The sequence below is a fragment of the Cyprinodon tularosa genome, unplaced genomic scaffold (genome assembly GCF_016077235.1).
Source record: "Cyprinodon tularosa strain WSP-4 unplaced genomic scaffold, ASM1607723v1 ctg465, whole genome shotgun sequence".
In the NCBI taxonomy this organism is placed as follows: Eukaryota; Metazoa; Chordata; class Actinopteri; order Cyprinodontiformes; family Cyprinodontidae; genus Cyprinodon; species Cyprinodon tularosa.
Window position 1 is genome coordinate 14,929 of NW_024039191.1, and position 66,969 is coordinate 81,897.

The window sequence follows — 66,969 nt, forward strand, 5'->3', positions numbered from 1 at the left end:
GCTCCCATGTCAGAGGATGAAGACAGCACATCCATCCAAAGACAAATGTAACCGGGTGTCCAGATAGAAAGACTGCTGAAGCAAAAGGGGTCAGACAGATCATGAAAAGCAGAGCGCTTCTGTGTCTGTTGTTTCTAATTTGTCAGCCTTCACATGATAAGCCCGTTGGTGCCCCACATCAGCTATGTTTTCCAACTTTCTACATTACTCCCATTCCCCATCAAATCCCAAACTACATTTTCAAAACATAATAATGCCTTCATATATATCCGTATCAGTTTGAACCATGAGAACAAGAAGCTCTTTTATGATCTGTTTTTGCCTTGTGTTAAAATAAAACTAAATATCAGACACAGCTGCAATGGGAAGCTTGTTATTACCAACTGGTTTTCATGATCTTATCGCTCAGCTCTAACCATGAAGCTGTTTTTTGTTCAGCTCTGTCAGATTATTGTCAGCAGAATTGGATAATGATGTCTCTGTAAGGTTCCTGAACTAAACAAATCTTTATCTTTCAGGCATGGTATCCCCATATCACATGATCAATTTTTAGATTTTTTTTCTAAATGGTGTCAGTGTTTTTTGTAGGAGGCTGCCATCTCTTTTACATTTAAGGTTTTCCTTTACTTTTATTTGTTAGTTAGTTTGGTTGTTTATCTTAGTGTCTAATTAATAAATTAAGAAAGGATTACATATTTTATATAATGTTTAGCTTTCTGCTGTTTTATCGGAGAGATAGTTTAGATTGTTCTGAATGTTGGTCTTCAGAAAGATGGATCTTAAATTGTGGCGTGGACATATCTGCATGAAGAGATCCTGGGATACAATGGTGCCCTCCCAGGGTTCAGAAATATGCTGGTCTCATTAGACAGTCCTGGAATATGTTTGTACATGTATATGTGTGTGTATTTGAACACATTTTGAGTTTTTCTGTGTTGCCCTGTTATATACTAGTGATTTTTTTGGGGTGTACTTCGCCACTCGCCAAATCACCGCAGGAGAAAACCCAAACATCCTTAACACTTCACACAAACACAACCCTGAACTCAAACAATGGTTAAAATCCTTCTTTCTGGAAAACTTCAACGTTTTCCAGAAACTCCCCAGTCTTTTGAAAGCTTTATTTCATACAGCCCAAGGTCTTAACTGGATCATGCTTGTTTTGCTTTCAAAACAAACACTGTTTTGATATTAGGATATCACGAGGTCTGCGAACAGGGTCATAGGTCATCTCTGAAACATAATGTCAAACCAAGGCTGTGTCCGAACGTCCACCCTAATCTCTAAATCCATCAATCACTTTATCGAGCAGGGACTATACAATGGACTGTATAGGGAACTTAGTTAACTGACTGTTCGGACAGTTGATGGCTACTCTTCGCTCCCAGTTGGTCATGTAACTCCGCCTCCTCGCACGATGCCTGCTCCATCTCTATTGTTTGTACCCGACAGCAGCCCACTGTGACAACAAATCCCTTAATGCTTTGTGAGAAGAGTTCTCTGAATGTATTCTGGGATATATCTGGTTGACAAGTGAGCAAGGAGGACCACTACTGTTCAAGGTACATTGAGGAAAATTTTGAGTCCACTACTTTTTCATCCACTAGACATTCGGACACTCATCTAAAATGGCGTTATCACTATATAGTGCCCTATATAGTGATTAGGGCAGATGTTCTGACAGCCCAAGACTGATATGACCAGCCAGAAATCCAGCACAGCTGCTGAATCTCAATCCTGCAGAAAAAAATAGTAAAAACCAAAAAGAACAGAATATAAATAATCACCTGGAAAAATCTGGTGAGAATGTAAGAGGAAGAACAGGCAAAGGAGTCTCCTTTGTTTTGGAAGGTGGTCAGAAGTGTTTACTGAGTTGCCAATAAGAACCTCTTTTGTAGTTATTTTCTGGATTACATTCTATCCTGTTTTTCTGGTACAGTCTATATCATAAAGCCAATTACATCAGATCTGTTAGGAGAATCTGTTTAATAGTTTTTGCTTCCAATAATTTTGATTACACCAATCAGTTGGCATATACTCAGTGCACTTTTTAGCCATCCAAACTTTAAGTTAAACTACACACATTAAAACCACATCAGTCTGGGGAAAAAAAGACGTAGTTGTTAACCCCAAACCTGCTGGAAATTGTTGATTACTGATATTTTCACTCACAGCTTCTCCTTGTGTACAGATTATCTTTACATATTTATTATAATAAGTAAAAGCGGAAGTTCATTATCACATTCTGACACAACTGATGGGGAGCTGCCCTGTGTTATAATGAGTATGGTAATCGATTTGTTTTATTTGGACTGAGCTGATCCTGTAATAAATGTTTGCATCATGTCCAGTTAAAAAAATTACCAATAAAAAGAAGTAAGACAAAACCACCTTTTACTGCTGGTATGACAAAAACTTGACTCGGATTAAAAACTCCTTGTAAGGCCCTAATCTGGTATGGTGGTTAAAGATGTTTCAGAACTGTTTGATGACCTTTAGTTTATATTTAAGAAAGTTAGTTATTATAAGTTGTTTTCTGATTTATGGTTGTAATTTATAAGCATAGACTTCTAGGCTTAGGTGTGCTTTTCTACTACTTAGTTTGGAGATAAGAACATTTCTCATGAAAAATACAAGTCAGTAACAGGAAAACTCAGACATGATCCACGTGATCTGAAAATGATGGATTAAGAGGCAACTACCTATCTAACATTCACTTATTAGGCTGTTTTTGCTTCTAGCTTCAAATATGATCCAAAATGAATGATAAGCATTTTTAGTATTTAATCCGATGAGATGATAAAGATAATAATATGTTTGCTGTTGCACATTCAAATTTTTTTGGAACTGTTGTTGATTCATGTCTCTGTTTTAGAATAGTCTAAGATTGATAGAAGAGGAGAGAGAAAGAAGACTGAATCAAAGTGGAGGAAAACTAGAAGACTAGTTGAAGAGAAGGGAAAAAATCTATATAGAAGCAGAAAGCAGACAGAAGTCAGAAGAGCGCCAGAAAGAAAAGAATGTAGAGAGGGAAGAAGCCAGAGAAGACTGAATGGACCAGATGTTTGTATTTACTTTTTTGATTTTTTTATTCCTCATGTAACTCTCCTCTTAGGTGGAAATACTGCCAGTTTTAAGTTCTTTTTCCTTTGATACCTCTTTATCCACGTAACTCTGATTATTCAGAAACCAGTTTAAAGCATAGCGCCTTCTGCTGCACCTCTCTACAGAGGTGCCTATGCCTATGTTTGGTTTTACTAAAGATGATGACCTAAAATATAGCATAAACCAAGCTAATCAACAAAAGTAAGAGAATACCATTGGCTGAGGTTGGCATGAGTAAATAGACTCAGATAAAATTAAACAGAATGATCGAAAGCTCCTTGTAAGCAGTAGTGTGGTGGTCCCTGGAGAAGTGGGTATAGTTGCACTCTTTATTTTATTTTAATGGCGCCCAGAAACAATGACATGTAAGACTGCTCTATGTAGTTTACCAAAACATTCCTTTGTAATATTTTGTTATTATCATCTAATTGCTGCTATTTGATCTCAGGGAGGAAGAAATATGAAATAAAAAAAACGCTGACCCACAGACTAGTGAGAGATGTGAGTGAACTATTCCTTAATCCTGAGTCCATCCACATGGATGACACCTATTCTCTCACTAAGTAGGTCAGTACTTCCTTTTGTAAACCGTCTCTTTGAACAGCTGATTCATAACAGTTTGGCCACAATTAAAATCAACGTTACTAAATCAGGACCAGTTTGCTGGTATTACTGGTCACTCAGGCACCCTCCATGAATATGAAATACAGATAAGGCTAACAATAACATGCTGTTTCAGTTATTTTCTAAACATTTATTTAAAAAATACATTTTAGATGTGAATTTGTCATCTTTGTTTATATTTCAGCTTAGATTTAAAACTCTATTTTAGTGTAGATCATTAGACATATATACATATGATGAGTAGAATTCATCATTCAAATTATTCAATAAAACGGTATCTCGCATAACAATATTTAACATAAAAATGCGTTTACAACACATCAAAATTGACATATTCTCCTAACCAAGTACTGCCGAGCCCTGAAATGTTATTAACATAATTTACGGGGTTCAACAATAAAAATGGCAAACACCCACCTAGTGTAGTTGATGTGATCATCCAAAGTTGTACCGACATATTTGGCTAAGGGCGAAGAGGCACCTTCCTCTTCACTGACAGCTTCTTGTCCGACGGGGATGGGGGGCAAAGCGGTCATCAACATTAGGCTGTACGGGGTAGCATTGATAACATTAGCTCAGCTGCTGGCTAATGTTAATTCACAAGGATGTTTGTACTTAGGAAATAGAAGTGTTGTTTCACTAGCTTGCTTCATATCACAGTTTCTTTGCTAATCCTAAAGGAGTACCATTTAAAGTAAGCCTTTAAATATTATTAAATATGTGAGTCATACTAACCTCAGCAAAAACCGCCCTTCTCTGCTTGACTCACGGCTCATCATGCCTACAGTTAACCAACGTAATCGCTTAAGGCAGCCAGAACTAGCCAATTAGAAGAAGCTTAGGACAGGTGATGGCTTCACTGTCCTTTAAATAGAGTTATACGTTTTTGTCATGGTTTGGTGCTGAAGGCTTGCTTTTCCATCTACCCACGCTCTAATTGGCTTCACCGGCTGATTACCGCCAATCTGATTCACCTGGTCCCTGCAGCTATTTATGCCGTTTGATTTCCTGCCATCAGCTCCAGATTATTCGACCTGTTGTGAGAGTAACTCTAGCGATCAAGTGAGTTTTTCTGTGATTCCAATTCTGACCTGTTTTCTGATTCGAGTTTTTGCCTTGCCCCTGTCTGCTCTGTCGGTTTTTGGCTTTTTACTGTTTTTCCTGGTTACTGTAGAATGTTTCACTGACCTTTGCTTAGTTTCCCCTCACGGACACTGTTGCTCCTTCAGCTTTGGCTGGCATCAGCTTATCTTCACTCAGGGTTCTGGAAGCAGCCACAGCTGCAAACGATGAACTGAACTTTAAATCAGGTCAGTGACTTTTGCTCCAAATCGTAATCAGCCTGACATCCCTGTCTCTGACCTGTGTTTCCTACGGTATCTCGGCAGAGTATCTGCCCCGCTGAAGCCCAGCGTTAACAATCGTCCTTGTCTGTCTGTCTGAATATTGGGTCCTATTTTCTACCACTCAGTTTGGATATATGAAAGTTTGTCATGAAAAAAACAAAGAGAAAATAAAATAGTTATGCTCTCTCTGCTTTTCCTCAGAGTAGCTTTGCCTCGTCTGTTCCTGTTTGGCTGTGACACCACCCTGTAGAGAAATATCAGCTGTGCTGCTGCCATCAACACCTTTGTTTCTAGATCTTGGAGCTTGGCCTGTTTTTCAGTGTAGTCCTGTTTCTCTGACCGTGACTGGCTGGATGTGCTCTCTTCATCCTCTGACATGGGAGCTGGCTCGGAGCTTGTCTGCCTGGCTGTGTGTTTCCTGGATGGGGCCGCCTTTTACAGCTGCTTTTTGTATCTCTGCTTCTGTCTCCTTGAACCCCAGTCGGCCTCGGCAGATGGCCGCTCACACTGAGCCTGGTTTCGCTGGAGGTTTCTTCCTGTTAAAAAGGAGTTTTTCCTCTCCACTGTCGCTACAAGCATGCTTAGTGTGAGGGATTGTATTTGAGTCAATGAGTCATTCAACTGGTTTTCCTTAGATAGAAAACTTTGAATCAATTTGACTGGATGATCTGGTTGAACTCTAAAGAGCCTTGAGATGACATGTGTTATGAATCGGCGCTATATAAATAAACTGAATTGAAATTAATTAAAAGGAAAACTGAATGAGACAAGATCTACATAATCTGAGAATGATGGAGGAAGAGATAACCACCTGTTTAATGTTCATTTATTATGTTGTTTTATTTGTAGCTCCAAATATTGTAGTGATTAGTCTTGTTAGTATTAAATCAGATGAGATAATAATAACAATAATGATATAATATGTATGATGACATTATACCGGTGTTACAACAAAATCTGTGACCCATCATATACTGTGACAAAAGCTTCTGCTGTAACGGGGTCTCCTCACAAGTCTGTATTGGCATTAAAACATTTTCTCTGTTTCCGTTAAATATTTCAATGTTGAATTTAAATCTATGTTGACCCTTGAGCAGTAGTAACTAAGGGGCAAATTCTTAGAAATAAACCCAAAATTGTCAAAGCAGAAAGAAGAATGTTTGCTTTTTATGGAGCAATGAAGATTTTATTGATCTGTGTGTAATGCATAATTCATAGTAGATTAGGAAATGTTTGCTTTACGATGGAAACCTTTTATGTTTAAAACCATTGCTTTATTGTACATTTTGTTTGCTTGTCTGTCTGCTATTTTAACCAATATGATTTGTTGAACTAGATCTGCTATTTTCACAGATTTTGTGAGAAGCTTTTGTATAAAGTAAGGCATTAATTCCTAAAAAGGTTTGATTGAATTCTGTAAATCAAAGTTTTCTGCCCAACAGCAATGATGAACCGCATGGCAGCATTTTATACCCATCTATTGTAGAATCTAGGAAAGAGCTGCAGGCTGGTAGTTTTTGCAACATAAAACCAACTAAAACTAGACTAAATCCTTGTTAAGTTTCAGCTGATTTAAACCGACTAAAACTATCACATATCGTAATGACTAAGATGGGACTAAAACTAACGTAAATATACATGTCATACCATGTCTGTCTGTCCTCCCTTAGTCCAAAAGCATATCTGCTAGGTTAACTGAGTTGTTTAAAGTTGTGTTTGTTTGTGTAGGGGTGTGTGTATGTGCATTGTTGCATGTCTTCTCTATGTTGCCCAATGAGAGACTGGGGACCTGTCCAGGGTGTACCCTGCATTCCTTCCATATGCTGCACTGGCCCGGAATAAACGGAAAAAGATGGACGGATGGATTAATATACTGTTCTTGTTTGCTGTAACAGTATAAATGAGAAGTATCATAGTCTTACTATAGTTTACTCGAAAATATGCCTTTAGTTCTTCACAAAACTTCTTTTAAATTCTTTTCCTCTAAAATGAGGAAATTTCCTTCTTTACTACTTTATTTATTACTAAATATTTTAATAATTGGTTAGTTTTGACTTGGGTAAAACTTTGCAGCTGAAAAAGTCAAAAAGCAAAGATTCTAGAAGAATGTATACTGTCAATGGCCCTATAGACTGTCTTTCCAAAACTAATGCAATATACAAGTTGTAGTAAATAAAACATTTCCTTCGCATCACAATTAAAGGGATGGACATAACAACTGTAACATACATTCACATAAACAATGATTTTTGATATAATTGGTTCCATGTATGTTTTATTGCTTCCTTTCATCAAACATGAACACTTGATTTAAACAGCCGAAGACCAAATCCTACATTATCATAGCTTGGTTGCAGGTATGGACACTGAAAGAGCTAGCTACTGCACTGCGGATACAATGATAACAACGAATAACCAGAAAACTGACACTATCACATGTAAAGACTATTATGGTTGATGCTAAGAGGTTAAGTTTTCACAGGAAACTTGGCGAATGAATTGTTGAGTTAGCAGAAGAGATTCACATGAGCTTTGTCCAGGTGAAGGTTTGCACTGCCTCACTCACGAACGTAAATCCTTGTGCACACCACGTCATCTGCACCAAATGTCTGCAAGGAAAAAACACACAAATAAACAGGATTTTGCTTTGTTCATGTCCTCAAAAGTGTAAATCGACACCAACAATAAGCTGAAGTAAGTGTCTGTCTCACGGCCAGCTTCCAGGTTTGATTAATACTTTGTAATAAATACATGAATAAAGCATAAACATACTCAGTTTTGCTCCCGCTGTATTTTTAAATACGCAGTAGAGGCATTTAAACGTAGTAGAGGACATGTACCTGTATATAAACCCCGCACCCTATAATCCGGTGCGCCTTATGTGTGTGTTAAATACAGTAATGGCACACATAACTGAGACTGTGCCTTTTAGTACGGTGTGCCTTATGGTCGTGAAAATACGGTAATTGTTTTTGCATAATGGGCAGCTCACACATAATGCATAGCTGTCTGCAAAGCAGCCTACAAAGCAGATGATGCAACTTTAAAATCTCTTCAAGTGAAACTTCAACTAGTGCACATATATATGCATGCACCTTTTTTTCTTGGCACCTTCACCTTCTTTTTGACTATCTGAGCCGATGTAATAATACATTTTCTGTTAAGTCAGTAAATCAATCGATCAATTATCAGGGCAGTCTCAGTACAGGGGATGCTGTGGGAACTTTACTAGATGACATCAAAGCATATCAATTAACAAAATTTTGTTTTATATCTGAAATAAAACTTTGTCTTATTTAAAGTCAGTCTGCTCCTGGTCTTTGTAAAATTCTGTATTATTTCAGGTCGATGCAGCTCAACAGAAATCCCACCCCACTTTACTGCTAAAATGCTACCAGACTAAACCAATTACACACATTATGCAGCTCTTATGGAAATGTGTCCCACTTACAGCATGAACTGCCACACACAATGAAACCACTGCATTGTTATAGCAGCTCCAAATGCAGGGCTCAGGCTGAGCCTCTTCAACTGTAAGGCTTTCTCTGCATCTGTAACCTGCCTTGGTTCTGATTCTCATTCAAACACCGTTTGCTTGGCTTCCCTAGTTCCACTTCACACAGAGAATGCTACAAACAGTTATAAATAATCTACAAACATGAGTCTGTGATATTTTTGGTTTTCCAGAGAAGATGAAACACATTCCATATTTTTAAAAATCATCAAAACCCAATGAAACCATTTAACATAATCCAACAGAAGGGTTGGAACAAGGGCGTAGGTTTGATTTCAACTTTGGTAGGGACACTATGCTTCAGTGTCATTGGTCCTTTGCAAAAATATGCATGCTCTTTTTTATGCTTAATGTCAGCTTCAGGGCTCATTTTATATAAAGAGAACAGCAGCATTTCTTGCTACATTAATACAAATCGTATAAGCACTACATGCACTAGATGCTGTTTATCAATATTTAAAGCATCACTGGCTCTGATGAATGTGGAATTAAGACTTTTTCCACTTTGAAAAGGATTGCATTAAAATTTACCTTCGACTAGGACATTGTCTATTTAACCAAATATAGTCTATAATATGTGGATTTATCCTGTGTTTTCTTTTGATGATATAGAATTGTGCAGAGGTAAACAGAGGTAAACCCCACTCTTATTTTTTTATCTAATATGCTCTCTCTGGATCATGCAAAATAATACATTCAAGGGACAGCAAATAAATGTATTGTATTTACATGTGCACTGGAACTAGAAGAGGAACTGACACTGAGCATTTAAAGTATTAATATTAGAAGTTGTACATCTGGGCTACACACTAAAATGTGCCTTTAGCCGACAGAGCGACCCACTTAGAGCAGGAATTATACCAAGATTGTAAAAAAATATGTAAACATTTAGCATTTAAGAAGTAAAAAAAAAAAAAAAAAAAGTTTTTGTCTGTCAATATTCACCATCCAGAACTCCTCCAAAGGAAACGTTTAAACGTTTCTGTTTCACCTGGTTTCATTTCATAAAAGATCTTCCTTAAGGAGCCTTTGGCTATCTGATTAAAAGATAAAATAAAAGAAATCCTAACGTTGTTAACTTACATTTCTCAAGTTCCACAAATCAAAAAACTCTCTCCTGCTTCTTTACAGAACTCCAATCAGAAGCTTTCGCTTTTTTTTTTCACGCTCCAAGCACCCGCGCACGCGCACATACAGACTAGAAAACACGCAATCAGAAAGAGAGAAGGCGAACTTAAGGCAGAATAATCAGAGAGTTAAACCGCGCAGCACAGTTGATGCGCTGCTATGTGAAAGGGACAGGAAAGAGCAGGCAGCTGCAGCTACCAGGCAGAGAAGCTGCGAGAGGAAAAGAAGCGGCTGCTGTATAGTAAATTATAAACATGTTGTTCACATCCAATTATTGGTAGGGACAAATGGGTCCTTCCAAAATTTTGGTAGGGACATGTCCCTATGGTCCCTATGCAAACCTACACTATATTGCCAAAAGTATTTGCTCACCTGCCTTGACTCACATATGAGCTTAAGTGACATCCCGTTCCTAATCCATAGGGTTCAATATGACGTCGGTCCACCCTTTGCAGCTAGAACAGCTTCAACTCTTCTGGGAAGGCTGTCCACAAGGTTTAGGAGTGTGTTTATGGGAATTTTTGACCATTCTTCCAGAAGCGCATTTGTGAGGTCGCACACTGATGTTGGACGAGAAGGCCTGGCTCTCAGTCTCCGCTCTAATTCATCCCAAAGGTGTTCTATCGGGTTGAGGTCAGGACTCTGTGCAGGCCAGTCAAGTTCATCCACACCAGACTCTGTCATCCATGTCTTTATGGACCTTGCTTTGTGCACTGGTGCACAGTCATGTTGGAAGAGGAAGGGGCCAGCTCCAAACTGTTCCCACAAAGTTGGGAGCATGGAATTGTCCAAAATGTCTTGGTATGCTGAAGCATTCAGAGTTCCTTTCACTGGAACTAAGGGGCCAAGCCCAGCTCCTGAAAAACAACCCCACACCATAATCCCCCCTCCACCAAACTTTACACTTGGCACAATGCAGTCAGACAAGTACCGTTCTCCTGGCAACCGCCAAACCCAGACCCGTCCATCAGATTGCCAGATGGAGAAGCGCGATTCGTCACTCCAGAGAACGCGTCTCCACTGCTCTAGAGTCCAGTGGCGGCGTGCTTTACACCACCGCATCCGACGCTTTGCATTGCACTTGGTGATGTATGGCTTGGATGCAGCTGCTCGACCTTGGAAACCCATTCCATGAAGCTCTCTGCGCACTGTTCTTGAGCTAATCTGAAGGCCACATGAAGTTTGGAGGTCTGTAGTGATTGACTCTGCAGAAAGTTGGCGACCTCTTCGCACTATGCGCGTCAGCATCCGCTGACCCCGCTCCGTCAGTTTACGTGGCCTACCACTTCGTGGCTGAGTTGCTGTCGTTCCCAAACACTTCCATTTTCTTATAATACAGCTGACAGTTGACTGTGGAATATTTAGGAGCGAGGAAATTTCACGACTGGATTTGTTGCACAGGTGGCATCCTATCACAGTTCCACGCTGGAATTCACTGAGCTCCTGAGAGCGACCCATTCTTTCACAAATGTTTGTAAAAACAGTCTGCATGCCTAGGTGCTTGAATTTATACACCTGTGGCCATGGAAGTGATTGGAACACCTGATTCCAATAATTTGGATGGGTGAGCAAATACTTTTGGCAATATAGTGTACGTCCATGGGTTGGAACAACAGAAAGGCTAGTCTGTTGATATGTTTTCCTTCTTCTGTAGAGAAGTGTTAGAGTGATAATTATAAAATTATTGTGTGGACATATGAAACATCGAAAGAAAGAGGATGTTACATGTCTATCATGTGAATCAACCAGAAAGGTCATAAACTTTTATGACCTCCAGGCAGAATCACACGGTTGTGCGACTTCCATCCAGCCAGTTGGTCAATTTACACTATCTTGTTACCTGCATCCTCCCAGACAATCATTACTGGGCCTTCTGTTTTAGGCCCGCCTATTTGATGTTGTAAACTGCTTATAAAAGGCTTTGCCATGAAGGGATCTGTGTGAGTAGCTGCTGGTTTTCTGAGCCGGCAGCTGCTCTCCACCCGGCACACGCTGACGTCACAGAACCCTGTCTCTGTGTTGATCATTTTCCCTTTAATCTTTTAAAATCACATTTCTCTGGATTAAAACCCAACATTTTTGGTGCTGAAACTCCGGGAGTCAAGATCCAATTGTCCAGGACCGTGCGGGACCAAGGCCAAGAAACTGTCAACAGCCGTCCACCCTTTGCCAGACTGAGCCAATAGGTTGGTCCAGCCCTGCCCTGGACATCCTGGTGACGACTCAAGCTGAAGACTGATCTGCACAGAAACGGTACGCCTAAAGTTTTTTACCAACAGTTGGTCTGGGACCATGTGAAAGCTATAACTAGTTGTAGTCGCTAGAATATTTGACAAACAGGGTTTGTTGTGAGAGATCTGGGATCGGTATTCTGTGCGTTTGGGTCTGGGACCCTCTGTGTGAAAGCTATAACTGGTTGTAGTTGCAAGAATATTTGACGAAACCAAGTTTTGTTTACAGGTCTGGGACCTGGGTATTCTGTGCATTTGGGTCTGGGACCCTCTGTGTTCAAGCTATAACTGGTTGTAGTTGCAAGAATATTTGACGAGACCAAGTTTTGTTTACAGGTCTGGGACCTGGGTATTCTGTGCATTCCAGTCTGGGACTCTGTGTTGTAAAAAAATAAAAAATATTAGGCCTTAGGTGTGTGTGACTGTGTGAAAGTGTGTGAGGAAACAATCGAACCGCTGTGTACTGGACTAAATTCTTTAAAAATGGGACAAGGCAGTAGTAAGAAGGAAATGCCAGGTGATGTTAGATGGATGGTGGCGTGTTGTGGTGGTGACCCAGAGTTTGCCAGAAAGTGGATTGAGAAGGAGGGCTGGGATGGAAAGTTGAGAGTTGAGCCGCTGACAAAGATTCAGCAGAAGGTGGACATGAAGTTGGTGTATAAATCAAAAAGAAAACAAGCTAAATACAGAAAAGAATTAGAAGAGTTAAATAAGTGGATTATGCAAGCAAAAAATAGGGAAAGCCAAATACAACAGAAGAAGGATAAAAGGACAGCTACAATTGCTGCTGTAAAAGTTAAAGCTGATGAAGAAACTGTTGTATCCCGTATGCTTCCTCAATATCCTGATCCTAATCAAATTCAAGGGGGTGATGGGGTTCAAGCAGTGGCATCAGCTGCGCAGGAAGGTGGACATAAACCCCATCACGGTGAATATGAACACAGCCATGCCACTGTTCCTCCTCCAGTAGCCCCACCATCGTGTGGTGATATTGGAGGAGCAGGAGCAGGCCCCCTGTCCGTGTCGTCCTCTGTGGATGGTATGGAACTTAGTGCCGCTGACCCTTGTGAGCATGAATTAAGAAAATCAGGGGGGGATGTGAAGCTTGATTTGAAGTGCTACAGGGATGATTATCAAGTGGAGGCTTGTGGAAGGGGCCCATCTGCCCCTATTTATCCAAGATTGGCTGAATTAAAAAAACAAGAACAGGACCAAGATCCTGGGGGGGGGCATGTGCTTTTCCGGTGTTGGAGGTGGCCAACCCTCATTGTGGTCAACGCACGGGACCCCAAGATGGTGACCCACTGGATTGTGGACCCACTGTTCTTGTGTGTGGGCCATGGACAGATGCAGAGATGCGGACTGCCTGTCGAGGTTTACCTCCAGCCAGACAGAACCCAGTTAAATGGTTCGAGGATGTTAAAAATAGATTGAGAAAATTCATGGCAGAAACAGGAAAGCCATGGGCAGAAAAAGAACAAGATGACATTGACCCGCTAACTAAGTGGATGCTGAAGCTTTTCAGCGACAAAACTGTTCGGAAAACATGTAATCTGCCTAGTGCTCCTTTTGTTTCCCCACAGGACGGCCTGAAGCCTGGAGACCGAGTGCTGATTAAAATCATCAAAAGGAAAACTTGGAAAGCTCCGAGGTGGGAAGGACCCTACATAGTGCATCTAACAACCCCCACTGCCGTGAAAATCCAAGAGAGAGAGACACTTGGATCCACCAGAGTCATTGTAAACTGATTAAAAACTTTCCACAGCAAGAAGCCCAATTACCTTCACAGGAACCCCATAACTAAGGTGAGGGATATGTGGTGAAGTCCAGCTTCAAAGGGGTTTGGTTTTTTTAGGACCACTCGTCTCAACGCTGGTGAAGTAAACAACCTAACCCAGTCCTTTAGAGTCCTGGTTAATGGGTGTTTCAAACGAAGAGCAGGATGATTTTTGATGGATCCACAGCAAGTCATCCTACAGTGCCAAGATGTGGTGGCAGCATTCCAAGCGCGTTGCCGAAGATTTAAACAAAACAGACTGTTATGTTTGTACTCATATTCCTTCTCCTATGAATACAATATGAATTGAAAGATGCTGATGTTTTTATGTATAAGAGGAGGGAAATGTTAGAGTGATAATTATAAAATTATTGTGTGGACATATGAAACATTGAAAGAAAGAGGATGTTACATGTCTATCCTGTGAATCAACCAGAAGGGTCATAAACTTTTATGACCTCCAGGCAGAATCACACGGTTGTGCGACTTCCATCCAGCCAGTTGGTCAATTCACACTATCTTGTTACCTGCATCCTCCCAGACAATCATTACTGGGCCTTCTGTTTTAGGCCCGCCTGTTTGATGTTGTAAACTGTTTATAAAAGGCTTTGCCATGAAGGGATCTGTGTGAGTAGCTGCTGGTTTTCTGAGCCGGCAGCTGCTCTCCACCCGGCACACGCTGACGTCACAAAACCCTGTCTCTGTGTTGATCATTTTCCTTTTAATCTTTTAAACTCACATTTCTCTGGATTAAAACCCAACAAGAAGTTTTATAGGTTTATGGGAAAATCTCTTGTTAGTGGCTGTATCTTTATTTTTTTTTTGGCCTTTTTTTCCCCTTACTTCTATGTTTTTGAGCTTCCTTGGTAGAAAAGCGAGAATAATGCTCATATTCCCAGATGCACCAATAGTGGTTCAGCTGATTTTTCCAGAGAAACACTGTCACTCATTGTATGGTAAAAAGTTTCATCACAAACAATTGCTTCCTTCCTTGGAAAAGCATTCCTGGGTGCAGAGTCATAAATGGTCAAATATTTCATTGGGAGAAGAGTGAAGGAACTGAAAGGACTCTTCATACCACAATGTTAACCTCCTGTTACTGTAAGTAAGGGTTGATCGTTGATGGTAAGTAACCAGTTGATGGCTCTAGATATCTTGAAGTCAAACTTTCCTTAACATATAATATGTTGTACATGAATTAAACAATAAAATAGAAGGGAAATAAAAGCAAGTAAAGATAAAAATATGATAGAAGCATATAGTAAACACAAAACAGTTGGACCACAACCTTGAACTTATAGTACAACAGTTAACAGTTTAACTTCAAAAGTCAAAGGCAGTTCTAAAAAATAGGGTTTTTACTTTGATTTTAAAGAACTCGGGCTTTCAGCACTTTTACAGTCTCCTGGGAGTTTGTTCCAAATAAGTGGAGCATCAAAACTAAATGCTACTTCTCCATGTTTGGTTCTAGTCCTGGGTGTACAGAGTAGGCTCGAACTAGAAGACCTGAGTGGTCTGGGAGGTTGATACACTGACAACAAATCTGTCATGTATTGAGGCACTGATCATTCAGTGATTTTATGGACTAACATAGGGATTTTAAAGTCCAATCTCTGAGCTACAGGGAGGCAGTGGAAGAACTTCAAAAGGCTGATGTGCAGGGAGCAGGTGGACCATCTGAACACCACAGAGAAGTCGAGGGCGTGTTGTCAGATTTGAGTGTTTGGAAGACCGGTTTTGAGTGAGGGTTTTCAAGTTTAAATAATGCACGCTGTTCTCACTGCATGCTCAGTATGGTGGCACCAAAATTACGCCATAGATGTAGAGCAAAAAAATACAAAATACAAAGTTTGTTATAAAACTATCAGGACTACCCAAAGTAACCCATTCACCGTCTTCCACCATCATCCAACACAGACAGGCTGTTCAGTACAAAGATGTGCAAAAAGCTCCATTGCCTTTGTGCAAAAATGTTTGCAAAAGACGTAACATTTTTCTCTTGTTGAGGGAGACATTGTTAAATGTTTAAAGGTGCAGTAGAAGATCTTGGAAAAAAAGTTCCAGCAAGCTATATTTTTGAACATACACAACCACGCCTCTCGCTTCTAACCCTTCAAAACCACGCTTTCAAAACCCATTTTCATGTCTGCAGTGCGAGACAGGCAGCACTGATTATGCAGAGCGCTATGATCACTCCTCTGAAAACTGTTTAACGCCATAGAATAGCATATGAAAATAAAGCTCAATTTTTCAACTATTTCGAAAAATTTCTTTGAGATAGGGCCAAGGATGAGGGAGGTCTTGTTGGTCTCCATCTCCCGATATGCTCTCTCCTGTGTCCGTCCTTTCAGACATTTCAACATCTTTTTCTGAATCCATCATTGTAGCATGGCATAGACAATTCACGTTTGCAGTTTGAAGAACACCTGCTTGCTTCTGATGATTTCCTTTAGCTAACCAATGAGTGTTTGCGTTCTATGACTCATCCAGTCACACCAGTTTTCACTAGATGTGGATGGAGCCAATGATCTGCATTGGATGGAGCACATGACCTGAAATAAATATTTATAAACATTAAACGGAAGCCAAGAGTAACGAATAATGTTTGTTTTAAAAATATAAGGAATAGAAAGTACAGGTATTTGTGTGAAAATGTAATGTGTAGAAGTCAGAAGTAGGAAGAAAAATAAGTAATGGAGTAAAGTATAGATACCTAAAAAGTGTACTCAAGTACAGTAATTAGGTATTTGTACTTTGTTACTTGACACATCTGCTTAAAATGCCAAAATCTGCTGGCAAAACATGTTTGCTTTTATTATCCTGGTGCCTGCCGCTTGGATTACATACATGAAAAGCACCTTTCAGCCGTGTGGCAAACCGCAAGGAGGCGACCGGGCTGCTGCTCCGCCGGTGTACGGGGTTCTGAGCGGCTCAGACAGAAATAATATTTGAAGGCAGGATGGCAATCTGGATTAACTGACTACATTGACTATGTTTTCAGGTGGACTTTCTCACTTCAAAATAGATTCAAACTACTTTTTACCCACTGATCCCAGCAAATATAGCTGCCATTGTTACAAGCAAAGAAAGGATAGAGTAGCTCTGCCCAAAGCTCATCAGACCCACTTTTTCCACTGCACAGCCAGAGCAGCAAAGATAGGGTGACCAGACGTCCTTTTTTCCCCAGATATGTCCTACTTTTCAGACCTTAAAAAAAAATGTCCGGGGGGAATTTCAAAATTGTCCGAGATTTTGGTTGACTACAGTGCAGCACGTAGTCGACACAGGGAGCCAAGGCAGGGGACGGAGCGACCGAACCTGACCCGGTAACAGTAGCCTGGACAACGGCGGCCCTGTCCTTCCCCCTGCCTGCCTTACCGTTCACCAGCCCCCCTCCTCCGGCTAAGAAAGGGCGACTCATGGCTCTCTGCTGAACTGGCCCCGTCAGCGGCCCAGCAGTCGACAAAAAAAGTGTCCTCCTTTTCAGAAACCCAAATCTGGTCACCCTAGCAAAGATACTTCAGCTTCGTATCAGAACTAAACTGGTACAAGCATAAAAAATGAACAGCATGCGCATTTTTGCTGCTCTTGCTTCTTTTGGTGTGAACGTAGCATAACACTGGCTAGCTTCCAGCCATGGTGTCCTACACGGACATTGGGGGGTCAATTCATTCATGTGTCAGGGTATGCGCATAGGGGGAGGGACAAGCGGACGACCATGATTGGCGTGTCAGGAACCAAACATGTACAACTGTCTTTTGTGATTGGTTGGGGTTATTCATTGATTTGGACCATTTATTTTAGTTTCACTTCCAGACCTTCTATTTCACTGCTTACTAAGTGGCTGTGGGGAGATCTTTAAGCCACATGGTAAAAAATGCGTCAGAAAAGATCTCCTACTACACCTTTAAATCTAAATGGGTACAAAAATTTATATTTAATTGAAAGTAATATGTAATGTGATTTATTCAATAAAGGAATTATAAATAGATCAGTTGCATTTCCTGCAAATGAATTTATTTGTGATAGAGGAGCTGGAGCATTTATCATTATTGAGGTTAAACTGCCCAATTTATCTTGTAATTGATTTGAGGGCATATTTCCTGACCCTAGCTGCTGGTCAGGTTATTGTCATTAGAATCAACACCTAAAATGTATATTCTAGATCAAACAGACCCTAAACCACTGAAATTTCCAAAAGAGTGTTGAAATGTCCAAATATCTCTAGTTCTGCTACAGGCAGAAGTTGAAATCAGTATTCATCATTTTTATCTACTGACTATGGTTTGGAACCCAATGTTGGAATGAGCTGCAGACATTAGCCCGAACCTGTGCAAAAAAAAAAAGAAAAAAGAGTTTCCTTTTTATTTCTTGTAATGTTAAAGTGCTGGATCTGTCAGGCTTAGAGCAGTAGGATCCAGTATTAAAGGAGGCAAAAAAATTAGATTTCTCAAAACATGTATTGGAAACTGAATCAAAGTGAGCATTGTCACTGTCTAAGATAGGAAAACCTGCAGGACAAAGCAACAGGTTAGTGACCACATGTTTCTGGAAGTGGATTATAATAAATGTGTGAGTCACTAACTCGGTCTCGTAGTTCAGTCTGTGCCCAGAGGGTAAGGTCGGTTCCAACCGATCGGCTACCAATAAGGTGTGGCAGTTACCGCACAGAGTCCCAGACACTCATATAACCATGGTTGGAGGACAGGCAGGAGATCAGAACCCATGATACCTAAAGGTATTCAGGATAATCCAGAGGACGAAGCAAAAGCCGATGTTGGTGACGTGCTCGGTAGTCGGTAGGTACACAAACAGACAGAGATCCGGCAGGAGTCAGAAGACAGGTCAGTCAAGCAGATCAGATGGGGACAGGTAGGCTCAAAGGTCAAGCGGCAGAATAGGTCAGGATCAGGTTATCAGAATACAGGTATGCTAGAATAATTCTCACCAATGGCTCAAAAATAATCTGGCTCTGATGACTGGCTGGTTAAATAGAAACTAGTACAGGTGGATCAGAAGCAAGTAATTTGAACTGGACAGAGCTAAGCAGGTGTGTGTGGTAATACAAATATGAGCAAGAGTGACACCCAGTTCCTAATCCATTGGTTTTGAGACAGTGTTGTTTCATCTCCTCTGGGAAAACCTTTCACAAGTGACTTTGTCTGAGACTGACTTTAGGGAGCATATTTTCAACATCTGACAGTAATGTTATTAAAGATACCCAGCTCATGGTTTCCACTTTAGTTTAACATCTGCAAGTCTCCTTGTAGATGTCAGGAATCTTCCACAGCATAATTGCTCTTTCATGTTTTTAGGGTTCTTCTTTTATGCTGTTGTGTGCAGTCACCAGAATGTCTATCCTCAAACGTTTCTGACAAAGTTGGAAGCATTGAATTGTCCAAAATATCTTACAATGCTAAAGCAATATGAGTTGCTCACACTATGAGGTCTAGACTAGCTATCCAATAAAAAAAAAGAAACACATAATTTAAATTTTACACTTGACACAAGTCAGTCAGGGGAATGCTGTTTGTCCTTGCAAGAACCTCTATAGTCATATTAACCTTGGGCAGAGCAGGAAGGCATGATTTCCCCCCCAGGATAGTGCTTCTCTCGCTGTTGGACTCATGAACCCCCTGGTTTGGCTACGGACTCCTCAATCTCAGAACCAGGCACGTTATTAGGCACAAAGCTTTAGTGGGCACTGGCCCCCTAGTGCATATGCCCCTCCTTCCATACATAAATACAGACAAGCACACTGCCCCACGCTGATATATTCCTACCAAAATTACCAGTTGAGATATTAATGAGTGTAAGAGCATATTGTTTTAACAAACATGAACATTTTCAACATTGCAGCTATAAAAAATAAGACATCAACAACTTTGACAAATAAAAAGTTTCCTTATACACATTCTGAAGTAATCATTAATTCCTAGGTTACAGAGTTTTAGTTCGGGGGAAATTTTAACTCATCCTGAACTAAGTTTTCCTTTTATTTTTTGAGTATTAAAGTGTACCTCCTATTTATCATTTTTGCAAAGCGGTCAATCACTAGACTGTGACTCAGCTTAGAAAGTTCTTCCTTTTCAACTGATAAAATAGCAAGATGATGGAGCCTGTCTTGTCCCATTGTGCACCTCAGCCAAGTGTGGAGCCTTCTCAACACACTGAATGACCTTTCACAACTACAGCTGTAGACTGGGATTGTGAGGGAGATCTGGATGACCTGCGTTAGTTTTGGGAATATGATGTTATCAAGCAAGTTGAAAACACACTGCATATCCTTGATGACAAGGCTTTCTTTTTTAACCAGGAAAAGCTTTCACACCATTTTGAATTAAATGAAAGTTTTTTTACTCCAAATTTGTGCTGGGAATAGTGGGACAACTTAACTTGTCTAGGACCATCATGCTTTCCCCCTAAGTCACTAATGTCCCCTTCTTGTTTGTGGAAGCTGGTTGTTGTATCCTCATAACTTTAATGGTCCTGTCTTTCCTGTCTCTCACCTGTCTCTTGCCTGTCAGTCTCGCCTCCTCCTCCCTTTCCTACTCCAGCGCCTTCATTCTCATTCTCTACAGCAAACATTAAAAAAAACGTAAATTTATAATTATGTAAATATCAATCATATTGCTTATAACGTTCCTAATGTAACTGCTTAGCTTAAATCACTAATTCATCACGGGACCTTACCTCCCTCTCTCTCATCTTGTTTTACTGCTTCCCTGTCTCTGCTTCGTGTGAGGAATTTCCTGATATCCATCTACAAACCAATGCAGCAATTTTCAGTTACTAGCCTATCAATAAATCATGTGGTTTCACTGGGAAAATAATAAAATTGACAGGTAAGAAACGTTACCAGAACTAAAAATGCGTCGCGGCCGCACAGTGTCCCATCCAACTCAGTTGAGAGCAGCGTGTTAATTTACCTGCAGTTCATGCAGTGACATGCGCTGACGTGGGAGCGCTAATATGGGGCCAAAATGGTAGCTTTAATATTTGCAAATGTGTGTGGAGAGTTGTGTGTCTGTATCTCGATTTGTGTGTGTGCAGTGGGATTTGAAAATGTGTAAATAAATCTGTAAATGTGTGAGGAGATTTGTGTGTCTGTACAACAATCTGCAAATGTGTAAAACTACTTGTGTGTAATCCGTTTTGCAAATGTGTAAAAAATCCACAAATCTGTATTCAGATCTGCAAATGTGTACTGAGATTTGCAAATGTGTAAAAAATCCACAAATCTGTATTCAGATCTGCAAATGTGTACTGAGATTTGCAAATGTGTAAAAAATCCACAAATCTGTATTCAGATCTGCAAATGTGTACTGAGACTTGCAAATGTGTAGATCAATCTGTAAGCACACACAGAGACACTTGTGTCTGAAGTATTTTCGCTTCAAGACCCAGAAATACAGACAAATCATTGGTTACAAGTCAGGCGGTTTTTCAGTTGGCTCTCTTTACACACGTGATTTTTGCTACTCTTCTGCCGCGTGAGATGCACAAATGCGTAGAAGGATTTGTATGTGTATTTTCGCGATTTGTAACCCCTTGCGCAGGCTCGCAGGCTCACATGCTGCCCTGACCGCAGGCTCACAGGCTCACAGCTCTCTCTCTGCTGCGACAGTTCAGCACAACTTGCTTCACATACAGCCACATACCACCAGTTAGCGGTATTGTACAGTACGTGACGTTACTGGGGTCCTAGGGGTTGTACCTGCTAAGTTGAGAGCAATGGAATCCCGTCAGCTTTCTGTAAGTATATTTATTTAATTTTTTCTATAGTTTGCTTTAGTAAAACTGTTTCTTCTTCTTCTGCTTCTGTTTTATGGCGGCTGGCAAGCAACTTTATGATGTGCATTACCACCATCTACTTCAGTGGAGTGTGGATCGGGATGCTATGTATTTTCCCACTGAAAAATAAAAATAAATATTAACAATATTTACATAAATAAACTTATATCCTTTCTACCAATTTCGTTTTTTCAAGATTGTTTATCAAATTACAAAAATAATCATAAGTAGATTTTTTTTCCCCAAAATATCTTGTATATTTAACTGTAATTTATTTTCTTGTAACCCTTCTCTGCATAGAATATTTAGAACAAAACAACAAAACATGCTCCACCGTCTCCCCTTGATAACAAAAGCCACAACCTCCTGTTCCCATTCTAAATAAGTTTCCATTTAACCCCGTGTTTCCGAAACTTAATCTAGATATAACCTCTTTTTTATTCCTTTCCGTTCTCCTCATTTCACCAATTTTCCTTTGAATACTATAAAGCCAACTTCCAGTTCTATGCTCTTCCCACAGCTTCTGCCATCTTTCCGTAACCTTTTGTTTAAAGCTACAGTGTGTAATAATTACAGGCATATAAAGTCAGAAATTTAATATATTATACATAACTATGTTATTTATCATCACCTATGAGCTCAGCCTTTTAACCATAATATTTGCGTTGCCTTAGAATTCGTTATTTATAATTACATAGGAGCGGGTCTCGCAGCCATGGAGGCAGACATCTTTGCGCTACGGCAGCCCAGAGCCAACAAACTAGCGATTGCGAGATCTCCCATGACGCTCGAAAATAACTACGGCAAGTTGAGAGAGATGAACTGAGATGGTACTGAACAGTAGATGGCAGTATTATGCCTGAGAAGCGTTTAGTCTGCCTGAAACCAAAGAAGAAGAAGAAGCAGGTATACTGCGCCTCGGTAACAAGAAAGGTAAACAAGGCGGCAGGCGTGAGTGACTTTGCAAACTGTTTGGCCAAACATCAGAAGAATGGAGGATCATGCCTACTCTGTATCACAACGAAAAGCGGCGGACACCGAACCCCCGTCATCTAAGAAGCGGAAACACGACGAGAATAAACGCAAGAGTGACAAGAAACGGCAAAAAACACGGATCAACATTAGCACGGCATTTACACGATCGAAGTCACTGATGGAGGAAAAAGGTTTTCAAAGTGACGCTCAAGTTGCCAGTTTTCTCTTGGACAGGTAATTAATCCTACACACACAATTGTCTAATATCACTGCAGTTTTTGGAGTACAGGATGCTCAGACCTGTCTAAAACAATAACATGCTGCGTGATGATGCTGTTACTCTCCAGTATACTTATTCAGCAACGTCCCTGACGTTTCACAGGTAATGATTCAGTAATTTTCTGTAAAATAATTTTCTGGATATATACCTCGGTTACTTCTCTCCAGCTCCTTTGGAGATCTTCAAGCCTTTCCTCCTCTGCTCTCACCCCGCTGGCTCCCCTCTCTCGCCTGGCCCCAGCTGCACGCTCACCCCGGCCTCTCTGCCCTCTTCCTTTCCCTCTTCCTTGCCTTGTAACCCCCGTGCCACAAACAAGACTTGGACTCTGTAAACGGGGAATATATATTCTTCCAGCGAACACAATCTCGCTGTTAAACTAATGACTACAATTACTTCGTCTGTTTATATCACCATGCAAAGCAGCTCACCAAAACGTCACAACGACGTAGAAAAAATAACGGGTATATTTATTATCTTAAGTCTACATGAAATCTATACCCTACACAGACTAATGAAATACTATCTGTAAAATTATCTATGTAAACAAACCTCATCACTTGAGAAGGTAGGTGATGTGGACGTCGTGGAAGACATTTTGTCCCGTAACGCTCGCCGTACTGTTGGGGGGGAGAAGCGGTGGGGGGGGAGACGTTCATGTTGCTGCAGTCTGCAGTCTGACCGCTAGATGTCGCTGAAAATTACACACTGTAGCTTTAATAATAGATAAAAAAATTTCCTTACTGAATGGTATCAATATCATCCTTGTCACGTCAACTCCCGCAGCGGAGGAAAAAAAAAAAGGTAGAGGCGGTCTGTGAGCCTGTGAGCCTGCGGTCAGGGCAGCATGTGAGCCTGCGAGCCTGCGCAAGGGGTTACAAATCGCGAAAATACACATACAAATCCTTCTACGCATTTGTGCATCTCACACGGCAGAAGAGTAGCAAAAATCACGTGTGTAAAGCAAGCCAACTGAAAAACCGCTTGACTTGTAACCAATGATTTGTCTGTATTTCTGGGTCTTGAAGCGAAAATACTTCAGACACAAGTGTCTCTGTGTGTGCTTACAGATTGATCTACACATTTGCAAGTCTCAGTACACATTTGCAGATCTGAATACAGATTTGTGGATTTTTTACACATTTGCAAATCCCAGTACACATTTGCAGATCTGAATACAGATTTGTGGATTTTTTACACATTTACAAATCTCAGTACACATTTGCAGATCTGAATACAGATTTGTGGATTTTTTACACATTTGCAAAATGGATTACACACAAGTAGTTTTACACATTTGCAGATTGTTGTACAGACACACAAATCTCCTCACACATTTACAGATTTATTTACACATTTTCAAATCCCACTGCACACACACAAATCGAGATACAGACACACAACTCTCCACACACATTTGCAAATATTAAAGCTACCATTTTGGCCCCATACGCTAATACATCCTCAATTTGGAGTTACCAACACACTGCGCATTTGAGTAGAAATATACACTATATTGCCAAAAGTATTTGCTCACCCATCCAAATTATTGGAATCAGGTGTTCCAATCACTTCCATGGCCACAGGTGTATAAATTCAAGCACCTAGGCATGCAGACTGTTTTTACAAACATTTGTGAAAGAATGGGTCGCTCTCAGGAGCTCAGTGAATTCCAGCGTGGAACTGTGATAGGATGCCACCTGTGCAACAAATCCAGTCGTGAAATTTCCTCGCTCCTAAATATTCCACAGTCAACTGTCAGCTGTATTATAAGAAAATGGAAGTGTTTGGGAACGACAGCAACTCAGCCACGAAGTGGTAGGCCACGTAAACTGACGGAGCGGGGTCAGCGGATGCTGAAGCGCATAGTGCGAAGAGGTCGCCAACTTTCTGCAGAGTCAATCACTACAGACCTCCAAACTTCATGTGGCCTTCAGATTAGCTCAAGAACAGTGCGCAGAGAGCTTCATGGAATGGGTTTCCATGGTCGAGCAGCTGCATCCAAGCCATACATCACCAAGTGCAATGCAAAGCGTCGGATGCGGTGGTGTAAAGCACTCTGCCACTGGACTCTAGAGCAGTGGAGACGCGTTCTCTGGAGTGACGAATCGCGCTTCTCCATCTGGCAATCTGATGGACGGGTCTGGGTTTGGCGGTTGCCAGGAGAACGGTACTTGTCTGACTGCATTGTGCCAAGTGTAAAGTTTGGTGAAGGGGGGATTATGGTGTGAGGTTGTTTTTCAGGAGCTGGGCTTGGCCCCTTAGTTCCAGTGAAAGGAACTCTGAATGCTTCAGCATACCAAGACATTTTGGACAATTCCATGCTCCCAACTTTGTGGGAACAGTTTGGAGCTGGCCCCTTCCTCTTCCAACATGACTGTGCACCAGTGCACAAAGCAAGGTCCATAAAGACATGGATGACAGAGTCTGGTGTGGATGAACTTGACTGGCCTGCACAGAGTCCTGATCTCAACCCGATAGAACACCTTTGGGATGAATTAGAGCGGAGACTGAGAGCCAGGCCTTCTCGTCCAACATCAGTGTGCGACCTCACAAATGCGCTTCTGGAAGAATGGTCAAAAATTCCCATAAACACACTCCTAAACCTTGTGGACAGCCTTCCCAGAAGAGTTGAAGCTGTTCTAGCTGCAAAGGGTGGACCGACGTCATATTGAACCCTATGGATTAGGAACGGGATGTCACTTAAGCTCATATGTGAGTCAAGGCAGGTGAGCAAATACTTTTGGCAATATAGTGTACGTCTCCTTCCGTTGGAATTATCTAAATTGATGCATTAAAAAAATGTAATACTGTTGCAAATATTCATGAGATTTATACTGGGGCACAGCTCATTTATACTGGGGCACGTGCCCCAGTAAATGGGGTCTGGCGACGCCGATGCTCAGAACCTTCCTTGTTCTGAACTGTTTCCCTGATCTGATTCGGACCCCTGTCTGCTCACTAGGGCTACTGCGTCAGGGATGCCCTGGGCCAGCCGATGCATTTCATTGACAGTGCATCGGCTGGATCCTGCCTTACCCGAGAAGATGGACTGAACTGTTAAACCAGGTAAGTGACTTACACTGATAATCATCTTCTGTCAGATTATCGTGGTCACTTATCTGTGTTTCTCCCTCCAGAGTGTCAGTGATGTCTGTGCAGCCTCTCCCTGCAGCCTCTGCATATCAGCAGATCCACAGCAGCCTGCATTCTTTTTTCTGTTCTGTTTATTTTCATTAAATGTTTAGAAAACTTCCCATGACACTTCAGGATGTACTGGACTCTCTGTGTAACGATCACACCAGGCAGGTAGCTGTTCGTTAAAGCCCTCTGAGATTCAGTTATGATTGGAAGATTTTTAAAGCCAAATATAGAGCAATCCTGGAAGATAACCTGTTTATCACTGTTACAGTCACGTGATCGGATAGAGCGAAGAACTAAATATGATAAGGAACCTCTAGCATGGGTTGATAATTTATGTTTAGATTTGTTTTTCATACTATCTGACTCAACCTGCAAGCTTTACAATATAAAACTGGGTAAAAACTGAAAGCAGGCAGATACATCCCCCTAAAGAACCTGCAGGTCTGTTTGGCAAAAAGTAACTCATACACTCTTAGGTGTTGTTTTGAAAATTATGATCCTTTTTTTACTCCAAATCATTGTTTGAGATAAAACCCCAATAAAAACTTTATCATTGGCCTTAAAAATATGTTTGTTTGTTTTGTTTTTTTTTGTTTTTTTATGTTTCGAGGTTATTTCTGTTAACCTTCATGCTGATGGACAAAGACAAACTGCTGAAAGCAACAGAGTAACGGCAGCAGTTCCAATTGAATAATGACTCTCTCAAATTAAACATGGCTCTTTGTAATAAGTAATAAAAAAGTTTAAGTGCTTAGTGGTGGTCTGCAAGAAGCTGACACGAGAGGAGCTGAGAAACAAAAAGCCTCTGCTGATGTCACGGCTCGGCCACATCGACCTCTATCAGTCTAAAGGCTTCAGCTTTTTTCAGGGCAGTGTCACCAAAGGAGCAAAGGGGCCTTAACTCCATTCTGCTTTTATCACCCACCCATCACAGAGGAATTCTGACTTTCTGCCCTCTCATCCGTCAGTGAGGAAAATAAAGAATCTCAAACTCCCAACATTAAATAAAGTATTCCCCCCTCTTCATCCTGTATGCCTCTAAGCTGCTCAAACATCTGGTAGTTTGATTTATCAGCATGTAAACTTAGAGACTTTAGACTTTAGACAGATTTTATTTGTCATTTTGTTTACACAAGTGTAAAACAAAAATACATATTAAATAATATATATATAATATATATATATACATAATGATTAAATATAATAAATATAATAATAAAATTCAATACTAATAACCTATTCTACAAAACATTCAGCAGTCTAATGTCAGTGGGGAATAAACTGTTGTGGAATCTGCTGGACCTGCATCCAATGCTTTAAAGTCTCTTCCCAGAGGGCAGCAGGGAGAACAGTCCATGGTGGGGGTGTGAGGGGTCATTGATGATGTTACAGCCTTGGGACACACAGCTCTGGGATGAAATGTCTTTTATGGAGGGAAGAGGAGCACTGATGATCTTCTCTGCTGTTCTCACGACTCTCCTCACATTCTTCCAGTCTGAGGCGCTGCAGCCTCCACACCACACAGCGAGACAGCTGGTCAGAACGCTCTCTATGGTGCTTCCGTAGAAGCTGGGCAGGAAACGTAGGGGCAGGTGGGCTCTTCTCATCCTCCGCAAGAAGTACATGCGCTTTGGTGCCCTTTTAATCAGTGAGGTGGTGTTTACAGTCCAGGTGAGGGTGTCTGTGATGTGCACCCACAGGAATTTGGTGCTGCTGACCTCCTCTACAGCTGAGCTGTTAATGAGACATTAATATTTATTAATGCTATTCTAAAAAAGTCTGTATAGCATCCTGTAGAGCCAAGGGTGTAAGTTTGTAATGAAAGTTGGTGGGGACCCTATAAGGCAGAGGTCACGCATTAGCGGAGCGCAGTCCGGATCCAGATCCACCTGCTGGCTAATCCGGACCCAACCTGATTTAAAACATTTATAAATTACCTCATGTTGTCTGAGGACAGTGTCTAAACGTCACTTGTTCCTGTTATCCCAAAGTCCCACATCCTCTATCAACACTCCGCCCCCCAGCGCTCAGGACCTCCTGCACAAAGCAAAGCCTACAGCCTCCGCTGTTCCTCCCGTCTTGCTGCGCTCCGACTTACCCTCTGAGTTCGAGGAGAGAATGTGCGATATTATCATTAAATTCCTTGGAGCAAAACAGGCAGAAATGAACGCTTAATTTAATATGACATATTTAAAAAATCCCCATCAGCATCCAGCATATGTGCGGTTTCTGATGGAGATGAGAAATCTGCTTCCTGAGTTTGGAACCACATGAGGTGCATCAGTCTTCTTATGTTATCAGTAGAAGATCTCCCATATAGGAAACCCAACTGATTTACTCTTGGTTTACTCCAACATTAAAAAAATGCATTCAGAGTAGGCCCCCCGCCCCCACCTCGGGACACCATATCATCTTTCGGTCATGCTTATCCCTGCATATAAGCCCCAGCTGATCAGGGTTAAACCGAAAGTTAAAGGGGTCAGGGTGGTCAGAGAGCGGCATGGAGAAACTCCAAGACTATTTTGAATGCTCTGACTGGAACATCTTCTATGCTGCCGCAACATATGACAACTTATTTAATATAGATGAATATGCCATGACTGTGTCAGCCTTCATAAAAAAATGCATTTAGGACGTCAGCATCAAAAAGAACATCACCACCTGAGCCAACCACCCACCATGGATGAATGGAGGGGTTCGGAAAATGCTAAAAGCATGGAACTCAGCTTTGAAGTCAGGTGATAAAGAGCTACTGAGAACAGCTGGTGCCAACTTAAACCGTGCCATCAGATCAGCAAAGTAGAACCACAGCCAGAAGATCCAGGATCTTTCCATGATGACAGCAACACCAGGAGGATTTGGAAAGGCATTTGGATGATCACAGACTACAACACACCCTCCCCCCCGGTAGATGTAGCAACCACTGACTTCCTAAATACACTGAACATCTTCTTTCGAACAATTGAGGCACAAACAGCCTCCAGCAGTGAAAGCTGTTCCACACCAGGGGGAGGAAACACTAAACCTGAGAAGAGTCAATCCAAGGAAGGCCCCAGGGCCTGATAACATACCTGGGCGGGTGTACAAGGAATGTGCAGATCAGCTGGCTGGTGTCCTCACAGACATCTTTAACACCTGGCTGGACCAATCCATAGTGCCAGCATGCTTCATGTCTGCCATCATTATTCCAGTCCCAAAGAAGCCTCAGGTCACCTAACTCAATGATTACCGGCCTGTCGCTCTGACTCCCATCATGATGAAGTGCTTCCAAAGGCTGGTTAAAGAAAACATCGTCTCCAGTCTGCCGCCAACATTTGACCCCATTCCAGTTTGCCTACCAACGCAACCACTCCACAGAGGACGCCATCTCTGCTGCTCTCCACCTGAGCCTGGCACACAGGAGAACATCCAAGTGCGGATGCTGTTCCTGGACTTCAGTTCAGCTTTCAACACCATCATCCCACAGCATCTGATGGGCAAACTTAAACAGCTGGGCTTCAATACACCCCTCTGCTATTGGCTGCTAGACTTCCTCACCAACAGACCTCAGTCAGTCCGGGTCAGACAGAACACCTCTTATGTCATTATCCAAAGCACCCCTAAGGGCTGCATCCTGAGCCCCCTGTTGTTCACCCTCATGACACATGAGTGCGTCCCCAGGTTCACCACCAATCACATCGTGAAGTTTGCAGACGACACCATGGTGGTGGGCCTCATCAGTGACAAAACCGACCAGATCTACAGAGAGGAGGTGGAGCAGCTGGTAGACTGGTGCAAAGATAACAGCCTGATCCTGAACATGGAGAAGACCAAGGAGATCATTGTTGACTTCAGGAAGAACTGTCCTAACCACGCTCCACTGCTCATCAACAGCTCAGCTGTAGAGGTGGTCAGCAGCACCAAATTCCTGTGGGTGCACATCACAGACACCCTCACGTGGACTATAAACATTCCTCAACTGGAATGTAAACACTACCTCACTGATCAAAAGGATACAATAGCACCTTTACTTGTTGCAGAGAATGAGAAGAGCCCACCTGCCCCCACCCATCCCCCCCACCTTCTACAGAAGCACCATAGAGAGCGTTCTGACCTGTTGTCTCACTGTGAGGTGTGGAGGCTGCAGCGCGTCAGACTGGAAGAAGGTGAGAACAGCAGAGAGGATCATCAGGGATCCTCTTCCCTCCATTAAAGACATTTCATCCCAGCGCTGCCTGTCCCGAGCCAGTAACATCGTAAATGAGCCCTCACAACCCCAACATGGACTGCTCTCCCTGCTGCCCTTTGGACAGAGACTTTGAAGCATTGGATGCAGGTCCAGCAGAATCCAGAATTTGTTTACATCACTTTTTTTTATCACTGCTGCTTACTTGCACTTTAAAAAATTAAATAGTCTACAGAGCTGTACTTAACAAAATTTCTTTTTGTTTACACTTGTGTGTACAAAATGACAAAAAATCTGTGTAGTTTGCTTAGATTTGGGAGTGCGGCCACGTTGGGAGTGGTGGCCTGGTGGTTAGGGCATAATGCTTGGAATCCTGAGGTTCTGAGTTCAAGCCCCACACCCACAGGTTGTCATTCTGGGTCTCTGAATAAGACCCTTAACCCCACACTGCTCCCCGGGCGCCCCGTTATGGCAGACCACTACTCCCCAAGGGAATGGGTTAAATGTAGATATACACTTCTCAATGTGAAATCAATAAAGTTCTTATTTTTTGATGATTTTGTAATGAGTATTTTATTAGTCAATGTAGGATTGTATATAGACCTAACTTGCCACGAGCATATTTGCGATCTCTATAGTCACTAGTTTGTCAGCTCCACATGACTGTCTCCGCTAATAGGAGCCAACTCTTATTCAATTATGAAAAGCACTTTTTAAGGCAAGACAAACATAAACATTGAGACTTTCAGCCCATAATAAATGACATAGATTTAGATAATTTATTACATTTCTATCATTAAACCACATCAATTACTAGACACTGTACCTTTAATTTATTTTATTTCATTTTCTATTTCAATATTAACACCATACGGGTTATAGTGAATAAAAGTGGCTTCCTGACACTCAATTGTCTCATATAGATTTGATTTAGAACTGGCTTTGTTTTCTTGTTGTTTATGAGATCAAAAGATAGGTCTGTATAAATATATAACTCATGTTTCTGTTGTATATTTGTATGCCATTAAATAAGTACTGGCAGTTATTCTTTTCCAATTTAAGTGATGCAAAGCATTGTAAAAGTAGAAGTAGAAGAAGCAGCAACCACACATGCCCCCTCATGCATGGCGCTTGACCTCAGTATCTTCCAGATTAAACTAGATGAAGAGTTCTCATACTTTTGTGGACTTAGGGCAGCCAGAACCACAAGGAGGCATGTTTTGATCACTAGCAGGCAATGCTTGGGCTTTTGGTGACTGAACTCTTGGAGAAATTAACAGGCTCTTATTTGAACCTTGGTTTCTAGGAACAAATAAGTTCCTAGAAACCAAGATCAAAAGATCTGACTGGAACAGACGTTGCTACATGTTAGAGATGAGCAGAGAAGCTGTGTCAATAAGGGAGAGCTTTGAGCAGAGGAGCTGCTCTTCCTCATCTAAAGAACTCAGGTGCACATATTCAGGGATCTTATAATAACATTAGTAAATCTAGCGGTACAATTTTATTTCGCCTTTTCTGATTCTAAATGAGACTAATTAGATCTGGTGATCCATTTTCCAAAAATCAGTTTGTATTTATCACTTAATTACGTGCTTAGAAGTAGTGAAAACCTAGTAAATACACAGATAATTTGGTATTTTCCCCAAAGATGTTCTTAATAAGAATCTTAAACAATTTCATGTCTAAATAAAAGATTTTCTATTAGGTACCAAACTCACTGCTGGATGCTCACCAGTATCAGTTCATCCCCTTTCAGCTCTCGGGTCCAGTACGTTTTAGGACCATCTCCGTCCACCAGAGTCTGCTGACAGTAAATCTTGTTCTCTGTCTCCCATGTGGGAAGGCTCTGCACAGAAGGAAAACCAGAGATTGATGTCTTTAATATCTTTACTGCCATCACAGAGTAATTCAATAGCATTGTTTAACCGTGATGAATAGTCTTACGGATCCTGTGCTTTAGTTAGAAATAAATATGCAAATATGAATTTGGAATCGCTGATGAATGCTAGTAATAATTTGCTTATTAGGAATCACATTTGCTTTCCTGCCTTTTAGAATGCCAATTAGATAGGGCAGAGAAAGCACACCAGTGCCGCTGGAAGTAATTTTGGACATGTGGTGATATAAAAATTGTTTTCTGTTTGTTTTTTTGGGACAATAGACCCATGAGCCTATATGCCCATTTAAGATACAATAAAAATAAATAAGTAAATAGATACATATTCACTACTCTATTGTCATATACAGTTCAGTGCACACCAGCAGGGTATGGAACGCACAGACATCATCATTTCTCAGGTGAATATATTCTCTACCACTTAAACTTCAGAATAACACTTAACAAAGTAGATTTGGTCAGCTGGCATAAACCTGACTCACTGTGTTTATGCCAAACATGACTCTATTAACTCCAAAATACTTTTATTCAAACCAAAAGGAAATAATTATATGATTATACTATTTAAATGTTATTGGGAGTGGCGACTGGGAAATGGCAGCCTGGTGGTTAGGGCATAGGACTTGGAATTCTAAGGTAGTGATTTTTAAACCCACTCCCAAAGACTGCCACTCTTGGTCTCTCAACAAGACCCTTAATCCCCAATTGCTCCCCCATGACAGCAGCCCATTGCTCCCCGAGGGGATGGGTTAAATGCAGAGGTAAATTTCTCCTCTCTCAGATCAATAAAGGTAAATGATTATTTATTGAATAGTTCTCCATTAACACAAAGAATCCAAGATTAAAATAACAGTCTAAAATATTATGGTTAAATTAAACTGCATGAACAGGTGTAAAAGTGCACGGCGGCACCATGCTCTTTGAGCTACAGGCAGGGTTCCTGGTTACAGGTGTCCAAATGTAAAGGTGCGCTCTGGGGTCATGTAAATAAAGTCTCTCATGAGAGGACGAATACTAAATGCGTTTTTGTGCCATATTTCCTCCTCGTTTCTGTCATTAGACTATGTATATGTACTAGTCTGCTACTTCGAGCAGGAATCTTCATTACTCCCACTACGGGGTTGCCACAGCACCCCCACTTCCTGTAGCCATGAAGCACACTGTTTAAGCAACTAGGACTGAAGACAGAGAGCAGAGACTTTGCACTGGAGGGGCAAATAGAAGAAAGAAACAGAAGAAATGTCCTTACTGTGAAGTGAGAATACAGAAGTTAAATAAAGTTATTTAAAGCTAAAAACCTCCATCTTTACTTGCTTCTTTGTGCATCTTTTATTGTCTGTTCATTTTTTGTTTTTTCCTTTACAACCAAAAAGTTTTTAAAGCCTTTTCAGGTAGCAGAAACTTTTTGTCATTGCAGGATATTTGTAGAGGCACATTTTTAGTGGTTTGGCAAATACAACGCGCTGCGGTTCAGTTGTGAATAAAGCAGTTGCCTCAATCGTAATGGACAAATGTTAATCACCATATCAAAGGTTTTGGACCCTGCAGGTTGCCTTACACAGTGCTTGCCAAGCTTTAGAACCTCAGAGCTATTCTAAAGCTACTTTGATCATTTTTGTTGTTTTTTTGTGCCAAGGCAGAATCAGGACAGTTAGCTACAGAAACGTCTGAAGTCAATATTCATCTCCGTCTCTGACTTGGAGAGTTTTCCATAGTGAAAATGTTCTCACACTTAAGCTCTCTCCTCTAAAGAGCTTCCGTACATACTCGTGAGTAATACTAATTCACCCTGTGTCAGGAAGTTCAGTGTTTCTGACACACAATGCTGTTTAGGCTTTTTGGCTGTTTAATTAAACTTTTATGATAAACTATTCCCCACCAAAGGTAACTGTATCAAAGAAAGTGTACATTCATTAGCCTTTTAGATATGTTATTGTTAAATGTTTAATTTCCCATTCTGTTTAATAAAGTATATCTAAATTTAATTTGAATTGAATGTTTGATCCTTTCTCACCAAACCTCTGTTTCAGGCATGAAAAGTACCTGAGCACCTTGCAGGAACAGAGTAGTGAGATCATGATTTCTGTGTATGATAAATAAATCTGGACTCAAGGGGCTGTATGTCCAAAACCTGCTTGGCTAAAAGTGGGTCATTGATGGACATATGATCCCAAACAGAACAGCACAGATGGGCTGAAAAAGAAAAGAATAAAAGAAGTGCAGTGGCCCAGTTAAAGTCTGGACTCAAATCAAATTGAAATTATATGATGGGAGCATAGAGCAGCTTAACATTAACATTGTAAACCTCCCTGAACCAAAGCAGAAGTGACAAGAGGTTTAACTTCACTAGAGTGAAACATTTCTGCTGAATATCAAGCATTCACCTGATGTAGCCCAGAGTTTCTTATCCACTTCTGATTCTCACTTTTAACCCTATTGCAGTGAGGAGATAATGGTTAATCCCACTAAAGTCAGTCAGATGAACTGGAGCTTTTTAACCCTGGAACTCTGTTAATCAACTCACTACCGTATGCCAGACAGAGATCAGAGTGTAATCCCACCATCCACGGCTGACTAAACCCACCAGGGAAACCTCAGCCAACCTGCTCCACCGGAGAGTTTGCCAGCACTCCACAGAGATGCCTCTCACCCCCAACCTGCCAGAACAAGTAGGTTCAGTGGACCCTGACTCCTGGAGGTATATCATCTCCAGACTATACTATTGGAGGTTCACTTTTCTCTTCCTGCTGATTTCTTCCCTTTTTCTGTGTTTCACAAAAGGAAGCCATTTGTTACCTTTAGACACTTCTCAAGGTGTACTTTCATTTAATTCATAGATTTAACTTACAAACGTTAAGACTGGGAGGCTTTGCTTTTATCAGCTTGTCCACAATGCTCTAAGAAAACAAAGTTTCTGAGCATTAAGTGTATTTTCACACCACACAAATCAATCTATTCAGATTCACTTCTAAAATATGAAAGGACAATCTGTGGGTTGGCATCTCATTTGTGATTTTGCTAAGGGTCTGGTTCTGGTTCATTATAGGCATTAATTGGTATTGAAGTCTTCGTTCTGGTCCCATTTGAGTTAATAAACCCCGTAATGGGCCAGAGCACTTGTTAACCAGAGCTGGTTTGTAGCTCATCCAGTTACTTGCAGCATTTTTCCTTTGCATCTGTTAAATGTGTATGTGTGTCAGCATCATTTCAGTCTTTGGAATATTTTTTGTGTTTGCAGAACCTGTATGCTTTTGCAGCCTTTTTGTAACTTGCTGCTTTCTATCATCTATTATCATTTATCTTTTGCAGCATGAGGCTTGAAGAGTTCCAGAATGAGTAGAGGGGGTAAAATGGGGGTCTAGTCAAGACAAGTGAGAGGGAGGGAGAATTTGATAGGAATTAATAAATAAAATGCCTAAACTGAAAGTCTATGCTGGCTTGTTAATAAATGCCAGCAGAAGCATTATCTTGGCACGGTTAAAAGTGGCCATAACTGCTATGAATTAATGTGGGAAACTAGAACCTCAGAGATAACATCACTACGAACCTATTCAAGCTCCTAGGTAGATCAAAAGCACCATTGTTCCAAAACACAGGGCTGTTACGTGGACATGTGCCAAACTGTATAGGATAATTCAACTGTCATCAACTTTTCACACTAACATAAAAATGGATTCTTAAGGAATGATTTATTGATTTTATTATTTCCTCTTTAATGTGGTGGTACATAGTTTCACTTTGGAGAATGATGATCTAAGGACCTTAGCTCAGTGTTATTTATTGGGTTTTAATTCAATCATTATTATTTTTGAAATATGTTTTTTTAGATGTCATAAGGTAATCTCTATTTTTCAGTCCTTCAGAGCTGCAAAAATACAGAGATTTAAGACCTAATTTGTTATGCACTTTGATGTTAGAGGCCTTCTGCATATTTGCTTTCTCATGTGTCTGCATTTCCCTGATATACACAGACTGTACCATACCTCCTGGACAATTAACCATTTAAGAAAAAGCCACACTAATGCAGTATGCTAATTCACACCCTTAAAAAACAACATTTAGAATGCATGGTATTTTGAGTATACTAAAAACTATTAGTTTTTTTTTTTTTTTTTAGATCTCCTAGCTGATAAGGATTTTTTTTTTGCCCTCAAAAATATCTTGCAGACTACTACTACTCTAAGATTAGTATCCAAGAACAATGATATGGGTTTGATTTCACTTTGGATACTTTGGGCTCCTCCCATCATTAAAAAAACAAAAGAAAAAACTGTCAAAATGAACCGAAAGACCCAATATTCGAGGCAAGACAGACAATGGAATTATTCAAAAGTGTTTATTTAATCCCGGAGGATTGGAGTAACAGTATCTTTGGTGTCTATCACAGGAAACTCTGCAGAAAGGAAACATAGGTTAGTTAAGAAAAACATAATGTTAGAACAGTAAATTTACAGTCATATGTTTATATTACTGTTTTTATATGTACATTTATATACATTTTACTATATAGGCTGCACTTTTAAAAAAAATGCTGCACCCGTAGCATAGCAAGATACTGCGAATGCCGCCCAGAGTGTCCCAGATGCTGCAGCCTGGGAGAACATGCAGGAGTCCGAAGACAGGTCAGGCAAACAGATCAGAACAGCAACAGGTAGGCTGAGTGGTTGAGAGGCAGAACAGGATCAGGTAATCAGAAACACTAAGGTACGCTAAAACACTCACCACAGGCTGGAGAGATGAAGAATAACCTTGAGCTGATGACTGAATGCAAGCAGCTTAAATAAACGTAGGAGCTGGTGGCTCAGATAAGCAGTTGATGAGACCCCAGGCAGAGTTAGACATGTAGATGGAATGAATAATCAAGTCAGTCATCAGCACCAAAATTGTGGAAATCAATAAATCAATCAATAAGCGCTGCTTTTATCTATGTCGAAAAATAGGAGCCACATTGGGGAGAGAGAACACAGAGAACACCTCAGCACAAGAAAAACACATATAACATGACACAAACATTTCAGCCGAAGGAAAACCTTGGAGGCTGAAGCCACATGTGAGTCAATCTGGTATTTGAGCATCAGTTGTGTGTCTGTATGGGTGCGTGTGATCAATTTGTCTATGACCACTGTCCAGTGGTGTCAAAAGTACCCACATTTGTCACTTAAGGAGAAGTATAGATACTGCAGTTTAAAAACACTCTGGTAAAGGTTCAAGTATCACTTTTACCAGTACTTCGTTACTTGACACCTCTGACAGTGTCCAGAGGCCATTTTCCATGATAAGAGCGAAGTTTATCAACTGCAGCTATAGTTCTGAACACATCCACAGGTGTCCACGGGTGGGGGTGCGTCAGTGGGCCCTTACACCATAACATCCAGGAGAGTTTTGATAAGGGGGACGCCAAATCCAAAATACACTTTTTGCTTTGAGGGCAAGCTACACAGAAATTTTCGTCAGCCTTGAAATCTTTTGTCACTGGGTTCCACATGGCGAATTCAATATTCTGAATTTGCTGGGCCTTATAGTGTATGTGCATATCCAAGATATTATCCCATTATCTATTATCCCATTTGAGTTCAACATCCTCAGCCAGCTTGCGTTCAATCGCACCCAGCATACGGCTCAGCTCATGGTCCTGCTCATTCGCAGGCATGGTAAGCCTGTCAATTGCTGCCCAAATTGCCCAAAAGTCCTCTGTAATTGCAGATAAATCAGGTATCCTTCAAATCCAAACAGAAGAAATTCTTGTATCATAAATCCAAATATCCATACTGCAGCTGCCATCTGGGTCAGCTCATTTAATTATTTTGATAATTAGTTAAAAACAAGAGTTCATACATACTAGTATAAAAATGAAATGTTCAGTCATAAACTAATAAATAAATTTCAGTTAATTCAATTTGTTGCCTATCACATTGTTGCCTATGGGAAATATTAACACAATTATTAGAATCACTGGGACTGTTTTCCAAGAAGTTTCGCCAGATAACGCAAACATTTTCTTTTGTGAGAAACGTTGCATGAATAATCTTTATTCCTCTGGAGTTTATGCGGTCACTGAGTTATGACTTTATTGGTTTACTTGTCTTTGTGTAAACCACTATATTTGTTTTGAGCTAATTTGGGTTTCTGTTTCCCATCTTAGTACTGACGGATTTTTGGGGGGGACCTGTGTGTGTCCAAAAGAACGACATTGAGCCTTGACTGATAACACAAACTTTGTCGACATCCTTGACTGACTACATTGTAAAACACACCATCCTCCAAGCCATAAGTCAATGGTGCATCCCACGAAGTATGTCCTGACTGGACTGGGCGGGCCCCCTATTCCCTGTCTTCCAGTAGAGAAATTTCGATCAATTGCATTGAGAGACCAGCTCACCAGATCCATTGTTTGAATTTGGGTGTTATGAAGAGAAGGCTCAGAAAAGACGGCAAAGCAGGTACAGAGCAGGGAGTTGCAGGAGCAGCAGGAATATCCGGCTGCCTCCTTGGAGAGTCAGAACAGACACAACCCTTTGGGTTAATTGGTGTTTCTCAATTGTCCTTTAGTTTGTTTGTATATAAAGGAGGGGTGGATGGACACAAGAAAATGAAAGCAAATAGAAGCAGTGAAAAAAAACTTTTAGCAAAAATTTTTAGTAATCAACAAATAAATACACTACTCAAAAAATTAAAGAAACACTTTGTAATCAGAGTATAGCATCAAGTTAATTAAACTTATGGGATATTGAGTTGGTCAGGTAAGTAGCAGAGAGGGTTGTTAATCAGTTTCAGCTGCTTTGGTGTTAATGAAATTAAACACAGGTACACTAGAGGGGCAACAACGAGACAACCATCAAAAACAGGAATGGTTTTACAGCTGAAGGCCACTGACGTTTTTTCTACACATCTTTTCTGACTCATTTTCACCAGTTTTGCATTTGGCTAGGTTCACTGTCACTACTGTTAGCATGAGATGCTACCTGGACCCTACAGGGGTTGCACAGGCAGTCCAACTCCTCCAGGATGGCACATCAATACGTGCCATTGCCAGAAGGTTTGCTGTGTCTCCCAGCACAATCTCAAGAGCATGGAGGAGATTCCAGGAGACAGGCAGTTACTCTAGGAGAGCTGGACAGGGCCGTAGAAGGTCTACAACCCATCGTCAGGACCGGTATCTGCTCCTTTGTGCAAGGAGGAGCAGGAGGAGCACTGCCAGAGCCCTACAAAATGACCTCCATCAGGCCACTGGTGTGAATGTCTTTGGCCAAACAATCAGAAACAGACTTCACGAGGGTGGCCTAAGGGCCCGACGTCCTCTAGTGGGACTGTGCTCACTGCTCGGCACCCTGGAGCTCGATTGGCATTTGCCACAGAACGCTGGAATTGGCAAGTCTGTCACTGGCGCCCTGTGCTTTTTTACAGATGAGAGCAGGTTCACCCTGAGCACATGTGACAGACGTGAAAGGTTCTGGAGAAGCCGTGCTGAACGTTATGCTGCCTGTAACATCGTTCAGCCTGACCGGTTTGGTGGTGGGTCAGTGATGGTCTGGGGAGGCATATCCATGGAGGGACTTGTCCTTCTGGTGCACGACAATGCCCGGCCTCATTGGAGAGAGTATACAGGCAGTACCTGGAGGATGAAGGAATTTATTGATTGGCCCCCACACTTGCCTAACCTAAATCCAATAGAACATCTATGGGACATTATGTTTCGATCCATCCGACGCCGCCAGGTTGCACCTCAGACTGTCCAGGAGCTCAGTGATGCCCTGGTCCAGATCTGGGAGGAGATACCCCAGGACGCCATCTGTTGTCTCATTAGGAGCATGCCCCGACATTGTCAGGCATGCATCGTGGGGGCCATACAAATTACTGAATACCATTTTGAGTTGCTGCAATGGAATTTTAGCAAAATGGACTAGTTGCCACACATTTTTTTCACTGCAATTGTTGGGGTGTCTTTGAATTCAACCCTCTGCAGGTTGATAATTTTCATTTCCATCAAATGATTTGGCATCCTTTTGTTCCTAACACATCACCCAGTCCAAATCAATAGAAATAAACTGCAGTGAGATCTTATGTGTTTTCAAAGTGTTCCTTTAAATTTTTTTGAGCAGTGTAGTTCATTGCAACATTAAACATATTTGCCCAGCTATTTACTGCTGTTTTGTAATATTCATATAAAGAAAGACCTCATGTTCCTTAAAACTAAAAACCCCAGATTAACAAGATATTTGTTCAGCAAGTAAAGCAAGTTCAGCCACCATCTGCTTTCTGTTACATAACCCTCCTCAGCATGCAGCACATAGTCTAGGTGAATACATTACAGGTGCTGGTCATAAAATTAGAATATCATGAAAAAGTTGATTGATTTCAGTAATTCCATTTAAAAAGTGAAACTTGTATATTATATTCATACATTACATACAAACTCATATATTTCAGATGTTTATTTTGTTTAATTTTGATGATTACAAATGACAACAAATGAAAATCTCAAATTCATCATATCAGAAAATTAGAATATTGTGAAAAGGTTCAAAATTGATGGCCCCTGGTGCCACACTCTAATCAGCTAATTAACTGAAACCACCTGCAAAAGCCTTTAAATGGTCTTTCAGTCTAGTTCTATAGGCTACACAATCATGGGGAAGACTGCTGACTTGACAGTTGTCCAAAAGACGACCATCGACACCTTGCACAAGGAGGGCAAGACACAAAAGGTCATCGCTAAAGAGGCTGGCTGTTCACAGAGCTCAGTGTCCAAGCACATTAATAGAGAGGCGAAGGGAAGGAAAAGATGTGGTCGAAAAAGGTGTACAAGCAAGAGAGATAACCGCACCCTGGAGAGGATTGTGAAACAAAACCCCTTCAAAAATGTGGGGGAGATTCACAAAGAGTGGACTGCAGCTGGAGTGAGTGCTTCAAGAACCACCACACACAGACGTATGAAAGACATGGGTTTCTGCTGTCGCATTCCTTGTGTCAAGCCACTCTTGAACCACAGACAGCGTCAGAAGCGTCTTGCCTGGGCTAAAGAGAAACAGGACTGGACTGCTGGTGAGTGGTCCAAAGTCATGTTCTCTGATGAAAGTAAATTTTGCATTTCCTTTGGAAATCAAGGTCCCAGAGTCTGGAGGAAAAGAAGAGAGGCACTTCATCCACGTTGCTTGAAGTCCAGTGTAAAGTTTCCACAGTCAGTGATGGTTTGGGGTGCCATGTCATCTGCTGGTGTTGGTCCATTGTGTTTTCTGAGGTCCAGGGTCAACGCAGCCACATACCAGGAAGTTTTAGAGCACTTCATGCTTCCTGCAGCTGACCAACTTTTTGGAGATGCAGATTTCATTTTCCAACAGGACTTGGCACCTGCACACAGTGCCAAAGCTACCAGTACCTGGTTGAAGGACCATGGTATCCCTGTTCTTAATTGGCCAGCAAACTCTCCTGACCTTAACCCCATAGAAAATCTATGGGGTATTGTGAAGAAGAAGATGCAATACACCAGACCCAACAATTCAGAAGAGCTAAAAGCCACTATTAGAGCAACCTGGGCTATCATAACACCTGAGCAGTGCCACAGACTGATCGACTCCATGCCACGCCGCATTGCTGCAGTAATACAGGCCAAAGGAGGCCCAACTAAATACTGAGTGCTGTACATGCTCATACTTTTCATGTTCATACTTTTCAGTTGGCCAACATTTCTATAAATCCTTTGTTTTTATTGGTCTTCAGTAATATTCTAATTTTCTGATATGATGAATTTGAGATTTTCATTTGTTGTCATTTGTAATCATCAAAATTAAACAAAATAAACATCTGAAATATATGAGTTTGTATGTAATGTATGAATATAATATACAAGTTTCACTTTTTAAATGGAATTACTGAAATCAATCTACTTTTTCATGATATTCTAATTTTATGACCAGCACCTGTATATACACCCGTGGAGGGCAGCTTGACATGTTACTGTGAGGGACCAAACCCAAACCACCAGCAGGTTGACACAATCACAGCAACATTATACAGTTGTAAAGAAACCTTTAAGGTGTTTTTGCGACAAACAATTCAGTTTACAACCACATAATGTGGTTAAAGTCTGTAAAATATGCAACATACAGATGTCTTCTATATCTCAGAGCTGAGATTCTATCAAGAGACTCTTTTACAAAACCAGTTCCCTCCTTTGGTATCATGTCGCAGAACACATTTGTTGCCTAAGGATTGAATTACATATATTACATATTTTTTTAAGATCAAATTTTTTTTGCAAGTTCAGCCATCATTGGATTCTGTTTTCCATGATATATAACCATCCAAATGTTTTTGTATTGCCTAGATCTCTAAAAGCTAATACATTTTTCTACTGAGTTGGAAAAATACTGTTGTCCTTGCTGGAGCCTTGTCTGTATGAGGATAAGAGACCCCCCGCCCCCCCGTCTGGATCCAATGGGCTTCAAAGAGAAACTGTCATCCAGCTCTAGCCACCCTCCCTGCTAAGACGTGCACATGATACCACTGCTGGGACCAGAAAAAGATGTTTAAATTTCATTTGCCGCTTTCATCTGACAGCACATTCTCTCTTAATCACATAATAATGTCTTTAAGAAATAAATATAATTTGACTGCACATAAAATTACAACAACAAAAAACTGTATTCATTTAATAGACATCAGATATGAACAAAAACACATATTTTAGCTGAGGAAGGAGTTTCACCTCCCTATATTTTGGTGTGAGACTCGTTAGATGAATGACAAAGATGTTCTATCTATCTATCAGTTTCTGACATCAATCTGAGGAAAATTTGCTCCCCTGTTCACTTTGAGCTGTTCAATGATCACAATGATCTTAAACAGAATAAGATTAATGATCAAGGTGAGGGCCTCCACTACTTTCTGTTTTTGTTTTGTTGCGATCCATTGTCGCTCATTTAATGTAATTACGCTGGTCTGAAAACACACCCCTACGGCGTAAGTTTTAAAAACACAAGCTTCCCATATTAGCGTCCTATTTTGCCGCTCAGCCTCTCAAAGGCTAGGCAAGCGCTTCCAGCTGAAGGCTACGTAGCAACTAAATCCCTCTGGAGAAGTCTGTGCTTGCTGGACCGAGTCAGAAGGCCTTTTTCCTGCGATTCAGAGGGGGCTGAATAAGGACTAATCTGAGGTTTAAATAGTTTGTGTCCGGATATTTTACTACAAAACTCTGGCTTTGATAAGTTTTCCTAATATTTTTAGATAATAATAACCTATAAGAGAAGCACTTTTTTTTTGGATTTGAAAGAAAACAGTTCTCATTCTCACTTCTAAGACTAAAAGGAGGTTTTAAATTGACACCGATTGAAGCAAATGGCTGAAGACCACAGACTCGTATCTGTTGTCACTTAAAAATAAAGTTTACTGCTAGTTTCTAGATACAAGTGAGCACAATACCTGTGTAATATTTTTTTTCCATTTTATTACATAAGTAGTGCATCAGAGGACAGTTTTCAGCATTTTGACATATTACAAACTTTAACATGCTGTATTGCTCCTCTGTGGGAAAGACCAATGCAGGGATGGTGTAATTTAAAAATAGAAGGAATGTGATACTGGGTTTTTAAAAGTACATTTAGGTTACCCCTATCTGATAGGCTTAATAAAATCCAGTCTCACATTCCTTCTATTTTTAAATTACACCATCCCTGCATTGGTCTTTCCCACAGAGGAACAATACAGCATGTTATAGTGAAATAACACCCTCTATACCCTCTATTTCTTTTTGAAAAATGAGCAAAAGGAAGCGATTTGTGCAAGTTTTTGTGTGACTTTGATATATCAGTTCACTCTGTGAAACAAATCAATAATGCGATACGTCACAACTGCCACTGCTGCTGTGATTGGCTAAAAGCTTGACATAGAGGCAGATGCCAGTTGGTGTTTTATCCAATCAGCTGGCAGAATTATATTGAACGTCCCTTCCTTTTGCGAACACTTTCCACAAGAGGCTTTCAGATGGATAGGACTGAGTAGAATTCAGTTGAACTAAAAGATAAATGTGGTTTATGCAGCTAACCTGAAATCAAATTTACCTCAACAGCTGACCTCCACAGCGACCCTGAAGACAATGCTTAGGCTACAAATGCTTCAGATCATAGCAGATGTGACCAGACTTGGATCTGCTTTTTCTGATCACGGTAGCTTCATCTGGTCTGTTCCTGTTCAGCTGTGACTCCTGCAGAGAAATATCAGCTGTGCTGCTGCCATTAACCTCTCTGTTTATAGATGTTGGAGCTTCGCCTGTTTTCAGGATAGTCCTGTTTCTTTATCTCCTTGAACCCCAGTCAGCCTTGGCATATGGCCGCTCACACTGAGCCTGGTTTTGGTTCTGCTGGAGGTTTCTTCCTGTTAAAGGGAGTTTTCCTCTCCACTGATGCTACATGCATGCTTGGTGTGAGGGTTTGCTATAGAGCCAATGACACAATCCAGGTGAAGGTCGTCGCTGCAGGCTCATCCAGAAGGAGCATGTCTTGCAAGTCAATGACTGGATACAATCAGCTGGTTTTCCTAACCACTCTGATATATCATGTCTTTAATGGGCCTTGACATGATGTCATCACTGTTTATATAATACTCTACTTTTATTCATATTAAGAATCCTTACAGTCCCTTCCTCAGGCCTAATCTCAAAGTGTATTCATTTATCTCTAGGACATTACTCTCCTAACAGTAGGTTTTAAACGCTATCACTGTTCATGTACTTCATCCATTAATGGAGCTAATTGACTTTGAACAATGGTTAATCGCTAAACCATTTAGGCAATTCTGTGTTTTAATAATCTTTAGAATGTTGGAGGGTAAGACTCTCTGTGCATTGGCTCACTGGACCAAGGTCCAGGTTATAAATGGATCAGGTGGTGCCTGCGGGCTCAAAACCTTTGTTTAAGTACTAAAATCTCAGTTATTATTGGCATTAGTCATAAACAGATACAACAAAAACTCAGGATGTATTCACAGAGAAAAGTGACTGAATCCAACAAAACAAATAACACAGAAATATACAGAAATGTAACATAACAACCAAGAGTTTCCTCTAGATTAAAAGAGACGGATAAAATCCTCTGGTATGTTGAAAGTGTTCACAGTATAATCTGTAAACAATATGAAACAGAAATGGGTCTTTTATTTTGTGCTTCACCGTATCAGAAAGGTGAGTAAAATAAACAATAAAAATACATTTTAAAGAACCTAACTGATATCATAATTGAGGTGGTTAAGATTGGATTAATTTAGGTTTTTTTGCCACTTTATTGACAGTTAGGTACGTTATTCCAGAATGTGCTTGATGTCGTCCTACCTTGACCTTGCGTCCATCCACAGTCTCCTCATTGAACTCTTCGCCGATACGGAAATTGATCTCAGTGGTTCGCACACTTGTGGAGGTTTTGATGTAGAACTGCTCGCCGTCCTGGTGGATCTCCACCTGAGGGGTTGAGGCTGCTGCCACAGCTACCTTCCTCAGCATGGCGTTCACACCTGAACAGACACAATATGCGCAAGGTTTTAAAAAAAAGAGACTGCATTACAGCTGCCGCTAATGACTAACTTTCTAATGACAAAAAAAATCCCCACTGTTGGGGGTTTGCATAGTAGCCACAGGATATTGTGGCTACTATGTAAGTTAAAAAAAGTTACACCGTATTGTGTCTATGTATGCCTTTGCTCATATCCTAAACCCTATGTCTCCAGTCAGGTGCTGTCTCAAAGCACAAAAATTACTATAAATGTGCCTGCAAGGCGTTGTTCAAAGTTCATTCTGCATATGAAAAATAAATTAGGGAGTTAAACTCAAAAGGTTAATAAAAAAAAGTTGAAAGAATGGAATGTTATGTAGACGGAACAGAGAGAGCTCTGATCATTATTGCTACAATATAAATTTTTTTATGAAATATGGCAAAAAAAGTTCATCAATAACCAAATTTAAAACAGTAATTTTAAAACCTTCCAGCGAAAAATACTCGATTGTATATTCTGGTACTTGCAGCTTTTACCACAAAACCTTAAAAACTCTTTATTTTCACTTCCAGCCACTACTAACAGCAGTGGGAAATCACCCAAATCATGCCAAGGTAGTTATCCCCAGCAGAATTTGTATCCCCTCACTAGGAGCTGATCAAGTTCACTCCGCCTCACTTTCAACCAACTAAAAATCTTTATGAAAGATGGACGTTGTTATTTTAGTCTTCATTTTACATGTTATAGCAGAATATCACCAGTAATATTCATTTAAAGGGAAAAAAAATTTGTTTCAAAACAGCACGCTGACAGCAGTGTAAAATCCTTCAGCTGAAAACCAACAGCTCCTTGTTGATTTCAACGTATTCCAGAAAAAGATTATCTAATTGTTTCACTGGTCTGAATGTTCTCATCTCATTTAAAACTGTTGTCAAACATATTCTTATAATAAAAATTAAAAAATAAATGGAGTGTACATGTATGTTATCTAGGCTACACCCAGTAGGAATATTAATTTATCCTATGTCATATTTAGTGTTTAGATATATATTTGTGTTTTATATTGACTAACAATTTCTGGATGTTGTACTACCTTTATGGAATTTAGGCGGAGTGAACTCGTTCAACTCTTACAGCATGTGTGCTCCCGGCGAGGGGACACAAATTCTGATGAACTGACTACACAGACATTTGGAGATGGCCTTTCTCGCTTAAAAATATGTTAAAACTATTTTTCCTACTCATGAAGAAAATAAAGCCAAGCTGCTCTCCATCTTGAAGCTACAGAACAGAACAGAAAAACAACCAGAGTGCAGAGCAGCCAGAGTGTCGAAGCATCAAAGCAACTTGAACACAGATTGATCCAGCATTCAACGGCTCCGATGTGAACACAGCATTACAGTTAACATCAGACCTCTATCACTCTATCAGAGGGGTGTCAAAAGTACACACATTTGTTACTTAAGGAGAAGTATAGATAGTGCAGTTTAAAAACACTCTGGTAAAAGTTTAAGTGTCAACTTGACCTCTTTACTCAAGTAAAAGTGAAAAAGTATGTGCTCCAAAAAGTATTTAAAGTATAAAAGCTATAAGCTATAAAGTAACCTTTAAAAAAAACAGCCAGATGCCACTAAAAGAATTGAAAGCTTAATTTTTCAACTATTTCTAAAAATCCTTTGAGATAGAGCCCAGGATAAGGGAGATCTTGTTGGTCTCCATCTCCCAATACGCTCTCGCCTGTGTCTGACCTTTAAGACATTTCAACATCTTTTTCTGAATCCCACATTGTAGCATGGCATAGACAATTCACGTTAACAGTTTGAAGAACACCTGCTTGCTTCTGATGATTTCCTTTAGCTAACCAATGAGTGTTTGCGTTATATGACTCATCCAATCACACTAGTTTTCACTAGATCTGGATGGAGCCAATGATCTGCATTGGATGAATCACATGACGTGAAATTTATATTAATAAACATTAAACCAGGGGTAACCATTTAAAAATCAGCTGGGTCTGAATAAAGAAAATCATCAACCAGTAAAGGTCTGGAGACATTTTTAGTGATCTGTTACTTTAAACAGAATTTAACACTGAAATAAAATGAGGTGTTTATGCATCCATACATTGAATTTGTAAATTAAAAAAAAAAAAAAATATATATATATATATATATATTTCCATTTTAAAATCTAAAGTGTTTTTTTGAAGTAGAGAATAACAATCATCCAGTTTGGGTTATCGACAATTATATATATATATATATATATATATATATATATATATATATATATATATATATATATATATATATATATATATTTCCATTTTAAAATCTAAAGTGTTTTTTTGAAGTAGAGAATAACAATCATCCAGTTTGGGTTATCGACAATTTCCTGATTCACATGATTTTTTTAATATGTCATATTAAATTAAGCGTTAATTTTTGCATGTTTTGCTCGAATTTAATGATAATATTGTACATTCTCTCCCCGAGCTCAGAGGGTAAGTCGGAGCGCAGCAAGACGGGAGGAACAGCGGAGGCTGTAGGCTTTGCTTTGCGCAGGCGGTCTGGAGCGCTGCGGGCGGAGACGGAGGATGTGGGAGTTCAGAGTAACAGGAGAAGCGGCATCAGTGAAGTTTAGACACTGTCATCATCTGACAACGTTTAATGATTAAACCGAAGCCAAGAGTAATGAGTAACGTTTGTTTTAAAAATGTAAGGAATAGAAAGTACAGATACTTGTTTGAAAGTATAATGAGTAGAAGTCAGAAGTAGGAAGAAAAATAAGTAATGGAGTAAAGTATAGATACCTAAAAAGTTTACTTAAGTACAGTAACCAAGTATTTGTACTTTGTTACTTGACACATCTGCTCTATCACCAGCTGCGCGAAAGTATTCCCATACTTTGAATACTTTTGGTCTTCCAGCAGATGCCTCCGTCCAAGATTCAGAATCACCCGCTGCTGACATTTTTGTATCACGCTCAAAACCAGAACCAAGAGTAACAGAAGCTTGTGACCAGAGAGGAAAAGGGAGCCAATTTACCCGCGGTTTTGCCCACAGCAAAATTAGTGTTGTGAAATACTTGAACTCAGATGAGCTGTTTGCTCCGATCAAAATTAATAGGCGAAATGTTCGATGAATTTTTATCGTCAATTGTACAGACCACATTGACTAATCGTGGCAGCACTAGACTGTGTTTAGCAGAGATAGTGTGAGGTAATGCGTACACCCAAAACCACAGACTGTAATAACACACGACCCAGTATTCAAGGCGGGAGAGACAGTTCAAAACGTTTATTCAAAAACGGGCAGGCTGTGGAAATGCGGTATTAGCGGCTAGGGCATCTATCACTGAAGCTCTGTTGGGAAGAAACACAGGTTAGTCACCATGATACACTATATTGCCAAAAGTATTTGCTCACCTGCCTTGACTCACATATGAGCTTAAGTGACATCCCGTTCCTAATCCATAGGGTTCAATATGACGTCGGTCCACCCTTTGCAGCTAGAACAGCTTCAACTCTTCTGGGAAGGCTGTCCACAAGGTTTAGGAGTGTGTTTATGGGAATTTTTGACCATTCTTCCAGAAGCGCATTTGTGAGGTCGCACACTGATGTTGGACGAGAAGGCCTGGCTCTCAGTCTCCGCTCTAATTCATCCCAAAGGTGTTCTATCGGGTTGAGGTCAGGACTCTGTGCAGGCCAGTCAAGTTCATCCACACCAGACTCTGTCATCCATGTCTTTATGGACCTTGCTTTGTGCACTGGTGCACAGTCATGTTGGAAGAGGAAGGGGCCAGCTCCAAACTGTTCCCACAAAGTTGGGAGCATGGAATTGTCCAAAATGTCTTGGTATGCTGAAGCATTCAGAGTTCCTTTCACTGGAACTAAGGGGCCAAGCCCAGCTCCTGAAAAACAACCCCACACCATAATCCCCCCTCCACCAAACTTTACACTTGGCACAATGCAGTCAGACAAGTACCGTTCTCCTGGCAACCGCCAAACCCAGACCCGTCCATCAGATTGCCAGATGGAGAAGCGCGATTCGTCACTCCAGAGAACGCGTCTCCACTGCTCTAGAGTCCAGTGGCGGCGTGCTTTACACCACCGCATCCGACGCTTTGCATTGCACTTGGTGATGTATGGCTTGGATGCAGCTGCTCGCCCATGGAAACCCATTCCATGAAGCTCTCTGCGCACTGTTCTTGAGCTACATGAAGTTTGGAGGTCTGTAGTGATTGACTCTGCAGAAAGTTGGCGACCTCTTCGCACTATGCGCGTCAGCATCCGCTGACCCCGCTCCGTCAGTTTACGTGGCCTACCACTTCGTGGCTGAGTTGCTGTCGTTCCCAAACACTTCCATTTTCTTATAATACAGCTGACAGTTGACTGTGGAATATTTAGGAGCGAGGAAATTTCACGACTGGATTTGTTGCACAGGTGGCATCCTATCACAGTTCCACGCTGGAATTCACTGAGCTCCTGAGAGCGACCCATTCTTTCACAAATGTTTGTAAAAACAGTCTGCATGCCTAGGTGCTTGAATTTATACACCTGTGGCCATGGAAGTGATTGGAACACCTGATTCCAATAATTTGGATGGGTGAGCAAATACTTTTGGCAATATAGTGTAATTTGATGGAGGATCATGATCCACATGAGTCACTAATCTGGTTCAACAGTTCAGTCCATCCTAGAGAACGGAACCAGCTGGATTCTGCAGGCACCACCCAGATTGTCCACAATACTGCAGCCCCGGAAGACAAGCTGAAGTCCGAGCCAAGTCAGGGAAACAGATCAGAACAAGAAGGCTCAGAGGTCCAGGAGTCTGAATCCCAGTCAGGGATACAGTTCAGAAAAGGAACAGACTGGTTCAGGGTTCCAGGAGTCTACAGAAAGTTCAAACGGGAGCCGGCAGAATCAGTGGATGTGAGGCAGATCAGGAAATCAGAAACACTAAAGAAAGCTAAAAACCCTCTCTCCGCTGGCAAAGATAATGGGAACAAGGTCATCTGGCCCCAATAGCTGGATGCAAATCCCTTAAATGGAGGCAAGAGCAGGTGGATATGTGGCAATGAGAAACCGGGCAAAGTTAGAGAAGTGAATGGAATAAGCAATTAAGCCAGCCATCATCACCAAGATCATGATAAGGACATTTGAGAACCATTAAGACGATTTGGTAAAAGGCACACAAATGCAATTTAATTTCTAAGAAAATGGTGAAATTCCAGGAATTATAAAACAACTAAATTGCACGTTGTTGTGAAAATGAAAAACAACACCAAAAACAAAACAAGAGCAAAGATGCCTTTTATTTGTGCGCCCATTTTTTTTTTACAGAAAATCTTCCAACATGCACCCCTCCCCGATTTAGAGAGTTGGAGTCTCTCATGCCAACCTGTATTAGCTCAGAAGCTCAGACATAGAGACGTACTGGCTGACTGTCTTCCTTTCTTGGTGTGTGTGTGTGTCTGTCTGGAATTGGCCACACAAATCTTTAAAGGGAACGGAAGAAGAGTGCTTGTTTTGGAATGAAATTACAATGAGCCCTGTGTGGCTCTGAGAGACCTCAGCTTTTAAGCAAAACCTCAGCTATTTATCGAAATTGGATGAAATCTGTGGAATTTTGGCACTGAGGTTGAAAAGGAGGGGTTGGTAACTGTCCTGTTTTCAGCTTAGCCTATCCATGGTTGTCTTATTTTGCCTGATAGTTCCATGCTTGGTTTGACACTGCAATTGCCATATGGCTTTATGCCTGCCAAATTCTTTCTCCTTGACATTTATCTGCCCTCCTGTATCAGCAGGGCAAACAGAGGATCGTTTTCAGTAGAATATACTGATTTTATAGAAAGAATTAAAGAAAATTATTATGTAAGGTTTTTATAATTATCTTTGAATAGTTTTAGTAAATGATCCTCCTTCAAAACCGCAATAGTCCCTTTAGGTTTTCACCCAAGGTTGTTGTGTAAGTAGAGTAGAGTTGTTGTGTGGGTGAGTAGAGAGGTAGGTGGAGGTAGAGTATTGATGCCCCTATCCAGCTGGGGAGAAACTAGTCCAAGCATTTGCAACTTCAAGTCTGGACTATTATAGTTCTTTGCTATCAGGAACTCATCGAACTGTAGTCAAAAGCCTTCAGCTGATTCAAAATGTTGCAGCCAGAGTTCTAATGAAAAACAAAAACAGATCATATATCTCCTCTTTAGCTTCTCTTCTCTGGCTCTCTGTTAAATCCAGAATGGAATTTAAAATCCTCCTTCTCACATATAAAGCCCAAAATAAACAAGTTCCATCTGATATCAGAGATCTGAATGTACCTTGTATTTCAGCCCGGACAGACGTTTCTCCTTTACTCTACCTTGGCCCTATTGTGACTCTACCTTTCTTATAAATTATCCAAAAGAGGTAGGTTATCCTGAGCTGCTCTCTGTATTTGTGTTGCTATACTGCAATTTATCTGGAAGGTTGGAGGCACTAAACAGCACTCTAGCGATGAAAGCCATTCCACATCAGGGAGAGGAGGCACTCAACCTTGACAAAGCTGATGTGTGGAAGACTCTGAGGAGAGTCAACCCAAGAAAGGCCCCAGGCCCCGATAACATACCTGAGCAGGTGTACAAGGAATGTGCAGGTCAGCTGGCTGGTGTCCTCACACACATTTTAACACCTCGCTGGACCAATCCATAGTGCCAGCATGCTTCAAGTCTGCCACCATTATTCTGGTCAAAGAAGCCTCAGGCCACCCCACTCACTGACACCCATAATGATGAAGTGTTTTGAAAGGCTGGTTTAAGAACACACCATCTCCAATCTCCCACCAGCATGTGACCCGTTCCTGTTCGCCTACCGACGGAGCTGCTCCACTGAGGATGCCATCTCCTCTGCTCTTTACCTGAGCCTAGCACACCTGGAGGAGAGGAACTCCAACATGCAGATGCTGTTCCTGGACTTCACTTCAGCATCTGATAATGAAACTGGAACAGCTGGGCTTCAATACACCCCTCTACAATTGACTGCTAGACCTCTTCACAAACAGTCAGTTTGTGAGTTATTGAGTTGGACAGAACACCTCTGATGTCATCACCATAAGCACCTAAGGGCTGCATCCGTCCTGAGCCCCCTGCTGTTCACCCTGATGACACATGACTGCGTCCCCAGGTTCACCACTAATCACATCGTAAAGTTAGCAGACGACAATCCTCATCAGACACAACAACAACCAGGGCTACCGAAAGGAGGTGGAGCAGCTGGTGGTGCAGAGATAACAGCTTATCCTGAACGTGGAGAAGATGAAGGAGATCATTGTTGACTTCAGGAAGAACCGGCCTAACCACGCTCCACTGCTCATCAACAGCTCAGCTGTAGAGGTGGACAGCAGCACCAAATTCCTGGGGGTGCACATCACAGACACCCTCACCTGGAATGTAAACACCACCTCACTGGTCAAAAGGGCACAGAAGCGCTTGTACTTCCAGCATTCGAAGCAGGACCAGCAGTCTGCAACAGCTTCTTCCCCACTCCCATTAGACTGCTGAACTTTTGAGAAAACTCAAAATCATGTCACAGACTCTGCATCACACTGATAACACCCAACTAAAATACTGCATATTTGCACCATATATTTAATGCTCTGAACTTCCATATTAATGTGTTTTTGTACCATTTTTTTCTCCCACACTGTTTAAATTTCATCACTGCTGCACTTTATGGAATGGAAATGTACATTTCACTGGTAAGTTGCTGCTCATTACTGTCTGAAAGCAGTACAAATTAAAATTGCGTTTTACATACACTCCATTATACAAACTGGCAAAAAAAAAAGTTTTCTAACATAGTGACAATTTTTCCTCATTCTGCCTCATTCTATATTTATTCTCCCCCTCTGCAGTTTTTATCAAGTTCCACTCATAACTTTATATTCTCTCTACTTTTTCTCTTCATCGCTTCATCTGGTCTGTTCCTGTTTGGCTGTGACTCCATCGTTAATATAAATATTAGCTGTGCTGCTTCCATCGACATCTCTGTTTAAAGATGTTGGAGCTTGGCCTGTTCCCAGTGCAGTCTTTTACTTTGCAGAACTTGTTTGAAGCTGATCTACCAGGCTGTGGCCACCTGTGGAGCTGGTTAAAAGTTTTGTGTATCTGCTTGTTGTTGAAACTCTGCTTCTTTTTCTGCTTGCTTGCCTCTTTTTGAAACCCAGTTGACCCCAACACACTGATCCTGGTTCGGCTGGACGTTTCTGTCTTTTAAAGGGGAGTGTTCTTCTCTACTGTCGCTACATGCATGCCTGGAGTGAGGGAATGCTGAAGAGTCAACAACAAAATGCAAGCAAAGATTGTCGCAGCAGGATGCTCCAGGAGGAGCATGTTTGCAAGACAAAGATAGCAGATAATGAAGGAGCTAATCTTCCCTTAAGTACCGTTCACTCAGTCCCTTCCTAAAGACAGCTGTACATTGCATCTTAGCTGGTATTAAAGATTTCCAATGGCCTTTTTTCAACATATTTCTTCTTGTCACTCTCCTACGGTAAAGTACAGAGCTAATAGCTGTCTTGCTCCTAAACTGTAGCCCATCTTGGCCACTTCACATATTAATGTTCTGTTTGTCCATTCAGTCTAGGCAGATGCTAATATCTTGGTAAGTTTGCAATATTATTATAACTTTTTCATTTTCCAGAAATAGACCTGAGCTTTGTCCTGTCTGTTGTGTTCCTTACTATTAGCGAACATGTTGCTGTTTTTCCTTTAATGTTCTCTGGAAACATCAGAAACTTTGTAGAACAGCTCAGTTTTATGCTGAGATTAAAATGCACCCAGTGAACACCTTTATTAATACTTGACTTTTAAAGCCAATTGGCAAGCATACATTTTTTGCAAGGGTGTCAGACTAAAGAGGGTAAACATTTTTAAAACACAGTCTACTTTTCCTACCACTTCACAGTTTTCTTCTATGCTGTGTCCATATCACAAAAAAACACATTACATATAGTCCCTGTAACATAATGAAATATTTTTTTTTAACAAATATTGTATCAATCCTTTTCTACTACATGGAAACCGTTGACTCATCAGATACTTAGAACGTTGTGGCCCCGTGGCGTTGAACTGCGCATCAGACAGCCATCAGAGATGCTTCTCTCTGTTTCTCTCTCAGACCACCGTCTTCTCTAAGAACTAACTGTTGACCTTCCCTAGCAGATGTGGTTTATGTGTTGAATGAGGTGTTAAACCTAGAGGCTTTTCCATCAGACCAAAGATCACACCAAAGAAGCTGTTGTCCTGGCAACTTTAAAAACACAAAACATGGAGAGGGAAAAAGAACTACAAATAAAGAAGGAAAACCTGATATTTTACTTCCAGTTTTTATGCTTTTCTCAAGTATGTCTTTAAGAAAAAAAGGGTGACAGAAAAGACACAGAAGAAGGAACAGTCACTCAGACAAACCTGAAATATTTCCAGATTTTGTACTATAGTTCTTTTTTTTAAACAATCAAATTTTTTACTAAACTTGAATCATTAAGTGTAAGAATCTGTAATTAAAAAAATATATAAACTTTGGATTTAATGTGTGGCATTAAGATGTGTTATCGCAGATTATGAAAATCATTTTAGGTTTTCAGGTAAATATATATATGGACAAATATGTGGTTTGTCTTTTCATCCAGTTCTTTGGTGTTCCAACTCTCCAACTTGAACAATGTTTTTTTTTTTTTCTTTTACTAATTAGTCGTGAAAATAGCTTGATAATCTCTAAAAAGAAGTTTTCAAGTTTGGACTTTAACTGGGCCACTGTGGACTTTGACCAGGCCATTCTAACACTTGAATCATTGTCATAATTCAGAACAGAAGGACCCAGTGTTCAAAGCGAGACAGACAGTGAGTTACTTCAAACCATTTATTTAAAAACAAGCTAGCTGTGGATCTGTGGTATCAGGAGCTAGGGCATCTATCACAGAAGCTCTATTGGGGAGAAACACAGCTTAGCGATCATGGTAATCGGATTGAAGAAGGATGATTGTCCATGTAAGTCACTAACCTAGTTCAGCTGCTCAGTCCATACCAGAGAACACGGTAGGATTCCAGGATTGCACACTAGATGCGGCGGGCGCTGCCTAGAGTGTCCCGATGCTGCAGCCCCAAAGAGTCAGGAGTCTGAGCCAGGTCAGGGAAACAGATCAGAACAGGAAGGCTCAGAGGTCCAGGAGTCTGAATCCCAGTCAGAGATACAGGTCAAAACAGGAACAAGCTGGTTCAAGGTTCCAGAAGTCCACAGACAGCTCAGGCAAAATGTTCAGATGGGAACAGGCTGGCTCAGTGGTTGAAAGGCAGAACAGGTCTGGATCAGGAACTCAGAAATTCTATGGTAAGCTAAAAATCCCTCTCTCCACTGAGATCAGATAGGAACAGACCCGCTCATTGGCTGACAGGTGGATTAGGTCAGGAACAGGAAATCAGAAATACTAGGATACGCTGAAACCCCTCTCACCAATGGCCAGAGACAACAAGGAAAATTTCACACTGATATCTAGATGCAAGTACAGGAGCAGCAGCAGGTGGCTAAGATGAGCGATAATGAGCAACCAGGCAGAATTAGACAGGTAAATGTAATGAGCAATTACGCCAGCCATCAGCACCAAGATCATGACATCCGTTCCATTGTAGCCCTGCTTGTATGTTCAGGGTTTGGATGCTTTATTTCAGACTTTTTCCTGTCTTTCCACTAAGTGGTACAGTCCCAGTTGCCACTGGGTAGAAGGCATTGAATGATCTGGTCTAGTTAGGTGAGCATTTCGACAGCAAGTCTCTCTTCCACTGGACAGGCCAGAGTTCAACCAAATCTCCAGCCTAGTCTCATATCAGCATGACAATAAACAGCAGCAGTAATGAAGATCATTCACTGGCTCTTGTTTGTTTACTTTTCTTAGCAGACATCTTCCTGGGTATCTCACTTTGCTGCCGGTGGTTACATATTTCTGTCTACCAATAAGTTGATTGTAACATGTTATACCAAAGACCCTAATTGAACTGACCTACTACAGAGTTATGACCATCAATGGTGCAACCAACCCACTGTGTTTGGTTACACCCACAAACCCATCTACTCTTCCACCACGAAAATAGTGCATTCAGGATATCTTGTACTGTTGGTTTTCCTCTACAAAACTTCTGCTTAAAGGCCAGAGAGGTCAACATCCTCAAAATGTTTGTTGCATCTCATGTCTTCTAACAAGCTGTAGATGTCATGATCTTGGCGCTGATGCTGGTGCATAATTTACTCCTGTCACCTGACAAAATTGGTGGCTCATGTTGTCCCCCTGGTTCCTGCTGCTACTTATCTGTGCCATATTATTTGAGCTGTTTTCTGAGAGTTACTCTAGCATTCTCAATATATGATCTGTGATTCTGATTCTGACCTGTTTCTGCCTTTGGATATCCGAGTATTGCTTTGCTCCTGTCTGCTCAGTCAGTATTGTTTATTCTGGACTGATTCCTGGATTCTGCTGGTCAACCGAACTTGAACTGTGCTTCTGACCTCGGCTTGGATTCTCCACCTCTGATCTTCTGGTCTGTAAGCCTGGTTCTGCTTCGACTTCGGCTCTGGATATTCCCTCACGGACACTTTTGCTCCTCGGGGTCGGCTGACGTCAGCCCTGCTAATCACTTTGAACACCTCACGCGGTAGAAATTCTCCCTCTCGGACTTATCTCCTTCCTCTGGGATCTAACTGGACTCAGAATTTGGTTAGGGAATTTGCTCACAGTCTTGAACAGCCTGTTATTTTAGGTCACTGTCCTGAGTTTCTATCCCTACAGAGGATCCGGTTTATCCGCCCAAGCTAGCGAGCAGCTACATGCTGTACTGTTAAAAAAAAAAAAAGGCTTTTTAGAAATTTGGCTGATCTGTATGCTTTGAATATTGGGTCCAAGGTTCAGAAGTCTTGACAGATCTGTCTAGATCTAGATCTGTGCAGCCCGCAGCTCGTAGGGGGTATTGGAGTAATCCTGCACACCACACTTTTCCTCATTCACATTTTGTGCTGGAATAAGTACTTGGAGTTGATCTGTCTCATAAAATCAACCTGCATACATAGAGGTTAGTGAGTTTAACTTGTGGCACTGCATTGCATCCACAAAAACTCCACTTATATCCCATTCTGCTGCTTAGGGGCTCATCGGTGGGACCTCTCCCTGAAGAATTCCAGATTATTCTAACAGGCATCGAGCTTCTTTTGCCATGTCCTTGTCTGTTTCACTGGTTCTGGCGTGACGAATCGCTCCAACACAATCGAATGACCCAATTTAACCGCTCTAAATCTAAACCATCACAATCATCTGTAAATACTAGGCAGGTTGACAAAGGATGGAAGAGGACAAGAGAAAGAAGAACAGCACAGTGATCCACCAACCTCCCCTTGCAGTAATGCATGCCCTACTTAAATACTTAACATGATTAATGTTATACCCCCCCGCCACCACCACCACCCCTTTTCTCACCTCGTGTAACAATACTACGTCTGTTTAGCCTGGAATTTAGCACCCAGTGATTCTGGGAGATTTTCTGAGGGATTTTCCCTCAGAATCATCTCTGCTTGCTTTTCCAGGCAGCTTCTCGCAACAATCTGATTTTATTAGGAGTCATGTCTTTCCTAAAGCACAAGAAAGGGCTCTTTTCCCTTATTTGGACATGATGCAAAGCAAACCTAAGCAGTGAGGACAGAAAAGAGAAGACTCACCCAAGGCTTTGAGAAGTTCATCAAAATTCTCACTGCTCTTCATCTTCCAGTTGCCGGCAAAGTTAGGCATGGCTGCTGAGGCTGAGGGCTGCAGAAGGAACCTGTTCCTCACTCTGCTGTCTCTCTCTGATTCTTCCTCACCCTCCTCCTTCACTCTGCTCCTCTGCTCTGAGCTCAGCCCCCCGCGCACACGTTTCACCCAGCTAAGTCTTTTATATATATATATATATATATATATATATATATATACATACACTACCGTTCAAAAGTTTGGGGTCATCCAAACAATTTTGTGTTTTCCTGAAAAGTCACACTTATTCACCACTATATGTTGTGAAATGAATACAAAATAGAGTCAAGACATTGAAAAGGTTAGAAATAATGATTTGTATTTGAAATAAGATTTTTTTACATCAAGCTTTGCTTTCATCAAAGAATCCTTCATTTGCAGCAATTACAACATTGCAGACCTTTGGCAATCTAGCTGTTAATTTGTTTAGGGTAATCTGGAGAAATTGCACCCCACGCTTCCAGAAGCAGCTCCCACAAGTTGGATTGGTTGGATGGGCACTTCTTGCGTTCCATACGGTAAAGCTGCTCCCACAACAGCTCAATGGGGTTCAGATCTGGTGACTGCGCTGGCCACTCCATTACAGATAGAATACCAGCTCCCTGCTTCTGCTCTTAATAGTTTTTGCACAATTTGGAGGTGTGCTTAACGTCATTGTCCTGTTGTAGGATGAAATTGGCTCCAATCAAGCGCTGTCCACTGGGTATGGCATGGCGTTGCAAAATGGAGTGTAACCTTCCTTATTCATAATCCCTTTTACCCTGTACAAATCTCCCACCTTACCAGCACCAAAGCAACCCCAGACCATCACATTACCTCCACCATGTTGAGTTTCAGTTTTTTCTGGCCATTTTGAGCGTTTAATTGACCCCTCAAATATGATGCTCCAGAAACTCAATCTGCTCTAAGAAATGTCAGTTTAGTAGATTCTATAACGAGCTAAACTGTTTTCAGATGTGTGAACATGATTGCACAAGGGTTTTCTAATCATCAATTAGCCTTCTTCTATGTAGATATTGCACCAAAAACCAGACATTTGCAGCTAGAATAGTCATTTACCACATTAGCAATGTATAGAGTGTATTGCTTTAAAGTTAAGACTAGTTTAAAGTTATCTACTTTGAAAAGTACAGGGCTTTTCATTAAAAAATAAGGACATTTCAATGTGACCCCAAACTTTTGGACGGTAGTGTGTGTATATATATATATATATGAGGAATATGTCTCCATCACAACAAGAAGCAACGTTCCCAGCAGCTCCTTTACGTCTGTCCCATAGTCACTGGAGTTATCTTCTCTTTTGTTCCTTTATGGCTGCCATCTTTAATCGGTCTGTGACAGTGTACGTCACTTCCGCAAAAGCGCAATGCATTTAGGGTAGTTAGCGCCATTTCTGTGGTTAAGAGACAGCAGCAACAAACAAAAGAAAACTAACAGAGAGCAGACGTGTTCTAGTTGCTTCCTTTGGAAATAATGGGACACTGGTGCTGAAAATGGTTTGTTTATAAAGTTGCAGGAGTTCATGTAAACCTACTGAAACATGCTGTGGAAGAGAAGCGGAAAGTGATGTTTGTTTTGTTTATTTCTTTTTTAGACCGCTAAAATTTAATAAATAATACATTATCTGTATATAATCATTTACACAATCTGCAATACAAATATATTTTTTTTTAATGAATAAATATATATAAATACAGTGTACATATAAAAACACTGTACATACCCACTCGTCAGCCAACTCACTGTATTTATTCATCCTGTGCAATCTACTTAAGTTTATTTATTATAATCCTTTGTTCGTCTGTAAGCTTTTCAGTTTATTTATTTACCTCTGGCCTTACTAGTCCGATGTGCTTGTGCTGTTTCGGTATAGCAAATTTCCCCACTGTGGAACACAAGGTTATCTTATTTTATTACACATCTAATCTAATGGGCTCTGTTATTAAGGTGCTTTATATAGTGTTTTGAATAGATGTGTAAAACACTCAACCTTTCATCTACTTTGCAGGTCAACCCGCATATGAGATGATGGAGACTGACCCAGACTGGGCTCCATCCCTGCATCTGGGCCACACTGACATCAAACCAACAGACACAGACCGCTCTTTAAGACGTGGTTATCGGGAACAGCTGAAAAAGAATGCCCTGCAAGCAACTGAAACGGGGCTCCATCAGGCTGATGAAATCCTTGAGCGACAGGATGAAGTTACACATGAGGCGACAGAGAACCCTAACCAGCAACAGACTGATACGTAGAAGGCTGCTGAAAACGTTGGCCGTCCAAACACCAAGGATGACACAGAAGGTGGTCATCAGGAAGGACAGACAGAATGTAACCTGTGTGTGCTCAGGTGTGCAGAGATCAACCGTCTTTTGGAAGAAAACAGAGCTGCGGCGTGAACTTGATGAGCTGCGGATCTCTGATTGCTTCTTTGGAGACAGTAATGAAAAAGTCCAGTACTATACAGGTCTACCAAACTTGGCAACCTTTATGGCTTTGTTTAATTTTCTGCTGCCTCTCATGTCTGCTCAAAATAAAATTCTCAGTCCATTTCAAATGCTTCTGTTAACCTTCATGCGTCTGAGATTGGATCTGCCCTCACAACACCTTGCTTATCTCTTCCGTGTTTCACCAAAGACTGTGTACAGAACATTCAATGAAATGCTGTCATTTTTATATGCAAATCTAAAGCGTGCAATTGTGTGGCCAGATAGAGACACCTTGCACAAAATTATGCCTCATCAGTTTGTGGAGGCCTTTGGACATAGTCACAGTGATTATTGACTGTTTTGAAATTTTCACAGAGAAACCAGCTAATAAATGAATGCCAGATCAAGTACTGTTTCAACTTTATTCTTCTTTTTTTATTCTTCTTTTCACAAAAATAGAATTTTGCTTTTTTTAAAGTTACTTTTGAAAAATAACAGCAAAACAAATATAAGTTTCACCATCACTTCAAATATTAACAATGTTTTCTGAAGTTGTAAAAATGTGTGTACAATAAAGAGTGGATTTGAAATTTGAAACAAGTGTTGTTATTATCTTTTCAATCAAGCAGAATTTATGAAAATGCAATACAAAATCTCAAATACATAAATAATGCAGAACAGTGCAAAGCTTCAAATGTTTTGCTTTTTCTTCCTCCCTCGTATATAGCAGATTGCTCTTTAGATTAAATTAGAAGATTTTCCTTTTCCCTGGACTTGTTTTCACTGTGGTCTGTGGTCTTCCGTAGAGATATGACCTAACAGGTGATATCTGTGAAGAAGACTGCAGATCCCAGTGAAAACAGGCCTGGATAAAGTGAACAGCAAATTATGACAAGTTTTTTCGTTCAGTCTGATGAGCAGCACAAACTGCTCTAATAACTGCAGCTATCTGTGCAACTGCCCACAACATCTGCTTTGTCACTGTAATAATAATATATAAAATCGTTCCCTAGCAGCTTTAGAAAGTTTGTCTGGGTAGGGTATCCGTTCAGTTTTCTTGTTCTTTTCCATTTAACTGATAATCCTCACTGCTGGCAGCGCTCTCCTCTTGTTTTCTGCTGTTTTGTTTTTTTTCCGCTCACCACAAAAATTGCGCTAGGGGGCGTGTCAGTCACGTGTCTGACAAAGACCGTCCTCCTGAAAGCTGTATCCCTTCAATACAGTAAAGCTGGACTTAGATGTCTTCTTTGACCTGAAAAGCAATTAATTACTTTAGGAACTCAAAAAATCAAAGGGATTCAAAATCATGCTTTTAAATAATGGCATGTTTTTGAGTATACGTATATGAGCTCCCTCTGCAGGTTTTTCTGAAGGACTCTGATCTTTGTGATACCTCCAGGATATATCACACAGAGGAACCTGTGGAGGAAAATTTATATTATCCTTCTGGGATACTGACTGACAGTAAAAGTTTAGAATGAACCAGAGTTTTATTCTGAAATGTCCTGGTTATTCAAAAGACTGTGATTGTTAGGACACTGGACCCTCTGGGGACGGTGGCAGAGACAAGGACACTTAACAAATGGGTGGACATTATGAACAATGCCAGCCAACCTCTAGACACTGCCTTCACCACTCAGGAGCCTGATCACTGGGAGATTGCTCCTCCTCAAATTCAACTGTACAACTCCTCATTGGGGGAAGGGGAGGTGATAGGAAGAGGGACAAGGGTCAGCACCCCCCTCCTTAAACATCTTGTGCAAAACATTACCTATTGCCACTCATGTGTAATATTCTTCTCTCTCACTGTGCAGTAACACATGCCAACTACTGTGTAGCCTGTTGATTTTTTTTAAACTTATTTATAAGGTCAGTACATCTCTTCAGTACAAGTGCAATAATCCAAGGCAACTACTGTAGTCTTTCCTTAGCTCTCTACTGTGCAGATAATGTTATATCTGAAGGACACATATTCCTGGAAATTACAACTTTTTAATGCTTTTTTGTATATATACGCTCTTTTCATGTTGTCTGTTGTATTTTTCTGTTGTATCTTTAATGGCATCTTGTTTTTTTATTTTTTATATGAGCTACAGGAACCAGAATTTCCTTGAAGGAGCAATCCCAAGGGAAATAAAGTTGAGACTAAGTCTAAAAAGGCCAATAAACTCAGACTATATTGTGTAACTTTAATATGTTATTATAATATATCTTATTTAATCATATATTATTAATATCAGAACAATGTTAGAACAATAAATGAAAGTGAGTGGAGCTCTAATCATGGTCAAACAGATAGTTTTGCATTTATGTGGAACAAATTAACCACAACCTCCTTTCATGTTTATTAAAAAGAATTATTCTGTTCCGAGTCAAACATAATTTGGTTAAAAGCTCTTCCTCATAGTCTTGGCCCTGATGGTAGTCTTTTTCATTTGCTCCTGCTCACCGGTCTAATTGGCCCAGTGGCTGATTAACGCTGATCTTTTCCACCTGGTTCCTCGACTATTTATGTTGTTCGCCTGCCTGTAAATATAGCAAAACTATATCTTTTAAAGGAGAAGTTCGGTTTTTTACACTTTAAGCCCATTTTCTGTAGTGTCCAGGATGAAATCGAATGAAGGACACCAAAATTTTGACAATTGCTCCTGTCTCTGCTTTTTGGCTCATTTAGAATCAACCCCTGGCTGCTTTAGAATGGCTAGCATAGAGCATGTCTGATAATGTCCTTAAAACAACCTTAAACGTTCTTTTTTTAAAATATGCTACTCACCGTGTCGTCAGCGCTGTTCAATGACGTTCCAAAAAAAGTTTCGTGAAGAAAAAACGTTCCTGTAGTGTTTTATTTAGCATTTTGTAAATCCCATTGAGTTCTGTAAGAATAGTCAATATTCCGCTGCCACCGGAAACGGAAATGGGGCCTGTTTACACAGTTGTAGTCTTTTCGCTTCACTCTGTGTACTCCGACGTCGAGAATCAAGAATCCACCTTTCGTATTCCATTTTCAGAGTTTTTTAAAGTGTTTAACAGAGACGTTAGCACCTCGACGTCGGAGTACGCAGAGTGAAGCGAAAAGACTACAACTGTGTAAACAGGCCCCATTTCCGTTTCCGGTGGCAGCGGAATATTGACTATTCCTACAGAACTCAATGGGATTTACAAAATGCTAAATAAAACACTACAGGAACGTTTTTTCTTTACGAAACTTTTTTTGGAACGTCATTGAACAGCGCTGACGACACGGTGAGTAGCATATTTTAAAAAAAGAACGTTTAAGGTTGTTTTAAGGACATTATCGGACATGCTCTATGCTAGCCATTCTAAAGCAGCCAGGGGGGGATTCTGCATGAGCCAAAAAGCAGAGACAGGACCAATTGTCAAAATTTTGGTATCCTTCATTCGATTTCATCCTGGACACTACAGAAAATGGGCTTAAAGTGTAAAAAACCGAACTTCTCCTTTAACAGACAGAAACTTTCTTGCCGTTTGCTGAAGTGGGAGTGTTCAATATGTTTGATACGCCCCCTTGTGGCCAACTGCTAGTACTACATGCTTCCTCTCAACCCCTCCTCAGTACGATAGTCCAGTGAACAAACCACACACAAACAAACACAAGGTAGGGGTGTAATCATACCTGAAGTCTCTTATGTCAGAATAATATTCTTTTTTGTAAGAGTTGAATGGTTTAAAACATATCTATCTGAGCGATTTCAGTTTATTCACATTAATGATAAATCTTCCTCATACTCCAGGGTTACCTGTGGATTACCACGGAGATCAGTGCTAGGACCAATTCAATTTACTATACTGTATATATATGCTCCCATTAGAATTATTAGACAGCATGGGATTCATTTTCACTGTTACGCTGATGATACCCAGCTATATCTGTCTATAAATCCAAATGAAGCTAACCCTTTACATAGATTACAGGCATGTCTTAAAGACATAAAAACCTGGAACACTCTTAACTTTCTGCTCCTTATTGCAGACAAAGCAGAGCTTATAGTGTTTGGACCAGAGTCTTTGAAAAAGAAGCCGATTAGTCAGTCACTTCATCTGGATGTTATTAAATTGATTAAGCTAAAATATAACTGATTATGCTGCTATAGGCTTAGACTGCTGGAGGACATAGGGCCCCCTTATTCATTATTCTGCTTCATTCTATCTCTATTCCCCCACTCTGCAGAATCTGTTAGTTCAATCTCTAACGTTCTGCTCTCTCTGTTTTTTCTAATAGTAGCCTCATCTGGTCTGTTCCTGTTTGGCTGTGACTCGATCCTGAAGAGAAATATCAGCTTGTGCTGCTGCCATCAACCCCTTTGTTTATAGATGTTTGACAGCGGCCTGTTTCTCAGAGTAGTCCTTTTGTTCTGACTGTGACTAGCTTGCTTTCTTCATCCTCTGACATGGGAGTTGGTTCGGAATTCGCCTGCCTGGCTGTGGGTTTCCAGTTGCTTTGACAGTTGTCTTTTTTTCAATATCTCTGCTTCTTTTTCTATGTCTGCTTCTGTCTCCTTGAACACCAGTCGGCCTCAGCAGATGGCCGCTCACACTGAGCCTGGTTCTCCTGGAGGTTTCTTCCTGTTAAAAGGGAGTTTTTCCTCTCCTCTGTCGCTACAAGCATGCTTAGTCTGAGGGATTGCCTTCGGGTTGATGCAATCAACTGGTTTTCCTTAGATAGAAAACTTTCTATCAATTTGACTTTATAATCTGGTTGAATTGTAAAGTGCCTTGAGATGAAATGTGTTGTTAATTGGCGCTTTATGAATAAACTGAACATGTAGCAATCAATAATGTTTATTATTTGTCCAACTTATAAAAAAAAAACAAGTATAAAAACTGAAAAACTTATCCTGTTTATAGCCTACAAGATTAACTGTACAGACCAAGTCAAACATAAAACAGAAAGAATTAAAATAATAATCAAAGGAAATGAAAAATTCTTGGACATGAGGGAACAGGTGAACAAACATTTAAAGACAGATGGGAAACCAGGAAGTGGTGAAGGAAGAGCTGCATGATTATTCTGCAATGGAATGCCAGAAGTTTAATACAAAATGTGCAGGAGTTTAAAGGCTATATAAACAATCTAAAAAATAAACCTGAAATTATATGTATTCAAGAAACATCGCTGAAATCAATGTTAGCTTTTGTCATTAGTGGATATAAGAGTTTATGTAGGGATAGAGAGGATGGGCCAGGAGGGGAATTGTGATATTTGTCAAAACAAGAAATTTCATACAGAGTTTTAAAAATAGGAGAGCTTTGGGAAAAGACTGTAATTGAAGCTTGGAGTAAAATTGGGGCTGTGAAGATAATACATTTTTATAATCCATGTAAAAAGTTATCTTTAGAGTTATTAAGGATAACAGAAAATTTAAAGGGGAAGATTACATGTTGTGAACATTTTAATGCACATAGCAGTTTATGGGGAAGTCAAAATGATAGTAATGGAGAAATAATAGAAGACATGATTGATTTAAACAATCTAATATGTTTAAATGATGGAAATGGTACACGAATAGATATTAGGAATGGAAGGGCGTCAGCTATTGATCTAACTGTTGTCAGAAATAATAGCTGGCATATGTACATGGAATGTTAAAAATGAAACAATAGGAAGTGATCATTATGTTATAGTGATAGAAGTAGGCTTGAATATGGAAGAGAGTGAAAACGTGAGGGTAGATAGATGGAACTTTAATACCGCTGATTGGGGAAAATTTAGAATGATTACTGAAAGATATTTAAAGACAATTAATATTCATCAAGATATAGAAGGGCTGAATCATTATGTGTGTGAAGCCATTTTAGAAGCTGCTAAACAGTCAATTAATCTGAAAGCAGGGAAACATAAAAAGAAATTTGTACCATGGTGGACAAAAGCATTTGGAAATGTGATTAAATCTCGAAATAAAGCATTTAAAGTATTAAAAAGAACTCATAATATACAAAATCTTACTGAATATAAAAGGCAGCAGGCAATGGTGAGGGAAAAAAATTAAAGATTCAAAGAAGTTATATTGGAGAAAGTTTTGTAATTCAGTAGGAAGAGAAACAAAACTAGATAAAATATGGGGTATGGTTAAAAGAATGAATGGGATGAAAGAGAGTTTGATTATCCCGTTTTAATAGGTAATGGAATTACAGCAAAGAAGGATGATGAGAAAGCAGAAATGTTAGCTCAGACTTTAATCAAGTTCATGGATCAGAAAATTTGAGTGAAGAAGAGAGAAGAAAAAGAGAAGAGATGATCACAGAGAATGCAGAGATTTTA

General features: G+C 40.6%; 1 protein-coding gene across 1 annotated transcript; it reads right to left on the reverse strand.

The window, feature by feature from the left end:
* Positions 1 to 7,321: 7,321 nt before the first annotated feature.
* Positions 7,322 to 58,353, reverse strand: crabp1a (cellular retinoic acid binding protein 1a). Its single transcript, XM_038301274.1, has 4 exons — positions 58,190 to 58,353; positions 45,299 to 45,477; positions 31,813 to 31,926; positions 7,322 to 7,684 (listed from the first exon to the last, which is right to left on the reverse strand). The coding sequence occupies exons 1-4, from the start codon at positions 58,257 to 58,259 to the stop codon at positions 7,634 to 7,636; spliced, it is 414 nt and encodes a 137-aa protein (XP_038157202.1). The 5' UTR covers positions 58,260 to 58,353; the 3' UTR covers positions 7,322 to 7,633.
* Between the last annotated feature and the right edge of the window lie 8,616 nt (positions 58,354 to 66,969).

Excerpts from the sequence above, each read along its gene's own strand:
- crabp1a (XM_038301274.1), bottom strand. The coding sequence starts at position 58,259 with ATGCCTAACTTTGCCGGCAACTGGAAGATGAAGAGCAGTGAGAATTTT. Across the intron at positions 45,478-58,189 it reads TGAACTTCTCAAAGCCTTGG|GTGTGAACGCCATGCTGAGG; the intron begins GTGAGTCTTCTC and ends GTGTCTGTTCAG. Across the intron at positions 7,685-31,812 it reads AAGGGGATGAACTGATACTG|ACATTTGGTGCAGATGACGT; the intron begins GTGAGCATCCAG and ends TTTTCCTTGCAG.